The sequence below is a fragment of the Thermobia domestica genome, chromosome 3 (assembly GCF_964235325.1).
Source record: "Thermobia domestica chromosome 3, izTheDome1.hap1.1, whole genome shotgun sequence".
NCBI lineage: Eukaryota > Metazoa > Arthropoda > Insecta > Zygentoma > Lepismatidae > Thermobia > Thermobia domestica.
Genome location: NC_137456.1, coordinates 3207154 through 3279242, shown reverse-complemented (window position 1 = coordinate 3279242; position 72089 = coordinate 3207154). Strand labels below are relative to the sequence as shown.

The following is a 72089-nucleotide window of genomic DNA, read 5'->3' as shown; positions in this document are numbered from 1 at the left end:
AAGAATGGTGAAAGTTAAGACATAGAACATTATTCTCTCCTGAGTACTAAAATAAAAGTCAAAATAGAACAAAAACAACGTTTGCAGTGGATATGAATGTAATTATTATCTTAAATACAGCTATATATCGCTAGAAGTATTCTTCGAAGAGGGCTTGTGTTAGCTCACTGGTACGCCGTTTGATTTCAAATCTTAAGGTTGAGGGTTCGATTCTCGTCTAAGGCAACGTTTTTTTTATGAAATTCTATTTACCGCAATGCATGAAAAATTATATAAAATAATTACATTAAAATACGTCAGTTGTATATATATATAACATAATCATTGCAGAACATAGCGATTATTATGTTTAAAATATAACATGTGTTCACAGTACGTTGGTATTCTATGATATATGTGAACGTTAAATACATTTTAAGAAAATAATATCATCGCAATGAATAAATTATGTAGTGTATTTATTTGCAGCTATTTGTCATCGGAAGTTACTTCTGAATTTTCTCATTACAGCAAGTGATTTACACTTTCTGAAAGGTAAAGAGACTATTCGGGTATAAACAGAAATTATTATACAAACTCCAATCTTCGTTACAGACACAAAACTCCCGATCCCCAAAAGCATGTAAACAGGAAATTTACGAACACGAAGTCATGTCTAAGAGACTTATTTATACTCCAGAAAGAAGGCAGAATAGGATTTCTTTGCAAAGGATTTCAGTTCAATAATCTGCAAGGCTTTTGTATATGGATGTGGTCCCTTTCCCTCCGCCTTATATATATATATATATATATATATATATATATATATATATATATATATATATATATATATTGTGTGTGTGTATGTTCCATCATGTAAACAAACTTCCTACATATAGTGCTTATAGTCTAAAAAGTACTCTCGGGGTAAGCTATTGGGAGTTGGATGGGGATATATATAAAGTAAAAGCGATTGATATTAGTGTCGAATCCATAGTTCTCGTTGTTCCAGGTATTAATAATTACAACTCCGAAAGCGTTAAACTCCAAATTTAACTCTTATCGTAAAGCTCCTTTGGGGTTAAGCGTATAGCGTACACGCTTTCGGCGTGGGAGACCCAGATTCGGCCCCCAGCGAGAGCTCAGGTAGTTCGGATTCTACGTTAATTAGTAGGTCTATGTCACATATACCCTCACTGCTGACGGGACGTTAAACTCAAATTCAATTCAATCGATTTAAAACCCATTATTATGGCGGACGATAAAAGATGAAAAATAAAATGTCTCAAGTGACTGAGATTAGTGTCAAATCCATAGTTTGAGTTCGTGACACTATTACAAACACAATGACATTTAATGCCACGTTTTGTATGAGCGACTATGCCACCTGGATTTTGAATTTACAGGAGCAACATCGAAAGTATTGCTCACACAGCTCTAAATGTTTTGATGTATGTATACGTGTATATTCCAGCGAAACTCCGGAATGTCTGGAGCAACTTTTACCTAACATGAGAGACATATTACTTTCAATCTAAGAAAAAAATATTGTGGAATTCAGATACCTCAAGGGATGGAAGTTGGGAGGAGAGACATGTAAAAATAATGTAAAATGACTGATTGTAGAGTATTATCCATTGTTTTCTGGGTCGTTGAGATGAGTAGTGAGGCACTCAATGGCGTTATATCCAAATTCATCCCCGTCTTCACAGGATGAGGGGCTTGGAGATATGATTAATAAAATGTAAAAACTTACTTAAATATTTGTCGAAGTATTAGTTTTCTGGGGTCCGAAAGCGTTTCTAAGAACTTTGGAATGTAGTTTGTAACCACTTCAAGATGGGCTCTTTAATCGTATCAATTTCTCACCTTAAGAAGAAATTACCATCTCAACTAGTATATGTATCAAGTTAGCCTTTGCAATCAAGAAAAAATGTGTAGATGTATGTTTTGTCTTTTAAATGATATACTAAATGTAAAATCAGAGATTGAGTTGATCGGTGGGTCAAATGGGTCAAGATTTGTGAGTGGGTCAGTGCATCGTAGGCCAACAAGGCGTGACCCACTGCGAAACACCATCACTGTGACTCACACTGACCCATTGACCCACCAACCCATTCTGCTCAGTGCCTTCTAGATAGCATTTTCTGAACAGTGGCAAGTTTGTCTACGTTTTACTTTTAAGACCTCCATTTTTCTTCTTTACTTCATTTGGTTTCATTTCATGAAAAAAGAATTCCAGGCTCTTTTGGATTTTGATATTTCCAGTTGTAACAATGGCAATAGGACTTACTACTTGGCTTTTAAGATGCAGGCTATGAGATTTTAGAGGAGCTAACTACTGGAAAAAATTGGTTTATTACAAATATAACCTCTTAAGTCAGTAGAGAGGATGGCGTGGATAATGGATCAAATTTAATGACGATGAATTTTAGTGGGTCGGAGTAGGTCACAATGGTTCAGAGTTGTTTATAGTTGGTGGTGGGTCAGAGTGGGTCATGGTGGGTGAATGGGTCACGTTGGGTCATTGTGGGTCACGATGTGTGGTGGGGCAGTATATTCAGGTTTCATTGGATTCAGTGGATTCAGCAGTGGATTCAGGTTTCATTGACCCACACCATCTTTGGTCAACTTTGCACTAAAAAGAAGAGTCTCCGAAGGTGCGCGTCGGCGATTTTCTCAAATTTTGCACATAGATAGTACCCCACCAGAAAGCAATAAATCTCGAAACGGTTCACAGTACCATCTCACAGATCTCGAAATAAAGGGATTTGTTTGATTGGCTAAATTAAGACCTCAATAATTTATCCTTCTACAAGCGAGATTTTCTTCATCGTTTCCGTGGCGAAGTCAGAAGAATATGCGGCAAGTAAACTTAAGGTTGAAGGTTCGCGCCCACCTTGGGATACTTGCTTCTTTTTCCCTAGTGTTTTTTTTTTTACACTCACCTGAATATAAACAAATCAAGCATATGGGCGATTTAACATATTTTGGGGGAGAAATTTTGTGGTTCGTTGGCGTTTCGTCGAGTCTCTGCCGCTGGTGGTATAATTTTCAAAACCGAAATGGGGCCACCATGGATCGTACCTGCGGAATCACCAACTTTTGGCGAAAAGTCGCCAGTTGCGCATCGGTGGTCCACTGACGCTTACGGCATGGGAGCTTGTATCTGAAAACTAAGAGAATAAAGAAGCATGGTATCCATGAAGCCCGTTGACACTAATAAAAGTCTGAAACGATGAAACAGATGTCAACACCGGAAAACGTGTATTTTATAATTTCAAAGGTACCCCGTGCCCAGGACAAAGATTTGCCCCAAGGTTCACCGGAGGTCTCAGGAGGGGTGCAACTAAAAATTTGAAAATGGCAAGGGGAATCAAGTAGTATGCCATTTAAAAGTATTACTAAAATTTATAAAAAAAAAAATGGTAAGAGTCTTTAGTCTTTATGCTAACTTGTGCAAAATAGCGAGCGTTCAAGATCGTAATAAATCCTTCATTGAAAACTCCGTGACCACCTCTACAAATGTGAAACTATGAAACTATCCAGAAGAGGTAAACACTTATCTTACCATTGCAAAAGTATAATGCACCAAAGTAAAACAAGAAACGACCCATTATGGGTTTATTACATCACTAATATTAAATTCTACGTTCCAGGATTGTGTCTTTAAGCTAAAGGACAGGGTGATTGCTAATTATGAAATTAATGGTAGAATACAGAATGGACCCACCACCAACTATGAACCACTCTGAACCATTGTGACCAACTCCGACCCACCAACGTAATCAACTCTGACCCATGATCCACGTCCTTCTCTCCACTGACTAAAGAGGTTACACTTGAAAAAAACAAGACTGTGAAATTTTCACTTATCGGAGTTTGAATTCCTACCGTCAATCGCTCAAGCACCGCTCTGTTACAATACCGGTGGATCTGACCTTTACGATATACAATGGTAAAGTGTTTCTCATCTTCCAAATTAAGATGAATTTAAATTTATCATATATAATTATTTCTTTCTTGGCTTACATATACGTTTCAGTAGAAAACAGGATGAAATTTGAAAGTATCAAATGAAGATAAAGTAGACAAACGTAAGAAAAAGAGAAAGAAAAACTAGTTTTCCATATAATTAAGCATGCCGTACTAATTTAAAATGCTCATGAAATTAAGCTTGGAATACAAATGTTATGTCCATTTTTCTCATAACTGTATGGTTTGATTGCCTTATGCTCTAAACGATTCATATATTAAACACCACCTTCAGCAATTATTATAATAGAAAGCAGAGGGTATAAAATGCAAATGACTGGACTTTTCATTCCTCAATGGGTTCTCAACTAATATCAATCGTTTTCGATAATTTTTACAAATCAACCCACTACCAATTTCCAATATATAGAAAATCCTCCCCCCGCTCATAAAACACATTTTTAAAAATGCCAGGACACGTTCTGTTTATTTTTAATAAAAAGGTATATACTGAATTTCAGCGCTCTAAGTTGAACTGCTTGTAACATACTCAGTTTCTCGCAAAAATTCGGACACCTACTCCCCACTAAGGATATGTGTGATAATGAAAGTGATACGCGTATGATAACTTTCCAGTTGGGATTGGGGCCTGATTATATACCAAATGTCATTTCATTTGACTTTGCAATTTGGCCGTGATAATCACGCAGACATAGTTACTTTCAGTTTTTTATACTAGGTATAATAATTCATATATTACAGGTGATTCAATTTTTTTTTTTTTTTTTTTTTTTTTTTTTTTTTTTTTTTTTTACAGCGGTTAGCTCCTCTAAAAGCTCACAAGCTGTATCTCAAAATTGAACTCCTATTGCTATTGCCACTCTTACAATTGCAAATATCAAAATCCAAAAATGCCTGAACTTTTTTTTCATTAGAAACAAATGAAAAAAATAACAAAAATGGAGATCTTGAAAGTAAAACGTAGACAAGCTCACAAGTGTTCAGAAGATGCTGTCTACAATGCACTGAACAGAATGGGACGGTGGGTGGTTGGGGGTCGTTTCGTCCAAAGATATTTCGTCCTAAGAATTTTCGTCCAGAGACATTTAGTCCAAACACATTTGGTCCAAAGGGCAATTTGTCCAAAGAACATTTTGTCCAAAAGACAATTGGTTCAAAGGACATTTCGTCCAAAAGACATTTGGTCCAAAGGACATTTCGTCCAAAAGACAATTGGTCCAAAGGACATTTCGTCCAAAACACAATTGGTCCAAAAGATATTTGGTCCAAAGGACATTTCGTCCAAAAGACAATTGGTCCAAGGGACATTTCGTCCAGGGATGTTTAGTTCAAAGCACATTTCGTCCAAAGAACATTTGGTTCGGTAACGCTTGAGGGTCAAGTGTTTGCTTCTATTAGAAGAGTAAAAGTGATGCATATAACATTACGACTCACAAGTAATACCTCCCAAGTGTAACACTCCAATTTTGAAAAAAATAGGCAGGTAGATACTACACATAAAATAAACGAATACGTGTTTTTTTCTGCGGAAAAGTGGTTTTAGGGAGGGGCAAAAGCCCTACTCAAAATTTTGAATGTTGACGCCCGAAAGGCAAGAAGAAGTAGACCGAAGGGAACGAAATTGTGCACAGATATTGCAGACTTAAAATGAGGGAATACGTGTTTCGTATTTTCCTGGAAAAAATGGTTACGTGGGGCACAGACCCCCTCCAAACCTTTGATCACGAAATATCAAAAGTACTTATAACAGTATGTCAGATGTGTGTAAAGAACATGAAGAATTGCAACGAAACTTTGAGTAGGGATAATACGCAAAAAATAAATAAATACGTTTTTTTTATTTTCTGCGGAAGAACGGTTTTAGGGGCAAAAGCCCTTATCCAAAAGTTTGAAACTTGAGGCCCGAAAGGTCACAAGAAATGAACCAAAGTGAATGAAATTGTGCAGATATATTGTAGACATAAAATGAGGGAATACTGGTTTCGTATTTTCCTGAAAAAAAAAAAAAAAAAGAAAGAAAGAAAAAGGTTTGGGTGGGACACAGACCACTACAAAACTTTGATCGTGAAATATCAAAAGTGCTAATAAAAGTATGTCAGAAGTGCTTAAAGGACATGAAGAATTGGAACGACACATTGTGTAGGAACAATACGCAAAAAATAAACGAATGCGAGTTTATTTTCTGAAAGAAAACGGTTTTAAGGGACAAAATCCCCTACCCAAAATTTTAAAATTTGAGGCCTAAAAGGCAAGAAGAAGTGTACAGAATTGAATGAAACTGTGCACAGATATTGTAGACGTAAATTAAGGTAATTGGGTTTCGTATTTTCCTGACAAAAAAAAAAAAAAAAAAGGTTGCGTATATCACGGACCTTTTAAACTGTTGATTACGAAATGTCAAAAGTGCAAATAATTATACGCCAGAGCTTCTTAAAGAGTATGGAGAATTGCAACGAAACCTCGTATAGGAACAATTCGCAAAACAATAAACGAAACGTGTTTTAATTTGTGCGGAAAAACAGTGTTGGGGCCTAAGCCTCCTCCGAAAAAAAGTAAATATTACCGTAATAGCGCAGGAAGTAGTGGACCAAAGCAAATGAAATTGTAGGTAGACATTTTAGAGACCCTATGTAAAATAAGGTCTTTCGTGTTTCTGAAGTGTCCCTATCCGTTTTGCTACAAATTTGACAACTTTCAAAATTTTGGGTGGGGGCTTGTGCCTCCTAAAACAGTTTTTTCCCAAGAAAATAAAAAAAACACGTATTTATTTATTTTATGTGTAGTATCTGCCTGTCAAATTGTTACCAAAATTGGAGTGTTACATTTGGGAAGTGTTACTTGTGTAGCTTGTTATTTCTAAAGGAAATTTTGAAATAGAGATTTATTCCGCAATTTTCTTTTCGATAAAACAAATATATGCTGAGATATTCAGAAAAAATGTAAACGCCTGAAAACTAAATGGTCACTTTTCTTTGCTTTCATTAATAATTTTACAAAAATACAGTTTTATCTTCGCAGAAATACAGTTGTAGCTTCGTTGGTTAAGGAATTCACCTCCCAAAATGATAAACAACCCTTTGAAGAGCATACTCCCTTTTCATTTGCGGACAACATTGCCTCCGCATGGTCTTGTATTTGGTTTGAGACTTTGCAATGGATATCTTAAATGTACTGTGCTGTACCGAGAAAATTAATATGAAAGCAAAACTATATACTATATTTGCATAAGGAGTAACACTGAAATAAAAATACAAGACAAGTTAACAATTCTGGTTTGTCATACAACTCACTAATTATGTAGAAACGTCTGCCGAAGTTACACATTATCAATAGTCTACGAATAGAAACCAGACTTGTGGTTAACCTGAAAAGATACGTATATTCTACACGAAATGTTCCACTTTCATCTCATATTTGTCAATCACTTTTCACAATGTTGCAGCCAAGAATGTGACTGTTTAAAAGTATTATCTTTGGACACTAAGAATATATTTCATACATGTGTATTTTTCTATTCTCAGTATTTCTTCAAAGATATTTGACATATAATTTTTCACTTTTCTAACACAAGGGTTTGAATACCTAATATTTAACTTACTCAAATTTAAACTACATTAATTTTAGTTACCGGTACTTATTTTAGAACTATTTCATTCACAACATGAAAATTTTAGATGTCATGTTAGCAGTTATTACAGCAACATACTTCACACTGCAACCTTTCCCTCACTCCTGTTGTTCGGCCATCTTCTTTTCAGGCATTTACGTTTTTCTGAATATCTCTGCATTATTTGTTCTATCGAAATGAAAATTGCGGAATAAATCTCTATTTAAAATTTCCTTTAGAAATAAGAAGCTACTGAGTCATAATGTTATATGAATCACTTTTACTCTTCTAATAGAAACAAACCCTTGACTCCCAAGCGTTACCGGACCAAATGTTCTTTGGACGAAATGTGCTTTGAACTAAACATCCCTGGACGAAATGTCCTTTGGACCAATTGTCTTTTGGACGAAATGGCCTTTGGACCAATTGTATTTTGGACGAAATGTCCTTTGAACCAATTCTCCTTTGGACGAAATGTCCTTTGGACCAATTGTCTTTTGGACGAAATGTCATTTGGACGAATTGTCCTTTGGACCAAATGTCTTTGGATTAAATGTCTCTGGACGAAATGTTCTTTGGACGAAATATCTTTGGACTAAAAGGGTGGCCACCCGGTGGGCCAGTGTGAGTCACGGTGAGTGGTGTTTCACAGTAGGTCACGTCCTTTTGACCCACGATACACTGGCCCACTCGCAAATCTTGACCTATTTCACCCACTTTCCAACCGACCCACTTACCCACTCCATCTTTGATTTTAACATGTCTTGTTTCATTTAAAAGACGAAACATACATCCACATAATTTTTTCATCGATTGCGAAGGTTGGCTTAATATCATAGTTGTAATGGTAATTTCTTCTTAAGGTGAGAAATTGATATTATTAAAAAGCCCATCTTGAAGTGGGTACAAATTACTTTAGAAAGTTCTTAGAAACGCTTTCTCACCCCGAAAACTATGAATTCGACAAATATTTAAGTAATTTTTGAGATTTTATTTTTAGCTCTCCCAGGCCATCATCCTGTGAAGATGGGGATGAATTTGGATGTAACCTCCATTGGGTGCATCACTATCCATCTCAACGAACGAGAAAATTATGGATAAAACACTAAGATCAGTCGTTTTACATTATTTTTACATGTCACACCTCCCAACTTCCGTAACTTCATACTACTACAATATTTGTTCTTAGATTGAAAGTAATATGTCCCCCAAGTTTGGTAAAGGTTGTCCCAGACATTGCAGAAATACGCTGGAATATTCATTTATACAGGAACATTAAAATACATAGAGCTGTGCGAGCAATGCCTTCGATGCTGCCGTTGTAAATTCAAAATCAGGCTGACATGTTCGTTCAGAAGTGTTGCTATTTATCTCGGTGATAACGAAACGATGAACTCTACACTAATATCGGTCGTTTTGAATCATTGTATATGTTACTCCCTTCGACTCTCCTTATTAGATGTGCTGGAGAATTTTACTCCTACTGGAAGTTGAACTTAAACTTAAAGGTCATCAGAACTGCTCCCAATGAACTTGGGGACCACGAAAGATATGGGTTGTATACTAACATTGGTCATTTTCAATTATTTCTACATGTCACAAATTTCACACACTCCTTTATTGTGTTAATGAGGGCTCAACTTACATGGCATCGGAAGTGCCACTCTTTATCTAAGAGACTTCCAAAATTATAGATTCGACACTAATGTAGGTCTTTTTTTATAATTTTGATGTCAGCCCCTTTCATTCCTCCCAGGACAGCAAACGGATACTGCCACCGCTAGGACTAAATTTGGTCTTAAATGGCATTAACATTTCTACCAATTAATTTAGCGAACAGTGCTGCATTTGGAAGCTCGGCGTCCCTACGCACTTTTGCTCTCCGCGCCCCCAATAACTACATATTTCTCCGCCCCTTGATCCCTAACTTACAAATAAAACTTAATTCGAATATGCTTAACTAGTGAATTTATTGCAGTTAAATACCACTCACTAGATGCTACAGCTACAACTACGTAACAAAAAATAAATGCGAAACATGTTCTGAATTATTTTCAGATTTCTTACGCTATCATTAAATATATTAGAATAGTAAAAGAGGATTGCTCATGAAATAGTATATTTGCTCTCGATTTTTTTAACTTTTTCATACGAAGAAAATTGAAATTTTAAACTTTGCGCTCTTCAAATATGTTGCCCTCTAGGCACGGGCCTAGTTGGACTAATGGGAAATGCGGCACTGAAAACTTACGCTTCGGCTCTAATATCGGTTGATTTCGATTTTTTTTTTTTTTTTTTTGTCGTTGCGTAACCACCCTGGGTGCTAATGGGAGCTTAATTGGACTTGAATTGAAAGTAGAACTGTTTACCTAAGCGACCACGAAACTATGCATTCGATACTAATATCGATCCTTTTCTAGAATTTTTGATATGTATCCCGACAGTACTCTTTTCCAGATTGTAAGAAATATGGTTAAAATTGCTCTAGACATATCAGAATTATGTCGAAACACACACATACATCCACTTTCATATATATATATATATATAAATACAGAGTGAGCGAGCGAGAAAGTGAGAGAGAGCGACCAAAGGCATCACCAAATCCACATTGCAAAAGCATATATCAGGTATTGAATTGAAAATCTATGTAAAGACCTTCTGCTGTGGCATGCTTCATAAGGACAATTCCAGTCTGCTCACGTGACCTTTGGGGTTCATGAATTTCTTGCGAGCGTTCCGACTTTGGATTCTCTGTTTATACCCTCTTTTAATGCCTCGGGTATTTTTTCAAGAATATCAATGACATGCTGTAATACGAATGTTGAGAAGTAACCTCTATATGACAACTAGCTGCAAATAAATACACTACATAATTTATTTATTGCGATGATATTATTTTCTTAATTTGAATTTAACATTCATATATATCATAGAATGCCAACGTACTGTGAACACCTGTTATATTTTAAACATAATAATCACTATGTTCTGCAATGATTATATGTTATATATATACAACTGACGTATTTTAATGTAATTATTATATAATTTTTTATGCATTGCGGAAAATAGAATTTCATAAAAAAACGTTGACTCAGACGAGAATCGAACCCTCAACCTTAAGATTTGAAATCCAAGAGCGTACCAGTGAGCTAACACAAGCGCTCTGCGAAGACTACTTCTAGCGATATATAGCTGTATTTAAGATAATAATGACATTCATATCCACTGCAAAGGCTGTTTTGTTCTACTTTGACTTTTATTTTAGTACTTAGGAGAGAATAATGTTCTATGTCTTAACTTTCACCATTCTTTTACATATGGAAAGATTCGTTTACGTATCTAAATATTCCATTAAGTATGGAGAGCAAAATGACAAACAAGCATGAGCTGACATTAATACAAAGTTTCGAAATATTGTATCATTAAGTATTTCAATCAATGTTGCTTTTTTATATATAATTGGTAACAAGTCTTATTATATTTAAAAGAAGAAAAACACATCTGCAAACTTTTTCCCGATTGCAAAGGCTGGCTTCGAGGTTCGAACCTGGCTTACTTTTTCCCGAAGATACCCGAAGCTGGACTTTGAAAATTTTTGCCTCAAAACACCAATAAAGAATGCGCTCAACCTTTTTGAGACAAGGTGTACATATTTTGATGTAACTGCAATATGTCTATGTAATGTCTATCCAAGATGCCGGACAAGTGAATTTCAGAAATGCAATTTTTTCCATGTCTTACCAGTTTTAAAATTTGAATATATTGGAGTTACTGGATTCCTCTATAAAAAGCTTTATTACTAAAGGCTTAATTTTATAGACACCAAACTATAAAACTTGGGGGTCCTTGCTGGTCTAGTACCTAGCGAGTCTATCTTTTGGTCTACGAAGGTCCTTGTTGGGATCTTGAGGAAAGAGCACCTGACACTACAGTGGTTCAGATCTCACTTTAAATTGTAGGTTTAATTGTATATAGCCTCGCTGCTGACTAATACAAATTAATTTTATATTAGGGTGAATAAGTTCTTGATTATTTTCAGGGTTATTTTCATTGTACTCTCTTCATTCTACACCATCTATCATTCACTTGTTTATCCTGTCTCCTTTAGCATCAAGCCTTAGGGCGCGCCTATTGCACTTGGACAGTGGGGGCCTTATGTAGAGTAGTTTTGACGTATGATTAGCGTCATACTAACGACCTGACTACTGCAGAAAACATATGCTAGTTGAACTCTTTAGTAAGGCACTTATCACGCCTCACAACGACTCTGCATAAGGCCCTGAGTGTTCGTCAGCACTAGTCTAGATCAGATTTGGTAATCATGTCAGACTATCGTTAAATTCCCGCCCCCTCCACAAGATGGGTATCAAGTATTCCCTTATTGCAGTATAATAATCAAATGTACTTTAACTTTCACAATCTTTTATGTATGCGCCACATTGAAATAATGAATAACAGCTTTTCTCGTTATGTAGTATCGAACAGGCGTTATTCTGTAGCCGCAAAAACCTACATAATTTTTACGTACTGTCACCTATATTCTCGTGAAAAATGAGAACTAGATTGTTTTTACTCGTATCAGAAAAGTAGTAGTACAGATGAGGTGAAATATTTAGTCTACATGAACTATTTCTCTGTTAAACAAATAGGGCCTCATGCTTCGAAACTACTTTGCATAAGGCTAATTAAGAATATGTAGTTACGAAGTTTTTTTTTGGGGAGAGGGGGAAAATCAGGACCCAGTGAACCTTTGCTCGAAATAATACTGGGTCTTTTGCACAGTTGTTCTGATGCTTGATTAGTGCTACACTTAAGAGTTCGACTAACATGTTTCCTGCAGTAGTCAGGCCTTCAGTATGACGCTAATCATACGTCAAAACGATTCTGCATAAGGCGAGCTATGTTTTTATGACTAGCTCAGGAGAGTAATGCTCCTGGAAGTAGGAACGAAATACACAGTTCTGATTGGTTGGCGTTATCCGTTTCATGCCATGTAGCATTCGTATAGCTGAAATCAAACGCTGCTGTCGGTCCCCGTGATCGAGTGTGCTAGCGCTACATGCTAAAACAGAATTCGCTTTTAGTATTGGTTCAAACCCGGCCCAAGGAAAGCTTTTATTTAAAAAAAATCATAACACTTTTTTCAGTAAAATAAAATGAAAATAATACTCGAATAAGTGGTTAGGTTTCTTTGTGCAGATAACTAGTAGTAGTAGGGACGGATTAGAAGACCCGCAGGACTAGTTTTAAAACAGCTGGCTAGGGTAGCGCGCGAAAAAACTTACTTTTGGGAGTATTACTCTTCCGAGCGGGTCTTTTTTTCTTTTTTACCCTATTTATAGTTTCGGCAATTTGAATCAATGATTCAGTTAATCGCAGTCTCAGTGGGTGAAACGTTTGACGTGAAAAACAGTGCTATTCAAATGTGTCTCATTCATAAAAGGTTGTAAAAAGTTGAAATAAATTGGATTATTATACTGCAATAAGGGAATACTTGATACACATCTTGTGGGGTGGGGGGGATTTAACGATAGTCTGACATGATTACCAACACTGATCTAGACTAGTGCTAATGAACACCCACTGTTCAAGTGCAATAGTTATGTCCCTAAGGCTTGAGGCTAAAGGAAACAGGATAAACAAGTGAATGAAAAAAAAAAAAAAGAAATGAAATCTTAAGTTTTACGTCCCACGCATATGCCGGCTAGGCTAGAGACTATGATTATGAGAAATGAATGAAATGGTGGAATGAAGAAAGTAGGAGGAAACGGGAGAACCCCAGGAAAACCCACGCACACGATGTTTGTCCTCCACAAAGTTCACTTGGCGGAAGGTGGGATTGAACCCGAGTCCCCATGCATCAGAGGTGAACGCTCTACCACTGAGCCACCGCAGCCCTGTAAAAACAAGTGAATGATAATAGATGGTGTAGAATGAAGAAAGTGCAATGAAAACAACTCTGAGAATACTCAAGAACACATTCACTCAACCACTGTAGTGTGTTCTGTGCTCTTTCCCCGGAAACCCAACCAGGACCTTCCTAGACCAAAAGATACATGCGCTAGTTACTAGACCAGCAAGAACCCGAAGTTTTAAGGCGGCGTAGCCAGGACAGCTTCATGAAGGGCTAACAATTGCAATTTTGTAGAAGCACAACACACACACACACACATTTACTAAGGATTATGACATTATGCTAGGTTCAGGTCGGATGGCAGAGATTTAAGATACGCGTATCTGCCCCAATACTTCACTGTTTTCGGTTTGTGGACCGAAATTCAATACCTCTTAATTCAATTGATTTCCCTTTCTCTGTCCCATAATGTTGAGTCAATACCAGAAAATTTGAGTGCTCTTTTCGGGAATAGAACTAGTGACCGAACACACTGAATTACGTTAAGGAGCAGCTCAAAAATATTTAAGAATACAGTACTTAGCAGACTTCTTGAAATTTTATGTCTGATTAAAATAGCGATTTCTGAGAATTTCTTTTTTGAACGTACTGCACAATGCTTTTTTCTATGATAAATTATATTTAAAGTCGTAATCACAAATAGAACATAGTTCAAATAAGGAGAATTTATTTTCAATATCGTCGTACTAAAATGGGGTTGAGCTGAGTCAGCTTCCCTGTCTACGTCACTATTTCTCACGAGTAAAAAAAAAAAAAAAAAAAAAAACTGAATCTTTGTTTTACGTCCCACGATTATGTTGGCTAGGCTAAAGGAGGCGGTGATAAGAAATGAAAAAAAAGTTGGAATGGAGAAAGTAGGAGGAAACGGGAGAACTCCAAGAAAATCCACGCAAATGGTGTTTGTCTACCACAAAGTTCATTTGGCGCGAGCTGGATTGAACTAAGGACCCCATGCACCAAAGGTCAACACTACCATTGAGCCACTGTGGTCCCCACTCCCACGAGTGCGAGTAACCTAGGTTGGAAACCACTAGATGAGAGAGTGACTCAATCTGTACCGCACTGGATTAATAAAATAGAAATGGATGTGATCTCAATATGCTTTTGTTTTTTGGGGTTCAAGCTACCAACTCTTTAAGTAATACAATTAATTAGGAAGTTAGCGAGATCCCGAGATTGAGAAACGCATGCAACCATAGATTAGAGATAATTTCGCCATTCAAGCAGACAGATCACTTTTATTATCCAGATATGCTGTGCTCACCACATTTTCCATATAAGAATTTCAGGACCAATAATAATTAAAATTAACAAGCACTCATAAATTTATTGCAAGTCAGTTTTCATAAACAAACTTAACATATTTTGACTCAATATTTAGATATTAGAGTGACCTTGCTGATATAATTAAAACCAGAACGAACGATCGTTAAGATTTTGTTAGGCTTCTGATGTCTTCAGCATGCATATTGCAGTCTCTGCCAAAAACATAAAATTTGTCTAACTTGGCAAAATTTATGAAGATTTGCCAATTTTTGTTCTTTCTTTTTTTTTAACGCTCTTCTGTAATTCAATTGAGATTTCACTTTTTTAAAACTACATCACTTCATTCTGAATGTTCATTTGCCAAGTTTTCGCAACTGACGTCACAACAGATCTCTTAAGATCAAAGAAAAATAGATTTTTGTCTCCCCCCTCTCTCTCTCTGACAAGCAGAGGTATCTTTTTTCGTTCAATATTCTTGTAACGATGGCCAAAATCACTTTTGCTGGTTAATTGGCACCAGGAAACATTAATCATTCTCCCAAATTGCTTTACCAGAGAGAAGAACTACATTTACTTCTATTTATACCACTCCTAATTTCGATTTAAGTGACAACTATGGGATGTTAAAATATTATTTAAGAATTCTACTTACTTTTGAATTTGGTGACTCATTCCAATACTGATGCTATTTGCTAGAAAACTATTACTTATAAACCATCTGCAGATACTCATAGAAGGAAGGCGCGTGTGATTTATTGTCTGTTTTTAACCTTCACGTTTCACCTTCATACAAAATATACATCTTTACTTTACGTCTATCAACAATTGGTAGTTTATGGTTAAAGTTTGTTGCTGCAAATGAAAGAGGAATATACACGGCGTTTCAAAATGATCTGAACGAATTCAATTCGTTATATTTTTTTTGAATTGTGTAAATTACTTACAATTTTAGACATAAGTACAGTACTATAACGGCCCAAATTTAGTGGTAAAGATTATAATACAGTAACTCATAAATGAGCTCGCTTTGTCACTCTGTATACATCAATTTGGTAGTTTAATTCTCGAAGACCTGTTTTAGAATGCTTTTAACAACTGTGCAGCAATAATGTGCTCTTTCAGTTCATGGGGTAGACGTGGTTTGTACACAATTTCTTTGAGTCGTCCCCACACAAAAATATCACAGGGCGTTAAGCCGGTAATCTTGGCGATCAACGTAAAACCCGTTGATGATTTTGAGCAGCTCACCCTATCCAGCGGTGTGACAATTTCTTATAAAGGTTATTCCTAGCATTGTGATGAAAGTGGCAAGGGGTTTCATCTAGTTTGCACTGTCATATTCAACTTAAGACATAAGCCACGTAGCAAGCATGTGTAGTAGAACATGACAATGTTTCTTGTCTTAAAATATTACTTTACTTATTAGTGTCGGTGTGGCAGTACAGTGATAGAATGTCACCTATGATTCGATTCCCCTGTGGGGTATGCTATCTGCAATGCAATAGACAGTATATGCTTATTCTTCCTAACTATAGGCTGGGCGATTAGCCCCTGCAACTCCGTCATAAGTAAGGACGTAATCATTTTACAAACTACTTGGTGATCCTTCGCTAATATAACGCAACTAGTTCTTACAACCTTTCGTTAACCTTATTTAAGAATTACAAAATGAAATCAGAGAGAAAACATATAATGACGATGATTATTTATTTACATAAGCTATACATACAACAAAAGAATCTGTTGGTCACTACTGCTTATCTGCTAAACCAGGGTCAAACTCTTGTGTGTCATAAAAGTTAGTTTAACAGAGTTTAATTAAATAATATAGATTCTGTCTGACTTAGAAAGATCATCATATTAACAAAGTAATTTGAAGTAATACGCCAGGCATAAGATAAGCCTTGAGCTATATCACTTAGAACTGTCTTAAGAGTGAATCTATCATTTATGCATTGAACTCCATTACTGGCTACTTACATGTTTCGGCCTCGTCTTGGAAGTCAGCTTCTGGTCTCATATTCATACCACACGATAATGAGTTTAATTACACATTAATTATAGGCACTATAGATCACTGGATGCATCACTTCTTCCTCTTCCAAGCCTAGAGCAGCGATCAGATTGCAAGCCCACAACAAACCTCTTTGAGTGGCTACGGAGTCGGCATCGAACTTTGAACCTCTAAGAATAGCATCAGTGGTAGCCCAAAGCAAACTTCTTTGCGTGACTATAGAGTTGGATGGATCTCAGGACCTTTGTAAATATTGGTTTTAAAAAATATTAATGTAGTATGTTAAACTTGGGCAGTAAAACAGAATTTTCCAAGAACTGTCCTATATATTTTAAGCTTTATGCTTTATTTTCTATAATTATGCTTTATTGTGCTTTTAAAATTAGTTTCTTCTGGACCCTTAAATAACTGCAACCATGTTCAAGATACCAACCATATATCTAAATTGCTATTATGCTTTTTATGCTTTTGGGTTGCTCTACTCATCAGAAAAGTATTTTCTCCATTAATTTAAATATACGTAGGTCTACGTATATAATAGGCCTATTGGATAGAATATATGAGTAGATCCAAAGCAAAAAGCGCTAATTCCATCTGCGGACGATGTGCTTTTTGTTGCGGATTTTTTATAAATCGCCATCGCTGAAACGATCTGTGCTACCCATTTAATTAAAAAATCATTATGACACTGCGTAAAGCAGCCGTGAAATATAATAGCATTTGATGCAGAAAGCGCTACTATGTCCACCGGAGCAGAACGCGCTATTTCACAGTACAAGAAAGTGTAGTTACATCAGCTCACAAGTTGTTTCGTGTGCTATCAGTATGAATGATTCTACTGTGGTTGGGAAGGTTATTGACATCACTTGACGTCCGTACGGTGATAATTTGACGTTTCTACAATGTCATTCGATTTTTCCCGACAGATGCGGTGATCAAAATAAAAACTGTCATATGTTCTCGACAACCTTAATCATGTGGTTGCTGTGAAGATCTCCTTCTCTTAAGAATATTACTGCCAACCGATTGTTTGGAGTGTTAGAAAAGTCTTTTCGAAAATACTCCAAATTTTAACCCTCATATTTACAGTGCAATGTACCGCGAAATTGGGACTGTGAAAGTTCTAGGCGTGGACTAGTATTTGAGAGGTATAAAAGCGTTAGGCAATTCCCTACAGAAATTACAAGTATCATTGACATGAAACGCGTGTTTACACCAATTACGTTCTGGAGTTGTTTTCAAAATGAAATCAACTATAATTTTGACGACCCTTCTAAACAGTATGTGTCACCACTGAAACGAGGGATGAAAGTTGCCAGCATACCAGATGCCCCAGCACTACCCCTGGAAAGTCGAATCACCGATTCAAAGAAAGCTGACATTGCAAATCTGAAAAAAACGATTCGGACGTGAATCTGTGGTTCAGTTCCATATTGATACACTGGATGCACAGCCTGCACGTTGTAATGGAAACGAAAGTGTATCCGAATGCGACTGCTTGGAAGAGAAAGTGGATATCGCATGAAACACAACACGAAATTGAGAGCATATTACTGCAGGGCATATTAATATGTATGTGTATTCTTATAGCAAAAGTTCATTGTTTTCAATTGGTAGTATGTATGTTCACTGAAAGTATTTGAGAACAAGATCCTGAGACGAATATTCGAACCCAAGAAGAACGGGAATGGGGAATGGCGGAAACTTCATAACGAGGAACTACATAATTTATACGGTTTACCCAACATTGTTAGGGTCGTCAAGTCTAGGAGGCTTAGGTGTGCGGGTCATGTAGCTAGAATGGAAGAAAGTAGAAACGCTTTCAAAGTCTTGACTGGAAAACCAATCGGAAAACGACCATTAGGAAGACCTAGGCGCAGATGGGAGGATAATATTAAGATGGATCTCGCAGAGATAGGAATACAAAGTAGAAACTGGATGCAATTAGCTAAGGATAGAAGTCAGTGGAGAGCTTTTGTGAACGCGGCATTGAACCTCCGGGTTCCATAGGTCATAGAGTTAGTTAGTTAGTATGTATGTTCATTTTATGGCGTGTAATCCTTTAATATTCGCATACACAGAGAGAGAGAGAGAGAGAGAGAGAATTATACTTCTACATGTTTCTTATACTGTTGTGTGTATCATTGTAAATAAAATATGCTCAAATGTTTTTTTATTTCATTTATGGAGTCTCAGATATATCATTTTCTGTGTGTTCGTACCAAAATACACTTTGTCCAAAATGTTTTTAACAATAACTCGGCTATTTCTGAAAAATTGATTTTTGTAATCATTCCATCTCAACTTGTAATACTTTAATTAACATATGACATTAACAGTGTACTTAAGTCCGTGACAGTTTCGGAATTATTAGTGTTTCTGCTCTCCTGATTTTTTAAATAATAGACTTAGCGCTATTTCCTTTGAAGCTTCTTATATACATACATTAGGAAGGAAAACGTAAGTTGTTCTTAGTAACGTTAATTACATCTAAGTTGATAAGTTTAAGTGTGTTTGTACTTGAACATAAAACGTCTTTGCAGATGCTAAAGCTTCTTTCCACGTCAACAGAGACCAAAACGGGGAAACTTCGCTCGTGTTCAGAAACTTTGTAATTGCTGCAAATTCAACAAAACTCGAATTCTTCTGAAGATTAACTTCAACCTATCTTTCGACAAGATCATTTAACTTTTGCCTCAGAGAAGCAGATACCGTCACTCTTGTTTTTCTAAGCATAGTTGTTCGAAGTTTTTAATTGCAGCCGTTAAAAGACTTAGATACAAAACAGCTCTGTCTGTAAATCATGAATTAGTCCTCTCCGTTGCTCTAGTGGCTAGCCCTTTCACCTTTGGTCCACATGGTTTAGGGTTTAATTTCCGGTGGGAGAACCCAAAAGTTTAATTTTACATTCATTCACTTTACTTAATCGTCCATTCTATTTAGTCTAAAGGAATCAATCGTTGTACGTTAAACTAAAAGCGTATATGTATATATTTCAGGTCATGAATCTTCACTGGCTGACGAACTTGGTGCGCCTTGCAACTGCGTCGTTTGGATGCAGAGAAAACACAAAATACTTAATCTTGTCAAAACTTTGGTACAACGAACAGCACGGTGAATCCACGGTGACTGGCAAATTTAGCATAGGGGTCTAAAGTTTTAAAAAGTAGCAGTAAAAGAAGATAAAAGAGAAGGAGAAAATGATTAGGGGGCAGAATAAAGGAATAAAGACATAGAAGGTCCAAAAAGGGGAAAAGAAGTGCTGGAAAATTACTTCTATTCCCAGCTGGAAGCAACATTTGACACATTAAGTACTTTCAGGAAATTTGTTCTCTAAAAGAAAATAGAGCATACGTAAAAATCCTAACCCTAATTATGTGGAGTCCTACCTTTGGTGTCTATAGCACATTTTGAGTGTACACATTGCAATTCCTTACATAAGTAGGAATTTGGTTTCCCTTATCAGCTTGAGAAGTTTCTTGACGCCACCAGGTGTCGTGCTCATTTTGTAAGCCCTGTCTATTAGGTATCGCCTTGCATCTCAGTTTCTTGCTAAAATACCATTAAACCACTCAAATACTCAAAAGTTATCCTCCTGCAGGTCAAGACAGTATTTTCGAACAGTCTGGAATAATTTCTCGGGTGTGTTCCCTTGTACTGTAGCTTAGTGATCGTCATAAACCTGAAATGACCTGTATTGTGAATTTTTCACCCGACCCAGGTATTTTGAGCTTTCCTTCGCTTCTACGCTACTCGTCACAATTAGTAATTCACAAATCATTCATTGATTTTTTGTTAATTTTTTAAGTAAATGATTTAGCAAGATAGATACCATAACTATTGTTAGACACCGGCTAAGTCCACAAGACAGCTGTCTCGCGTTTATTAGGAATGATAGAATTTCCTTGCTACAGAACAAACCGTATTGATGTTATTTAGTCACATTTGTAATTGCAAGTTATACCCACTGTTTCGTCCCTCTTGAATTTAAAAAATAAAGTTATTGTAAAGAGGAGACGAATTTTAAGGTAGCATAGTTCTGTTTTTAGTTTTGCTTTCTTTTTTTTGACCTAAAACTATTTTGAAATTGGATTTTGTCCTGTAATTCTTAAATAAACATTTCAGATACAAAATCATAACTGGTAAACATGTTCTACAAATGAAAAATGTATCTAAATGGGAAAAATATTTTTTTGTCAATAAACTGCACAATATCATTACAGCACTTTAGTGTGTTTTAAGTGTAGTACAGTGGCGCATGTAGCGTGGGGCCGGGAGGACCTAGCCCCCAGTTTTTTGAGCGACAAAAATAATTGAAGTTATTATTTATATATTTTTGAAAGTTTATAGTAATAAGCATTGCCTGAAATCTTTTACTGGAATTTTTTTTTTGAAACATTAGATATAGTTTCAGTAGGTTTTTTTTTCTGTTATGCAATGAGTAAAACAATACTTGGGGGTCCCAATATCAATGACCAACCTAGTCATAATATCCATTGGGAGAAAGTTAAGTTGCAAGACCTATGAAAAATTGTAAACTCGTGATATACGGTACCTATCATAGTCTGTGGTCTGGCTGTCCCCGAGTTTTTACCTTGTAGTCCGCCACTGGTGTAGTACGTTCTTCCTTGGGATTGAAAACGCAATGTTAGATCTTTCGCAAGTACTCAGTTCATGAGAGGCTTTCAGTTATTTGTGTTTACCTGCTGAAAATCAAAGAAGGGGAAAAGCTCAATATTGCAATTTCCATTTCAGTCACGCTAATGTTGATTTTTTTCTTTTCTCCTTTCTTTTGTTTTTCCCTTCCGTTGAGGTGGAAATGTGTTCGATGGCTCAGTCTCCCTATGGCTTGAGACGGGGTTAGTTGGGAGGTGCCTCTTGACCGGAGGGTGGCTCACTCCATGGATCGAAGGTAATATTTATCTCATAACATGCAACGTTTCTTCTTCTGAACTCTGTGAACACACGCACTTGAGTCTTTTCCCTTGCCTTTCACTTTGCACTCTCAAATCAGATACTTTGGTTTCATTGCACTTAATAGATTCCACTCTTTACGTATAATCTTGTTTTAGAATCTTAACAGGCTCCATCACAGCGAAATTAAAATACCACTAATTTTACAGTAATTATGTGATATCTTCAAATAGATAAAACATAATCGAAAAGTGAAACAAGAGCTCGCTAGACAATATTATTTTACATGAGATACCGTTATCACGACTCACTTATCTGCTTTCGATTTCCATCCATTTAGAAAATCGGCATTTATTTTCGCGTTTTTAAATGGCTACAAACGGAAAACTACTAGGTGACTTGTGATAACGGTACCTCATACAAAATAATATTGTCTAGTGAGCTCTTGTTCCATATTTCAATTATCTTTTATCTGTTTGAAGATATCACATAATTATTGTAAAATTAGCGGTATTTTAATTTCGCAGTGATTAGGCCTCTTAAGTGATGTCAATAGAATTGAAAGAAAACTGTGAAGAACAAAGCATGGTAATGAATGTTATAAAAGTAATGGCAATTGGAACGAGGCAGTTTGTATTTAAAGGGAGAAAAAGGAGAGGAAAAAGTAGATGTGAATACCGAAAATTAAATCTTTGAGTTTAACGTCCCACGATTATAGCTGTGAGGTTAAGGGAGACGGATGATCAAGGCAAGTGAATGATGATGGAAGAATTGGTGGAATGCAAATACGGGAGGAAACGGGAGTATCCCGAGAAAACCCCAGGACACGATGTTGTCCACCACAAGCTTACTTGGCCGGGAATCGAACCAAAGACTTCACGCAGCAGAAGTAAGCGCTCTACCACTGAGCTACAGTGTCTCCCAGGCGAGTACTGAAGTTTTCGGTACTTAAGTATTAGTGAAGATATAAAGTGAAAACATGAAATAAAAGCACAGAAAGGGTTAGCGAAAAAAGCAGTTAGGAATCAGAAAAGTGTAATTTTGTGAGCTTTTCAATAGGATCGAAATGAAGGAAAATCTTTATTCGTTTTACAGTTGTAGACTGGTTATAAAATCCGTCCTAAGTGTCATAACGAAAATATTGAGTAAACAGTCCAGATGTTACTTCAGAACTGATGGAACATATAGGCACGCGCATTCTTCTGGACAGAACCGGATTACCCCATCTGGCGGCCCAGGGCTAGAAAAAATGTGTGGCCCCTGCTGACTTCGACTAAAACATTTCTGTGAAAGTTCAGCAGGAAAATTAAGGGAATATGTTTCATATTTTTGGTCATATGTTATCTTATGGTGATAATTGCATCTTGTGTGATTCTTTTTAGACAGCCAATTGAGATTTTGATCAGAATGGAGGCCCCCGTCCACCTGGAGGCCCGGGGCTCAGGCCCGTATCCACGGTGGGCAAGGGGGGCCAGACCTCCCTAAATTTTGGCTGGCCCCCATAAAATTTTACGATAGGCTTGCAAATGAACTATAATATGGTGATGAAGTATAATATGATTGGGTCGGCCCCCCCTAATTTCTACTGGCACCCCCCTAAATTTTTGGGCTGGCTACGGGCCTGCCGGGGCTAAAGCTCCTCCCTTAATCCGGCCCTGCTTCTGGGGATTATTTGAATTACTTACATAGTGAATACTAGATATCCAGTTTTTCACTGAATAGTGTTAGGCACATAGGCCATTAAATTCAACTTTTTTATTTTTGTCACTTAGAATGGATTTTATGTTCAGTCTGCAGTTATACCTGTGCACTAAAGGATACAGGTGATTAATGAAAGTGGAGAAATACTAAATACATACACTCTCTCTATATTATCTGCGACCTTCCTTTTTTTTTCGCGACGATAAATTGTGGCATTAAAAGAAAATCTACAACGGAACAAGTTATACAGTTAGGCCACATTTAAGCAACAAACTTCATTTATATCCTTTTTCGACTATTTTCCAGATTATTCGCGGAATTCGTTTATTTGCGGTAATAAGGGATCGTGGCGACTCAGTGGTAGAGCGTTCACTTGTGGTCCATGGGGTCCTTGGTTCGAGCCCAGCTCGCGCCAAGTGAGCTTTGTGGTGGACAAATACCGTGTGCGTGGGTTTACTCGGGGTTCTCCCATTTCTGACCAATTTCTTCATTAAACCATTACATTCATTTCTCATCATTACTGGCTCTTTTAGCCTAGCCGCCATAACAGTGGGATGTAAAAGTCAGTTTCCATTTCATTTCAGCTTCATCAACTCCACTCATTTGGTCGGATAATACTTAATTGGTGGAATGAGAATGTAGAAGGGAAATACAGGACCCCGAGAAAACTCACTGCAATCATGTTGTCCACCATAAACTCGCATGACCTGGGATTGAAAATGAAAATGAAATGAAATTTTAAAGTTTTACGTTCCACGCTTGTGCCGGTTAGGCTAAAGAAGACGGTGATTATGAGAAAATGAATGAAATGGTGGAATGCAGAAAGTGGGAGGAAATGGGACAACCCCGAGAAAACCCACGAGCACGGTGTTTGTCCACCATAAAGCCCACACGGCGCGAGCTGGGATCGAACCAGGGACCCCAGACACCGGAGGTGAACGCTCTACCACTGAGCCACCGCGCCCCCGATCTGGAATTGAACGAGGGACCCATCGCATTACAACAAAACGCTCTAATATTGAGTTAACCATGTCCATTTTGAATAAAGAGTGAGGAAAAAGATTGGATGAAGACAACACATTTCGTAGGGAAAGGGATGACTTGAACACTGCCCAAAAATAACGAAAAACGATTGAAAGCTTTGTAAGTATGTCTATAGGGAACAATGGATAACATTTGCTGAATTGAGTGGAAAACGAATGAAGAAGTGCTGGGAACAGTAGGGGAAAAAATCAAATGAAATCTTTGAGTTTAACGTTCCTCGCTTATGTCCTTTAGGCTAAGGTACAAAGATGATTAAGGCAAGTGAATGTTAATGAGATAATTGGGGAATGAGAATGTGGAAGGAAACGGGAGGACCCCGAGAAAATCCACGGGTACGATGTTGTCCACCACAGACTTGATTGCCCGGAGATTGAGTTGAGTTGATTTTTGAGTTTTACGTCCCGTTCAGCAGCGAGGCTATATGAGACGTGAACCTACTGATTAACGTGGAATCCGAACCACATGAGCTCCCACTGGGAATCAAACCCATGTCTCCCACGTCAAAGGCGCGTACGCTAACCGTTTACCCACGAAGGAACTCTGGCCGGAGATCGAATCAGGGATCTCACACACCAGAGGTAAGCGCTCTACCACTAAGCTACTATGCTTTTCGGAATAGTAAAGGAGGAGGAACAATGTTGAATACAGTAAAAAATATATATATATATATATATAAGAAAAGCAGGCTGTGGCATTGTCTGAGAAAATAATCTAACCTGAGGAAAATGATAGTAAATACGGTGGAAGGAAAACAGGGAAGGATGAAAGAGACTATATTTGATTGAAGAAAAAGAGGTTATTTGAGAACCATGATGTATGAATGCTTCTTAGTTTGTAGTAAATGACTAGCAGTAATGACAGAGTAGTTACGAGGCGATCACCAAAGAATTAGACTCTGTAACATGAAATATTAGAATTACAACGATATTGTATATCTATTTTGTAAATTTCTTCTATTTTTATTTCTTGGTTTTGGGCAACGGTGCATTAAAGCACACAATCTGTTATGTAGAAGAAGAAGAAGAAAAGATGATTTAATGTTGTTGATTCTAAATAGAAAGAAATAAGATTTAATCTTAATAGCTGGAAATATATGTTGATTTTATATGTATAATTGGTACTCATAATTACCATAACAGCAAATAGTTGTTTATTAAAACGTTGCTATGACAACCGAAAAACGAAAGATATAATTAATGGAGTCTTGACAATAAAAAAGGTAATAGTGATTCAATGTGGTGTGTCTGATTTTATGTAATTCGACCGTGTTGACATATTTTGAAAATTACACGAACTGTGGGCTGGAATGTAACGTAAGAGGCAAGTCTTTACTTTAGGCAAGGCAGTGACAATAACCGATTCATCTGATCCGGTTCCTGTAGTCACAGTTACAGTGCCCAAGAACGACAGGCAGAAAACAACGTGCCCTGCGGGGCTCTAACCCGCCTTCACTCGCTAACGCTCGCTCGGCAATACTATGCGAATCAGGAACAGCTACGACATTAATGAGAAAATATGTATGTAAATAAGGAATCAGTGACAACTAACAGTGACGGGATATCACTGCCTTGCCCAAAGTAAAGAGTTACCGATACCGAGTCGGCTTCTTAAGCACGAGATGACGTTAGTGTCATGTCATAGTCTTTGCAACTGCCAATCTAACTGGATTCAAACGTAAATAGTGAGTCTACCCTTTCTAACCTCTGTTTCATGAAAACGCAAAGCAGCGAACACTAACTTTCTGGATATTCTATCCAAAGACAAATTGCAGTTCGTTTTTGCCTGGCGTAGATAAGCAGTTCCATGAATCTGGTAGTTATGGGGTAGGATGGCCAGTTACTTTCCCTTAGTTAAAACAAAAGGAATATAAAAACTGGAAATGATAGGGAGAGGGATTACAAAATAGGATTAATGGTGATACACGTAGGAGAACTGAGTATAATTATTGGTTCAATCAGGGCTCACCTACGGGAGGGGTCACCCTGTCCGGACTCCCTAAAACTTCCAAATTCAATCACTTTTTCAATAATACTATACAGTAGACTCCTGAGTACTAATGTGGAGGAAGGGCAGACCGGATAACAAAAAAATCCGAAGTTCTATATATACGTACGTTAAGTAAGTAAGTTAAAAATACGTAGAGTATATGTAAACTGTTCACTTTTTAACATAAATTCTGTAATGTCCAAATTAAATGCAAGAGGGGACGCGGTGGCTCAGTGGTAGAGCGTTCAGCTCCGGTGCTTAGGGTCCCTGGTTCGATCCCAGCTCGCGCCGTGTGGACTTTGTGGTGGACAAACACTGTGCTCGTGGGTTTTCTCGGGGTTCTCCCGTTTCCTCCCACTTTCTTCATTCCACCATTTCACTCATCTCTCATATTCACCGTCTTCTTTGGCCTAACCGGCGTAACCGTGGGACGTAAAAAATTCAAGAAACATAATCAAAACATTAACGTAAATCGTCGGCATAATTCTTAAGAAAATTGACTCAAACTGATTTTACAGTATACAGATATGAAAAGGTAGCCGCATGCATAGTCGTAATAGGCCGGATAGTCGCGAGACGGATACTCGGAAATCTACTGTACTTGTTTAACAGGAAAATGATTGATGCACCTTGAAAATTTGATCTTACACTTAATTTGTACTCCTCCTCTTTTTTTTTTTTTTTTTTTTTTTTTTTAAACATCTAGTTCTATCATTTTTTCTGAAAATCTAGGTGGAAATATTTTACAATTACTTATCGTATTTTCGGGTGCAGACTAATACACGTTCAAAACTACAAAGGCGTAGTGGCTTGTAGTATTGGACCTCCCGTCTACAGATGTTGGATCCCTCGCAACAAAAAATTCTGGGTACGCGCCTGCGTTCAATACACAGGTAATCACTTCCACATTCAATTAATACTCCTTTCGTGGAAGACATTTTGACTTCTTATAATGTAAAGAAACCAGACCTTTCTTCCACAGTAAATATGTATGTGAATTAGTGATAATAGAACACCCATTTTGTTTTGTAATGGATGTCGAATTGCTCAGCTAATCAAAACGCGATGCTGTTCGTTCCTTAACTTTCGTATAACATCATGTTCTTTGGCTTAATTACTATGCGGCAGTGCTAATCAATAAGATCGTGTAATGTAGGAGGTGAAACGGAGTTTCCACACGCCTTCTTGTGTGTGGAGTGGCCCAGCGTATGAATTATCACAGCCAAAGAGAATTCTATTCTGTAGCATAGATCCATATTCTGTAAAGTATCTTCTGCGAAGGAGCAGATCCAGAGCGGCCAAACGACTCAGCTGTTCTGCGACCACCTTCAGCCCCCTTGAAACTTTCAGTTCTGTTTTCAGATAAATAATATGTTCTAAAATTAGCAGTCAACAAATTCTTTATATCATGCTTTATACAGTATAAGGGTTTCTCAACCTTTTCCACTGATGTAGCACTATATTTAATATAGAGAATTTTATAGTACCAACAAGCCCAGCTTTACCATATGTGCAACACTTGCATTTGTACGGGGAAGCAAGTTTCGAGGGGCAGCAAAATCTGTCATAACTATATTATTTAAAATAAATATACCTTCTTGGGAACAAACTTCAAGATGATGGTAGTTAAATTTACTAAGCTGATTTTCTGTTTCAATACTACAATCATAAATCATGTTTAGGTCGCATTAGTTTAAGGTCACAGGGACAGTGCTAAAGCAAATGGTCAAACAAATCCCAACATTAATTCTTGATATGTTGTCAAATACAAGAACTGAATTCACGAACAGTAGCCAACATCTATCCCATTTAGTTAGTTATCACATTTTTGTTATGAAAAACTAGTCTTATCTTTGTCACAAACAAGTTCCTTATCATTGAATGTGGAAAGAATTTTTCTTTTAAAAAAATAATAACAGATATAGAAGGAAAATCAAGAAATAAAGATAAAAGAGCTAGTTGCACTAGAATTGCAAACTGATATATTGAGATTGAAGCTCGATAAAGAATTCTATAGAAAAGATTACCATCTTTTCTCTGAAGATGTGTTTGCTGTATCTTTCACCAACACAATAGATTATTATTTAAAAAAAAGACAACGAGATCGTATTTGTAGTGTTTAAGTCTTTCTGAATGCGAGTGCACTTTCCCTCCCCTTCATTGTTCATGATGGGGTAACAAAATCGTGGTTTTTAAGGTCTGTTCTTTCTGGAGAAAGAGGCGGAGGGCGGCAAACGATGCAATTGCACGGGGCGGCAAATTGCTTAGGGTTGGCCCTGGGTACAAAGAGTCAAACATTCTTCTGGAAAAGTGATTTTGTTTATCCCAGGGGCAAAATAATGCACCTGTTGACTTATTTTGTAACTAAGTAACTAAATTTTAGGTTTTAATTATAGCTGTAATTGTAAGTTGAAAAATCAATCATTCTTTGAACTCTTCTGCCTGGTCTAGTGACTAGCGCGTGTGTCTTTTGTGCACGTGGTCCCGAGTTCGATTCCTGCTGGAAGAGAGCAAAAAATTAATTTCACAATCACTTACTTTCATTAATCACCCGTCTCCTTTAGCCTAAGGGCATAATCGGGGACGTTAAACCATTTTTTATTTCAGTTCTTTTTTTGAATTTACTCAATGGATCTTTCAAAATGATTTTTAACATTTAAAATATTGTTACGTGAACACACATTTTTAATTATATTAAAACTTTTGTTATTTAAGTTCCGGAATTAACTTACATCCAGGGTAAGCAATAATTGTAAAAGGTAATATTACAGAGTTTAACATCCCGTTCAGCAGCGAAGCTATATGAAACGTGAACCTACTGATTAACGTGGAGTCCAAATCGCATGAGTTCCCATCGTGATCAAACCCGGGTCTTCCACGCCGAAAGCGTTTACGCTAACCGCTTACCTACGGAGCTCTTCAGAGGTTGTGCTTCTCTAGCGAAATATAGTTTCTTAATGTCTGGTTTCAATTGTCTATAGTTTTAAATCGAATTCAACATTCAAGTTATTCGTGTACTTGTTTCTAATAGAGAATATATGAGAAGAAATTCGACATCCACAAAGGCAAAAATTCTTGGTTTTACAAGGTTACTAATTTCAGCATATCTTCACTTTTGAGGTTCCCTGAATTTGGTTATGTAGAATTTAGCATATCAGCGATTATTTCGTCCACTATAGCTCAGAAACATTTCAACTCATCGTCTTGAAATTCAGTCACACAAATTACTGACTAGTTTCTACAGCTAATTAGGAATTGGGTAGGGGTTGGTTTAAAAAATTCAAGACAATGTATATTTTTGATTTTGCCAAATGAAAGAGGATGTGGGAAAGTTCCTAAGGCCCGGTGTTCTATTAGGCCACACGTTACATTGTTTGTCTTCAGCGACAGAATAGTTTTGCACAAGTTCACACAAGTTGTCGTATCACCCAGCAGTGGCTTGCGTTCCACCACTGGCACGCGCACCACAGGTTGAGAAACTATGCTTTATATTATTTACATCATATGTGCATGCTTTACATTCACTTGTTAGAATAATATGTTTATTTTGTAATCAATTTTCAACCTTTAGAAGCTTCTAGAATCACATTAAAATGGTCTAAATGTTGAATGCGTTACAAATACTTTTGTTTGTACGTAGAAGGAAAATCACATTTCATGATAATAATATATACATGCACTGTACCGAGAAAGTATGAACGTAAGATAAGCTCAAGTTACCGTGTCAAAATATCACCTCGGCCTCTCTTTTTTTAGTGTTTTGTTTACAGGCCTGGAAAGGAGGAATAGTCTAATCCCTTAATATTATCAAGTATCATATGCAATCCTCTTGCTAGGCACATAGCCAAAAAAACAAAGAGGCCAAGGTAATACGTATTTGGAGGAGATAACTTGACTTTACCTTGTATTCCTACTTTCTTAGTACGTAACAGATATTATTTAACAAGTGCAGTACTAATATTTGTTAATTTATACTTAAAGGGTTTTCTTTTTTAAAAAAAGAAAATAATACAGGATTCATTACTCCCAAACCTAAACCTAGTTTTCTACGAAAATACGATGCATGGATCGGATGAAAAAAGCTCATAACCTCACATAACATGAGGATGAAACAACAGACATATTTATACCTGTGAGGCATGGTGGTTCAGTGGTAGAGCGCTTACTTCTATTGCGTGGGATTCCTGGTTCGAGCCCCGGCCAAGTAAATTTATAATGAACAATATTACTCGGGGTACTCCCGTTTATTCCCACAGTCTCATTGCACAAATTCTTCCATCATCGTACACTTGCTTTCATCATCGTCTCCCTTAGCCTAACAGACATAATCGTGGGGCGTTAAATTCAAAAGATTTCAAAAGAAGAACAACTCTATCTATTCCCATTTGGTAGCTGAATATTACCCACCACAAAGATGTGAATGTTAATGAAATGTCGTTGCTTCAATCTGCATGAATAGGCTGTGAACAGGCCCGTATCCAGGGGGGTCTAGGCTTCCCCCCTAAATTTTGGCTGCCTCCCTAAAATTTTCACGGTACGCTGGCAAGTGAACTATAATATTGTGATTAACTATAACATGGTTGGATTTGGACCCCCCTAACTTCAGCCGGCCCCCCCTACATTTTTGGGCTGGCTACAGGCCTGACTGTGAATTGGAGTCGAGTGTGGCTAGTACACCGATTCGGTAAAACAACACGCAAAGAAAAGCTACTCTACTGTATGAATGTATCTCAAATAGTATTTTTTTTTTAAAAATTGTCTGGGTTTTTGAATCAGTTCTTCCGTTCAAAAGCTTTCTTTTCGTACTGTAAAAAAATTGGTAGAAAATACGCAAAGAAATGAAAATTTCGTGAATATATGGGGTATATGGATATTAATTTTATGTGAACACTATTTTCTTCGATTACGAATAATATGTATTATTCAACAAAATTTTGAAAGGAATACCAAGAAATTGTAACAATTAATTTTTGCTTCTCGCCTAAAATAAAGGGAAGCACACATCTTTGTTGCTTTTTGTCTTCATTCTCATATTTTACTACCAGCACATAGTGACATACCACAAAATCCTAATCCATTCGAGAACTAGTTCGTCGATTGCTCGCGTTCGCAATTTGATTTACAATTTTGTTTGGGTCCTGCAGAAGTTTCAAACTTAACTCTCTCCCGATGAATATTATATCTAGGTTGGACTTTGAACATTGTGGATATCAGGTATTGTTTTATACATGCCATAAGAGAAAAACTGGAACTAAAACTATATCTAATGTTTCAAAAATGTTCCCATAAAGAATAAACAGCTTACTGTAAACTTTCAAAATAGCTTCAATTATTCACTCAAAAACTTGGGAGAGGGGACGAGCTCCCCCCCTCCCGACCTCGGGTTACATCCTCCACTGCTTTGAATAGGAAAACATAAAATCTTTAGTTCGGAATCTTTCTGTGCTAAAACTGAACGGAATTTTTAGTTTAACGTCGTACGAATAAACTATTAGGCTAAAGGAAAGGAAATAATTAGTGAATCGGAGAATTCCCCCCAGAAAATAATGCCCACCACAACCTACATGCTCTGGGATCGAGCCAAGGATTTCATGCAAAAGCCAAGCCACCTTAGCTTCTTTCTTTACTAGAGAACAGTTGAGTTTGATCAGTTAAATCCTTCTGCCTTGGTTTACGATGCACACCATAAGCGAACGAGTATAATTACCTGCTTTTTGACTTATCTCAGTGTTCCTGATTTTCAATGTCCTTCCCCGACTTTAGGCACGCCCTTGTTTAAAAAAATGTTTTTCTATAAGTTACACACTTGTTTTGTTTATTATTTTTCAAAGTTTCTTACTCATTTTATTATTTTTTCTCATCCCTACTAAATACCAATTACCCAATTGCCATCAATATACCTCCGTGTTCACCCTTTAGTTTGACTCCAGGTTGCTTCGCTACTTAATTGGTTTGATTCGAATAAAGATCTTTTTAAAGATATTTGAGACGAAAGCTACTCTGATCAACCAGCGTTAAGGAAGAAGCGTGGATTATGCAGGGCTTAGGAAGCAGGCCTGTAGCCAGCCCAAAAATGTAGGGGGGTGGGGCGGGGGCTGATCCAACCATATTATAGTTCATTTGCAATCCTACCGTAAAAAACTTTAGGGGAGCATCAAAAATTTAGGATGGACCCGGCCCCCCTAGACCCCCTTGAATACGGGCCTGTTAGGAAGTGCAAGGAGCAAAGTTCGCATATCTTACGTAGAAGAGCGCCAAGTAAACAAGTATGGGAACCACTGTTCTACAAAATCTATTCTTTGTTCTTGGAATTGAGGTTTGAAAAATTCGTGCTCCGTATGAAAGATATTTCGTTTCCTGAAATATTAAGGTTTTACAAACGCCGACATTTAAATGCCTAAGGGTAATTGAAGTACGTGGCAGAGAATGAGTTAAATCTAAAGGAAATTTATTTTGAATCTTTAATTAATGTAGTCTCTTTAAATTGCATCTTTTGTTTACCTAATTATTACTGTTTACTCCTGAAGTCATAATTGGTTCGTTACAGAGCAAAGTTGAAACGATAATTAAGACGGCTATTTACTTGAATTCTGTAATTATTGTCGTAATAAACTAAATGCCAATTAATTCCATTTTCCTTCCAATGGATCTAATGAGTCTAACAAACAGTTATTTTCAACGTTTCCTTAATTATTACTTTATTACGTATAAATTCAAGATTTTTTGTTAAATTATATAACCTTGTAATTCTCTATTGAACACAATGTTAGGAAGGCATTTTGTCCATGGGTGGTATCAGTGGCGTATTTAGGATTTTATTTCGGTGTGCACAATACGGGGAACCAGAGGGAGAGTTGCCCACCTGAGTTTGAGAATTCCCTACTAATATATTAGGAAAAACAGTGAAATTTGTATGTCAGTGGAGGATCTTACCTCCCCTTCCCAGGTAAATTTCAAGTGACGCTCCTGAAAACACACCTTGAATATTTGTAATCTCATTTCAAGTTAACTGATTTCATTTTTTTTAAATGGAAATATTCAGTTTTATCTGTGTATGTTTTCACCTGAAAGATAATGTTTAGATAAGTTGAAGCTGAAATATATTGATTGCAGTTTCAGTTGGTGTGGAAAACCAACCGTACCAATTGGTGGAACGCCAGTCTCCATATCAGCTCCTCTTAATTTTGGTGTTACTGACGACGGCCGACTTGAATCACAACTAACAACAATGGAAAGTATGATAGGAGAAACGAAAGAAAACAACAAACAAGAAAAAGAAACAGAAGAGTAGAATGGACGAAATAAAGAATAAAAAGCACAGTTCTTACACGGAATGAAATTTGACAAATACAGTATTATTTCTGAACAAAGAGCATAAGATAATGGAAAGTCAATGAAATTCTTAGAAATGGTAAGAAGGATTATTGTTGTACGTGGAATGCGAAAAACTACCAAATTTATTTCGGGTGTGGGGGGAAGCTTGTTCCCGATAGCCCTCTAAATACGCCAATGGGTGGTACTATACTCGCGAATCAATCACACAAGTGCAAAACAATCCATTCCAAAGGAAGTGTTAGTCACAAATACAATTGGACATCGATAACTAGATTTTTTAAAAAAATATTCCCTTAGACTCTGCATATCACTCAATGTTAAAATAACTCATATAACTCGAATGTTTAAAAATTACAACCTCGATAAGTTGAATGTAAACGGTTTCATAATCATATTTAAAAACCTTGGTAACTCGAACTCTCGTATTTGCGGAGGGCGCGCTGGCTCAGTGGTAGAGCCTTCACCTCCGGTGCTTGGGGTCCCTGGTTCGATCCCAGCTCGCGCCGTGTGGACTTTGTGGTGGACAAACACCGTGCTCGTGGGTTTTCTTAGGGTTCTCCCGTTTCCTCACACTTTCTTCATTCCTCCATTTCATTCATCTCTCATCATCACCGTCTCCTTTAGCCTAACCGGCATAACCGTGGGACGTAAAACTTAGAGATTTCATTTCATTTTGTCGTATCTGCGAACCTCTACATTCAAAGTTTACCTCTGTAAGTCGAATTTCTCTTGATGTGACCTCGATAACTAGAAACTATAGCTCTATGCTTTTATGTAATTGTCATTGTTGCTGATGAAATGAAATCGTTCAGTTTTACGTCCCACGTTTATGCCGGTTAGGCTAAAGGAGACGGTGATGATGAGAAATGAATGAAATGGCGGAATGAAGAAAGTGGGAGGAACTGGGAGAACCTCGAGAACCCCCTCTCACACGGATTGTTGCTAATGTGTACTGTAATTATGTTTTACTCATGTCAAATATTTTATTTTCACTACTCTACTTATTTAATTTAAGGAAGTTACACAACTTCGAGTTACAGAGGTTGAATGAATAAAACTTCGAGTTATAGAAGTTAAATGAATAAAACTTCGAGTCATGGGCGGCGGTTAGGGGGGGCAAAGGGGGGCAGTTGCCCCCCACTTTTTTGACGTGACTCACTAATGAATATAGTTTCATTTGGAAATGTAAACTTTTTGTATGTATTACTGGTTCATAGAAAAAAAAATAGTTTCATATAATTGCGTGAGTTGGTATTGGTTGTCTTCCAGTGGAGTTAAGAAAGCTACAGGAATTGCGTTTCAATTGCCACAGAAAACGGTCCAAAAATTAACCTATTGGACGCAACCATTCCAGCGTACTTTCATTTCTTCTTACAAAGGTTCGATATGTTAATCAGGCTCTTTGAAACTAATTAAGAGAACATTTCGAAAAAAAAAGTTTTTCACAAGTTATTCTTTAATTACACAAAAACCGATAGTTCCTAAAATGTATTTTCTTCTTTCTAATAGTATGGAATATTGATTAAAAAGAGAGTTGATTTTGAGTTTAACGCCCCTTTCAGCAGTGAAGCTATATGAAACGGGACCTCCAAACCACATGAGCTCCCATCTTAAATCGAACCCAGGTATCCTACGCCAAATGATTAAATAGAGTGTAATAAGAAACAACTTCTACCTTTTCCATTGTTTTGTACTGTAATATACGAGTGAAGTGGCGTGTTTAGGGGTGTACGAGTGTATATATAATTAAATTTAGTGAATTCGACATAATTCTAAGTTATAGGATTATTTTGTAAAACTGGAGTATGGAGTGTTTGTAAGATTTGTTAAGTTTTGATGTATTTCAAGAAAGTGAAAACTGCACCTAATGGCAACGAACATGTTTCGGGAAGCTGCAAAAATATTTCTTTAAATGTCGTAGCGTATGCTTGTAGCATTTACTGTCTTTCTAAGAGTAATAACATACATTTAATAGCATGTGTAGAATTAAAGATGTAAGGTGTTCATTAGTCCCTAGTTTAAATATAATTTTGCAAAACAGGCCTCATTATTCCTTACTATTATTAATATTATTCTTTATTTATTTTGCAATTTGTTATAAAATAATCTATATCACAATTTTCCAGATAGAATTTTAAGATGTTCATGAGCAAGGAATCAAAATCTCTTCTTACACCTTAGTTGTTGAAGAATACAAAGGGCTAGTATCTATTTGCGTTGCTCTTGTTAATTTACTTAATAAAATATTAAATACGATATACGGTATTTTAACTGAAAAAGACAGTATCCTATTAGTTATACAACCTTTCGTCAAACGAAGTGTTAGAAACAACCAGGAAAACTAACATTGATATACAAATATTCGTGTCTTGCCCCCCCACTTTCAACCTCCAATCACCGCCACTGCTTCGAGTTATAGAGGTTATATAGTGACTTTTCATAATGAACGTGGAATATTGGTATCTCAATTTTTGTTGTGGCCATCTTGATAACTCGAAACTTGATGCCTCGAATAACTCGATAACTCGAATTTTTATCTATTCCCTTCAGCTTCGGATTATCGTGGTTCTACTGTATTTGAAGTTTATTTGAAGATCTTTAGTAAAAGGAGTCAGTTCTCTACAGGGAAATGTTGGAAAGAGAGGAAGCATGAATTCGTATTTTACAAGCTGAAATTCCCATTCTATGAACTTGAAGAATAATGTTAATGCAAAATTTTTGAAAGTAAAGATTAAGTGAAATATATGTCGACAAATAATACCTTGGGCATTGCCCCTATCAATTCTTGGGCCGGTTCATATACCCGTTCTTCATAGGTGAATACAAAATAATTCAAAGATCTGAATGGTATGCAATCTGGACAACAGAAAGAGCAGTTGGGTTGCCTACTTCACAGGTACTATGATTTCAGTTTATTATTTTTGCATATACCGTAAATTTTGATCCTCCCAACACCTCCTCGAGTCAAAAATCGAAAAAAAAATCGACTTTGTAGGCGATTAGATGTGATGAAGATCTCTCTGTGTGCAAAACTCCATGGCTCTAGGCAAGTCCTTTCTGTGCCCGAATCTATTAACAAACACACACATATTCTTTTCTGAACTATAATCTACACTACTCTACTGTGTTACAGCTTGCTGGGCCGAGAATCGAAGACATTGCTGGCCGTTATAGGTTACACACATTTCTTTAGTTTCAAATATTTTGCGTTGAGTTGAGTTGATTTTAAGTTTAACGTCCCGTTCAGCAGCGAGGCTATATGAGACGTGGACCTACTGATTAACGTGGAATCCGAACCACATGAGCTCCCGTCGGGAATCGAACCCGGGCCTCCCACGCCAAAGGCGCGAACGCTAACCGCTTAGTCACGGAGGAGCTCTCAAATATTTTGCGTTAAGATTATTTTTTCCGTGCAAAGAACAGACATTTATAGTTTAGTAAAGATAAAGGTGAAGAGATAACACTGTAGACAAAACACGTACCCTTCCGACACAGCCCTGAAGCATTCTTTTTTAACTATATGTTACCACACACGCTCTCAAACATTCCGCAAACTGTAAAGTGAAAAGTGACACAGACATTCAATATAGTAATGTAGTCAGTCATGTTTCGTTTCGCAATAATAATCCTAGTGGATGGGATAACAATTTTTTTAGACTCACATTCTATTTTTCAAATTTTTAAACCGACTTAAAAAAGATGTTTTTAATTCAATATACTACCTAAAATGTCCGTTCTTCTCACGGGGAGAATAGGTTTGTGGGAAATATTTGAATCCTCTTCTCCCTTATAATATTTCAATAAAAGTGTAATGTTAAAATTACAGAACACACTCTACTTTTGGCTTAAATATTGAAACATCATACCCCCACACAATACATCTTCAATCAAACTAATATGAATTAAAAAAAAAAACAGCTTGAAGTGGGATCCTAACTATCTTCCAAAAGTAATTTCAAAGGGATCAGTCGTTTTCCTGACTCCGAAAACTATGAATTCGACACAAATCTCTTTACGTCACATGCAGTGACATGAAATATTATTATTAGAAAAAGAATGATAATTACTACTTTCATTGTTGGATTCATACAAGCATTGGAATTGGAATCCGGTAGTTTGGAATATGTCAGGATAAGAGTAACTAAATACGTTTTAGACCGTATGAGAAGAAATCCTGTTTATGTATTAATGTATGGATATGTAAGGAAGATTTTACGATTAGTATTGGTACGGTTATGCAACAACGATTAATGCTTGTAGTGAATGGATACTGTAATAGAGATGCTGAGCTTTAATAGTGATACGTAGTAACATGTTAACATTTCTACTATTACAGATATGACTTTACTGATGCAAGTACCATTTTTGCAGATCCGGGTGAATCCTTGATGGACTTTTGAACGAGTAGAAGGTGAAATAATTCCACCGTTACCTGGATTAAAGTTGAGCCACTAGGGCTGCTAGGTTATTATGCAGGGTGAAAGTGAAGGGGAACGCGCGGGCAGGCCGTAACCCCACTCCAAAAAATATCTATGGCGTCCCTCCACTTCCAAAAAACTTACAATGGGCAAATATAGACACAGGGGACGTCATGAGTCCTCCTAACGTTTCAGATCCAGTTTTACTCCTGCTATAATGTAGAACCTTAAACGGTGAGCCAGCACACCTTTGGGTTAACTTTATAAGGAAACTAAAAGTAGGGAAGCAGAAACGAAATGAATCAAGTAACTGTACAGAAATTTATGTGTCTCTGTATTTTTGCCAAAATCTGATTGATAGTACGGAAAAAAGCAATGAATCAACTGCAATAAAATGGAACAAAACACCCACATTGGACATTCTTGTTAGGAAATGAAAAAACGCATAATTTTACGACAAAATTCCTAACTGAAATTGAAACATTCGAATTTACGTCACTGCTGTACAGAACAGATTCATCGCCTACTTTCTCAGCCAGCTCGTTGAACCTTTGTCGAAGTCAATAAATCACGGAAAAAACTCCCCCACTTTTCGTGTGTGAAGCTAGTTCCTCCTCCCCCTCTAATCCCTTCTTCATGAAGTGTGACGTGATATCGAAATTTTATGACCTCTAAATTCCTGGTTTCCGTTCTACAAATGCACAGACTATCTCGCGTGGTTCTTTTCTTTACAAAAAACTTTTTTTGTTTTTAAATAGAAGAAACTAAAGCATACCATTCAAAAAAAAAAAAAAAAAAAAAAAGAATGACCCATTTTCTTTCTAGTCTTCAAGGTAAACTCACTTTGGTTTAAGAATTTTTTCGATTGTTTTAAAATAAATGAAATAAAAATATGCAGAATTGGCATATATTATCTGCAATTTCATTTGTATGAATAAATCATAATAAATTCAGTGTAATTATTTCAAAGATGGAATGAATTTTAACTAATACGTGGTAAATTATGTCTAAAATGATTATCAGTTAACAGGGAGAAATTTCGTGTACTAGATTTCTTACTCAATTGTTTATAGATAAGGCAGTTTGTTAAGTTCCACTTTCACTCTTTTGAATTCTAGTGTGTTACTTAGGTAAAGCAATAGGGAACAGCAACCCTACAATGATATTATAGTGCGTCCAGTAAGAGAACGTCTCTGACAGCTCGCAGTGACATTGCCACTACTCGCGTGTCAAGGTTTTTTTTCGGTGCAAATGTAGTGGCAATTTAATTAATGGTATAAGACAGAGTGATTGTGGTTGGTAACACTGGTATCAAAGTAGGGGCTGCAATGTCCCACCGCATGTGGTAAGAAACGTCAGAGACCATCTCTTGTTGGCCGTGCTATAGCTTTTGATGAAATAAAGATGTCCAAGTTGAGACATCTATCAATCGATCGAATCGTCTCATTAAGTTAAACAATCAATGATGCCAACGTGAAACCTTATAAAAATCCCATCTTGAAAGGCAAAAAAAAAAAAAAAATACCATTTTGCTCCTAAATTTCACACGTGCTTCACTAATTACTAAGGACTTATACGGCTGCAATGATGTGAACATACTTTGGGTCAAGATGGATGACATTTAGTTTAAGTGTAGAAGAGGTTATGTAGATTATACATATATTCGTAAAGCAAGTTGTCCTAAAATGGGCGGAATATAGTCAAAAAGCATGAATCATTTAATTAATATCAATGGAAAATCAATGAAAAACAAATAATTCTTCCACTTATCTCAAAACCCAAAAGAGGACGATGACTGAAAATGAGCTTAAATATAGAACAGACTATGTAGATTCTACATTCAAAAAATAAATTATCCTAAAATAGATGTTACATAGTCAAAAAATCACGAAACATGAACGTTAAAGTCAATGGAAAACCAGTGAAAAAAATTAACTCGTGCACACATCTTAAAAACTATAGTAAGGGATGGTTAATTGAAAGGTTGTTGCAAAAACATAATGAAGAGCTTAAAAACGATGTATAGCACGTAAGGTAAATATGGATAGAACATTGTCAAAAGTCAAGTTGTTTGAGTAAAATCAATAATATTGATAAAGTATATGCATAATCTTCGAATTACCCAGGGAGCCCTATGCCGAGGTTACGTGCTTGAAATATCTCACATCTTGATTTGGAATCTCTAGACTCAATTTAGCATATAACGTGACTTTCAACTTGATCAGATGACACAGTTTGGTCCTTATGGCAAACCGTATAGGCCCTTTTCAAATATATATTAATATGAAAATTGTAGGCCTACGTCACTTTTTTCAATACTTGGGTGAATTATTCGTAAATTCCGATCTTCTAAATTCCTAATAGGCCTAAGCATTTTGCTTAATTAAAAGAGACTTGGAATCGTTGATGAAAACAAGCACATTTTGTTGTCAGAATTTAGTATTTTCATCACGCTTTTATGCCATAATGTTCTACTGAACGTAATGAAACCAGATTGTTTAATTGTCCAATTATTAGGTGTGTTACGTTACAGAATTTACCTATTTTTAGTTTGGTAATTTATTTTCTTCTGTTCATGATTTAAAAAAAAAAACTCTTGAGTAAAATGTACATTCCAAATTGCTTGTTTCTTGAAATTCACAAGTTTCTACGTAAATCATTTTCACACTAATATGCATCTTTCAACAAAATTTGACAATTAGCACTGATTTGACATTTATTCTAGCGTCATTAGTAGAGTATTCCACATTATACTTTATTCTTTTTCTTAATTATGCTTTATTTTTTTTCCAAATTATGCTTTATTATGCTTTATTGTAAATTCCAATCATTGTTTAAGATAAATCGTGTATATACTATACATTAAATATTCTAAATATGTTGATCTTTTTATTACTATTTTATACAACCACTTTCTTTCATATTTATTGAACTTTCTACTTAATGCACTTATAAAGAGATATGGTTTACTCGAGTCAGTTTTTTAATCCTTAGAGGTGCATATATGCAGAAAGGGAAAGTAAAAGACGCCACCAAAAGTGCTCAAGTTCAAGAGGTACACATATGGAGTTCTTGTGCATTTTTTTGTATATTTCGAATCATCATACATTGCGCAGATACTCTTACAATAAAACCATTCATTGTTGGCGGAAAGTTTTCTTCTTGTTTTCCTTTTTTCTTTTCTCAGGATTACACTGAAAAGTTTACAGAAATAAAAATAAGATTTTTATTGTTGCATTGTTATGTTCTCAATGATTTTGCATTGTAAATATTGTTTTTTTTTAAAAAAAATATTAATACAGTATGTTAAACTTGCAGTTAAACAGAATTTTCCAAGAATTGTGCTATATATTTTAAATTATGCTTTATGCTTTATTTTACAAAATTATGCTTTATTATGCTTTTAAAATTAGTTTCTTCTGGACCCTTAGACAACCACAACCATGTTGAAGGTACCAACCATATGCGTATATTACTGTTATGCTTTTGGGTAGTCCTAGTCATTAAACTAATTTTTGCTCAGTGAGAGTTTTGATGGCGTGAGTGAAAGAGATATATGAAAAATTCCATATATGTTCCCAATCTTGATGAAAATTCTCTTTATTCCTATTCGAAATATTAATATAAAAAATCCCACGAAGTGGGATTTTCTTCACTGGTTGGCATCACTGTCAACAATATGAAATATGTGGGTCTCGAGAAAATCGATAAAAAATAATTTGTTTGTAAACCTAAAAATTGACGCTGTGCGATAACCGCGCCATCTATTAAGATAAAACTGAAGCTATAGTAATCGCTAATTAAGCTCTTCATAATGATGTTAACAAGATGACTGTAGACTGTAAGGTTAATACTTGAAAATATATCCCAAAATAGAGATATATCCCGAAATTCTCATAAGCTTCTAACTTTAACTTTTCATTAACTAGAATGTTATCCAAAATTAATATGTATATCAATCGATTGATGACATTCAGCTGAACAAAATGGCGTACTTCAGGATAAATTGTTATGAGTAATTTTCCAGAAAGTCAAAAATAAATAATTGGCGGTAAAAAGTACGTCGTTCATTGCGAGTAGTAATTGGCAGTTTTAGGGGAAGAAAGAAATGCAGAGGTCTTATTAAACGCTTGCAGGGTCATTGGTTTAGCAGTAAATGCAGAGAAAACTAAATACATGGAAGTGCGTCGAGATCGTAATACGGCAAAGTATGAATGCGTTAAAATGTTAAATAATACTTTTGATGACATGGATATTGAGAAAAGCTGAAATATCCAAGCTGGAAGCATTTGAAATGTGGTGTTGGCGCAGAATGCTGTGCCTATCATGGACCGAAAGGAAAAGGAATGAAGACGTACTAAAGGAAGCTAATGAAGGACGACAGATCATGAAGATAATAGGAAAAAGAATAAACAGCATGCTTGGCCATCTTATTCGGCACTCCGATTGGATCACTGTGTTGATAGAGGGAAAGGCAGAAGGGAAACCAGGAAGAGGAAGACCAAGGATAGAATATCTAGATGCAGTTACAAAGAAAAACCCTTATTAAAGAATAAAACAGCTCTCCCAAAGGAGAGAAAAGTTTTAAAATTTCCATGTTGCCCACCAACCTATGGTTCAGGTGAAAAAGAAGACTTTTGATAAAGTGAATGCTTTCAAATATCTAGGATCAATGTTAACAGTCGAAAATCATATTCAAGAAGAAATTAAATATCGACTAAAAGCAGGGAATTCATGGTAAAATTCAGTTCAAAATCTCTTGTTGTCGCGAATTCGGTATAGGAATTTGAGGCATAAAATATATAAAACGATAATTATGCCTGTTGTGCTGTGTGGTTGCAAAACATGGTCGCTTACTCTAAGGGAAGAATGCAGACTGAAAGTACTTAAGAACAAGATCCTGAGACGAATATTCGGACCCAAGAGGAGCGGGAATGGGGAATGGCGGAAACTTCATTACGATGAACTGCGTAGTTTGTACTGTTTACCCAACATCGTTAGGGTCGTCAAGTCTAGGAGGCTCAGGTGGGCAGGTCATGTAGTCAGAATGGAAGAAAGTAGGAACGCTTTTAAAGTCTTAACTGGGAGACCAATCGGAAAACGACCATTAGGAAGACCTACGCGCAGTTGGAAGGACAATATTAAGATGGATCTCGCAGAAATAGGAATACAAAGTAGAAACTGGATCCAGTTAGCTACGGAGAGAAACCAATGCTTAGTTTTGTGAACGCACCATGAACCTGTGGGCTCCATAGGCCTTATAGTTAGGTAGTTATGTACTGTATATGTAAAAAACTATACACTGTTAACTAGCAAATTGTATCTATTGATGTTTTGCTCCTAACGGTGACACACATACGTTTAACAATGACACAGATATTGGTAATAGTTGCGCATATATAGTAGAGCATCATTTATCTGCATGGCAACTGTACACAATATTAGTTATCCGTACACTCAAAAAAAAAGTACGTATACTGTACATGTGTACTATATTTGACTCAGTTTTGAACGAATTTAAGTGTTTTAGTTTCTAGTTTTCAATGAACCAATAACCATGGAGAAGGAAAGTTGAGAAACGGATTCTGCGACAATTAAGCTTAAGGGATAAGAACACTGTACAGTGATTTTTTAAATGTAAAGTACAGAATATTGTAAGAAAGAATACATCTGTACTGCACATGCTTTTCTTTGATAAATTAACATACGCTTGATTATCTCCAAAAATCGTTATTCCCACATTCTCGAATCCCATTTATGTGAATAAAAGACGTTCTGCTCTACTACTTGGAATTCAGAAAGTTCGCTTTACATTACCTGAACAAGCACTTCACACTGATCTAATAGCTAGCACTCGTTCCTTTGGTGTACGGGGTCTCGGGATCGCTTCTCGGCTTCAACTTTGAGTGCATTACAGTGGTTTGGATTCCACATCTTGTATAGCCTCCGTGATGAAAGAGACGCCAAACTCCAATTAAACCAACCAATTTGAAGTACTGTTCCAAACAATTATGTCTCAAAAACTCCAAATCCAAATTTCTGTTCTAAAATAAATGCTTGCGAGACGATCGTTTATTTAATATTATTTTACATTTTTTATATTCTTCGTTGTCTTCAAGTTATTCACTCCATTTAAAAAATGTAAACGTGCACGACCACAATTTGATTTTCATCTCTTAGCGTTTCACTATATCATAATATCGATATTCCTTGTTATACACAACTGCTACCACCTCATGTATCGTTAGTGTTCAGTTTCTTGAATGTGGAGAAATCTAATCACAGCTCGATATTCGATTTTGTTTTATCCAACATGCTGTCGGCATTTAAACGGCGTGACAAACATCTTAGCATTTGAAGGCGGCCAGGTATTCCCTTTAAATGCTGCTAGCAAATGAGAGGCCAGCGGTATTGCCACGTTTATTTCGTACACATCTACGCCTACCTTCTGCCACCCGATTGCGCTGTAGTTCGTCTGCTTAGCCATAGCCACACCCCTTTACCACTTGGCAACGTCGCGTCACAGCTTGCGTTTTATTCGTTTAGCTGAAATGCCAAGATGTTTGTCACAGGCTTTAGTTTTCTGGCTGCAGTATCAATTCAACAGGATCTTTAAAGATACAAATTAACACACATACATTAAAGAAATGGAAACTTGGGATGGTTCCATTTTTTATATTATTTATATATCTCTAATATGTTGAGGGTAATAACTTTTTGAGCTCTTGTTGTACTAAGAACAGAATAGAAATGAGTCCCCACCAACGTCCAGATATTACTACTATGTCTAGAAATGTGGGATCTACACAGGAAAATCTTTTGTTACTAGAGCGAGGAATAAGAACGGATTAAGGAAACATAATCTAATGGGATAAGGAGAGTTTAATTTCTTTTCTTATTCTGCCAAATACAGAGTATCTCGTAAATACCTGAAGGTAAGGAGATGAAACTTGGCACATAAGTTTCTCATTAAAATTAACTGAACGTGTTCCAGTGTTTTTGAAAAATTCCACTCTTAAAGGGAGAAGAGAGGTAATTTCTTTAATATTTGAACTTATGGCTTCATTGTTTTTATTAAACCTTATTATAATCCATCGTTCCTTAACCGCTTTGTCGCGACACAGCAATGTCAGATGTGTCGCGAGATTTTTTAGTGTCTTCTAAGATCTTCCGCAAAGAAATCATCTTTCGAGCAAAAAAGCCATAAATTTCATTTATGTTATTACATTTGTATTCAAGACTCTTACGTAATTTGCTTGTGAGATTTGTATCTCATAGTCGTTCCACAATTTAAAAAAAAGTATATGTATTTTTATGTTTGCTTTTTTGCATCTAGCAAAAAAAAAAAAAAACGTACAGGGGGTGTCGCGAAAGTTTGAAACTTCAGGTGTCCCAAAGGGAAAAAAGGTTGAGGAACGGTGTTCTAACCATACAGGGAACGGACACTTCTGCTAGTTTGCGATGAACAATCCTATTTTCCAAGTTTAAAATGAAAAATGGAATTATTGTGTAATTTCTTCTACGTTATGCCAGTCGTTCGCGGAGGATTTTGCTCCAATCTGTTAGGGTCAGATCTGCATGCCTTCCTTTCGCCTAATATGCCAATAAAATTGACCTTTTCTTTAAGTGAACTCTTAAGTCTTTCAGCAAAACGAGATGTCGTTATGTTGTGTGTTGTAGAATTGTGAACGAAATTTATGAACAAAATTGTTTAAGCTGTTTTCATGAGAATTTTCTGAATAAAACTCACCCACCAATAAAAGAACCTTCCTTGGTTTCTCCAAGGGAAAGAAATAGCAATTATATTGTATGGTTGTATTAATTCGTTAGATCCATTTCCGAAAAAATCGTAATTTTCAATACTTAATCACTAGTGAAATCTTATTTCTCTGAGTAAGCGATATTACGCAAATAGCCCAACAGAAACGATCATATAAAATATTAAGGGTAAATTTGATTCCATTACTGACTCTAGGTCTATTTTCTGATGAATCCAGTTTCAGCTGATACTGATTCCTGACATGTACTAATAACGATTTTTGATGTAAATTGGGTTTAGCGACCCTTCAGCAGCGAGGCTATATGCGGCGTTGATCTATACCTTAACGTAGGATCCGAACCACATGAGCTCCCGCTGGCAGTCGAACCAGGATCTTCCACTCCAAAGGCGCGTATGCTAACAGCTCAGTCATGAGGACCTCTGTACTAACAAGAAGGCAACCTAAAATACGAAATAATCCTCAAATATCAGGAGTCATTATGACATGATAGTTTACTTATATGAGAAGCATAAATCATGGCATGTGGTTGTATTGATGTTCGCATTCTGAAGATTGGGTATCTCCCTGCTTAGAGATACAGACAGAAGAATCTGAGTCAATACTTAATATATTTAAGGATTAGAATTCGTCTTATGGGTAATGTCGAACTACATACAGCTGTTCTATTCGCAAATTTATTAAAAGTGAGAATATTACTGGAAAGATCTGGGATTGTTACCCAGTAGGAAATTCGTATTTAGGAATCTAAGGAAGGAGAATGGGACTTCGTCCTCCCCACACAAAGACACGAACTAAGATTCACTTTTCTCATAAAATAGGTTTCCCATGCCGATTGGACTTTAATAACTTAATGCAATGACATCAAATTGAGATTGTTATATCTATATATTAAAATGTTAGGTGGGGCCGCGGTGGCTCAGTGGTAGAGCGTTCACCTCTGGTGCTTGGGGTCCCGGGTTCAATCCCAGCCCCCGCCAAGTGAACTTTGTGGTGGACAAACACCGTGTGCGTGGGTTTTCTCGGGGTTCTCCCGTTTCCTCCCACTTTCTTCATTCCACCATTTCATTCATTACTCATCATCACCATCTGCTTTAGCCTAACCGGCAGAACGTGGGACGTAAAACTCAAAGATTTCATTTTTAAAATGTTAGGTTTATATGTTTGTGGTCAAGAAAAGTTTACATGTTTGTGACCAATCCTTTCGACAATGAGATCTCGAAAACCACAAGTGCTAGAGACGTGCCGTTCTCATTGGTCGATTCCAAATTTTGTGTAGATTTCCCAGTTCTCATTCATTTTATTCTATTCCACATTTTAGGCGTTATTTGATAATTTAATTAGTTTAAATATTATTGCCACTAGGACGTTAAGGTTGATATTCTTATGAAAGGCAACCAGTAGAGCAGCTTCGTATAGCGGGTTGATGAACATTTCAGGCGCTTTGTTTTAATGTGAATAACAAAACCTGTTGCAAGCTGCATCTTCGAAGGATTGTGGATGCACAATGAGGCGTAATCGGGTATGGAATTATAAGAAAACATATTTGCATTTGGTATCATCTATCACTTATCCAAGCTTGCCACAAACTCTCCCCAACATTTTATATATTAAAATACTACATTTATATGTTTGTCTATAGCAATGCACTCCCTTTGAGAGTCTTCCTGTCCTTTACTTGTGTCCGTAAAGGGACTTGCACAGATATAGTGGGAAGTGGGAAAGAGATTCACGCTCATATTAGAACTTTGCGCTGTGTAAATAACGCAGGTTCAGCTAGTTCCAGATTAATTTTCTTCAATATCACATGAAAAACAATAAACTTTCTAAAAAAACAGAATTATTTCTAAATTATGTTGAATTTTGTTATTATTTTTGCTGTAAGAATTCCTCCTTGCAATATTATCATGGTACAGAGGTATGATTTTTTAGTTGAATGATCTGTTTTTGCTTAGGAATATGTATTGAGCCTGTGGTACTCATTATAGTATTTTCTTCCTTTTCAGATAAACTTTTCTCAGTAATCACGCATCTTCAGGAGGTAGATTGATGGGTGTAACCATAGCACATGGCACCAGCCGAGTCCTTTGGAGGAAAGGCGCAATCCCAGCAACCGATCTAAGTTGTAATGTCCATATTAGAATCTTCCATTTTAACGGGTGAACACTTTGATCTAAAACCTTCCAACATTCGTTTGAAAGCAAAGATTGTTTGTGTGGAACTCTCCGAATTTAATTAAAAATGTTCCGGAGATCTTATTGGGGACGACGGAATGAAAGTGCAAGCGAATCAACAGAATCTTCTTTCAGCGACGAATCGGAAAGCAGTTCAGAAAGCAGTGAGAGCAGTACACCATCCAGCAGTGGAAGATCCACTCGCAGTTCCTCATTAGAAGAGGACGATGATGTCCATGATGAAGATGATGAAGAGGACACCAGTTCAAATCCATCTAGTACTCTGAGCACTACGTCTTCTAGTCGTAGCAGTGAAAGTACTACTTCCAGTACTCTGAGCAGCGATAGTACGGGAAGTACTAGTAGTACTCTGACATCGTCTACTTCGTCATCGAGTGGAGTGTGTGTGCCACCTCGCAAATATGTTGGAAGATCAAGAATCGTACGACCTTACCATGACGTTCAGCATTGTTCTCTGGCTTAGACTATCACTGCCTCACTTTGTGCCTGAGTTCCCTCAGAGTGTTTGTTTGTTTGTGTGTGTGTTTCAAGTCTTTGTTTGATATGACCAATTCAACAATGAAAAACCAACAACTTTGATGTCACGTCTCTTATAAAAAGAGAAATGTTGTAAAGATTTTTTATTGATACGAAATAAGGAACGATAGGCAAATGTCTTTACATAACTAAAAGCGAATTAAACAGTCAACCTTCCATTCTTCGAAATTAGTCAAAAAAAAGTTCTTAAGCTTTGAAGTACCTTGTTTTGATTTTGTTTTGATTTTAAGACATTAATGAATCAAATGAAACCATTAATTTGACGCCCTGTTGGTGTGCTCTGTATGGTAAAGCCATACGATGATAAACTGGAGAAAAACGAAAGTGGTCTGATAAAAATCATGTAACCAATGTTTCTTCACCATAGGTCACATGATGTGGAATCAAACCTGCCAACTGAAGTAACCAGTTGTAACAACTATTTGTCGTATTTTCATATCTTTATTAGAGACAAAATTGGGCGTCTATTACGTCCTCGAATATTTGGGACAATGATAGACATCCAATTAATAATGCTAAATTGAAGAAATTCCGTGGGTACTATGTGAGAGATTTATGATAGAAATGAAGGAGTTATTGATTTTGAGTTTAACGTCCCTTTCAGCAGCGAGGCTATATGAGATGGGACCTACTGATTAACGTGGAATCCGAACCACATGAGCTCCCACCAGGAATCTTACCCGGGTCTCCCACGCCAAAGGCGCGTACGCTAACCACTTAGCCACGAAGGAGCTCTGAGTTGAGTTGATTTTGAATTTAACGCCCCTTTCAGCAGCGAGTCTATATAAGACTGGACCTTCCGATTAACGTAGAATCCGAGCCACATGAGCTCTCGTCGAAAATTGAACCCGAAGGAGCTCTGGAAATGAAGGAAACACACATTATATTCATGGGATTAATCACCTGTTTTCCTAGTCTGTTTACATAGATAACTACTCTTCGGTACTTAATCTCTTAGGCTCTTAGAGTAAACAACTTTCGATGTCAAATTTAAGCCGATGTTAAACCTAATGGAGTCGACAATGATTTGTGAGAGTTCATAAACAACTTATAAGAATATTTTCCTTCTTCCTATAGTTGATGAGTTGGGAATTTTAGTGTTTTTTTTCATACTTGACAGCGTTAGGGCATTTTTAATGTTATGTTTTCTCTATAGTAGACTAACCTATAGTACTAGTTGGAGATCTAATGTTAATTTTTTCCCATACTCGATTATATTTGATCATCTAATGTTATATTTTCCGCTAATTCACAGAGTTAGGGCGCCAAATTTAATATTTTCTCCATAAATGACTTGGGAAAATAACACAGTCTCCAGTAATTGTGGAAAAAATGGATTTAAAAGTAAAAATTGGCGTCTATAGTTTATTAGTATTTTTTTTTAATGTTTTGTGTACAAAATGAACAAATATCAGCTTGAGGTACAGCAACTTAGTTGCCTATGAGGTACAGCAGCTAAGTTTCATTTTGACAAGATTACTGTAATGTTTCATTTCTCTAAAACAGGCACTGTTCCAGAAGAACACTTGGTTGGGTACCTTATGTTATATTTACTTATAAATGACTAGGTTTGAGCACTTAATGTTAAGTTTCTGCCATAATTGACTGAGTTTTTGGCATTTTTTGTTATATATGACATTAGTTTTCATAGTTGGGTGTTTTTTGTATACTTAATTTTATTACCTTTTTCATAGTACACCGGATTAGGGGTTTTAGTGCTCATACTTGACTGAGACAACTAGTGTGTTATGCAGGGTGGCTCAGGGAAACAACAAATTTTGAATTTACGATTAGCAACACTATATAGCCAGCATTTTTTGGGACCGATAAGGCAACATTGAGAAGACTTTGCCATTTAGTAATAATGAAGCACTGAAGTTGTGCGGAATGTGTGTTTGCTGTAAAAGCACTTGATAAGAACGGTGACAGTCTATGGCCCCCCGAGATCCCCTGAAATCAATGTATGTGATTTCTCTCTGTGGCAAACCTATGGAGACATTTTGAAAGCAAAGAGTATAGTACATGTCCTACAAACATTGTTGATCTGAAATTGAGTGTCAAAGGACTCAAGATGTAATAAATTAAGCATTCCAGCGAATTTTCAAAACATACTATTATAATGTATATGTCAAGACGGAGCACATCTTTCCGATGTTATCTTCAAGAAGCAAAGTGACATATGTCATGGGTCAATGCTATTGTTAATGACATACTCTCCACATGCATTTGAATCATTAAACGTATTTTTTCCTGTGTTGATTAGTGTATTTTACGTCAATTAAAATTTTTCTGTTTCCTGCACCAACCTTATAATTCCAATAGTACACTGGGTTTGGTTAACTAATGTTACACTTTCTTCTGTAACTAGTTAACTGAATTTGGGTATCTAAAATTATACATCATCTATTGTTATATTTCCCTTGGTTGACTGGATTTAGGCATTTAATGTTATGTTTTCTCATATTTTACTGGGTTATGGTATCTAATGTTACACCTGCCCCATAGCCGAGTAGATTTAGTACATAATATATTTTTCTCACAGTGGAGTTGTTTACGGATTCTAATGTTAAATATTGTTGCATTCTGTCTGAATATTGTCGGCTGCAATAGATCTTACTCTGGTTAAAATTTGACGTCAAAAGTTGTAGACTCCTTTGAGAAATATTTGATCTAAGTTCCAATAAGAAAGACATGTTATTCTAAGACTCTGGGTTTAAATTACAATAAGATAGTACAATTTAAAAAAATATGATACAGATCATGCGTTTTCCACTTCTTAATGCATCAAGTTCTATTCAAAGTGGAAGAAAGCGATGTCAGGGTTGAAATATTTTGAAAACTGGCTTTTATTTTTCTAATTGTTTATTAGTTACTATTTTAAGTTGCAATCTTTCGAACAAAATATAATATACATACAACTAAGGATCATTGAAATCTGGCCTATGATTTAGGCGAGCAAAGCCATTTTTTCTCCAGTAAAAAGGTTGAATTGGTCATATCAAATAAAAGACCTATCATTGAGACTTTTTGTAAAACAGTGGATGAAGTGTTTGCTTACGTATACCAAGTAATAAATAATATGGGACAACATTAATGACATATTTTCTTAGTCAAAATTTAATGTTCTCAGTTGAAAAGACAGGTCGAAAACAGTTAGTAGGTAATGTAAAAGTTCATTCGTTTATATCAAATCGATTTAGCAGCGTTGCTGTCACCTGTATAGTTACTCTAGAACTCGAAAACCGGCGTCAATATTAGTGTAGCTATAGTGTATCTTCTTGCAAGAAGCGGGGTATCGTGCTGGTACTAGTGAAGAAAATAGTACTAAGAATTTCTGAAATTCACCAATCTTCTGCACAAGGAATATTATGCTCTTCCAAAATGCTGCATTTATTTAGTTTTTACTTCTTTTCTTATACCCTTTTTTCACTTTTTTCTACAATAAAAGCACACACTCACAAATACACCCTGCCAACAATGTTTGCAAATTATACATCTTTGAACCCAAACTATTACTATTACAAATTGGTTTATTTCTGTAGAACAAAGAAACATTTAAGGATTCATATTTGTCAATAGGTCAGCGCGAGAATTTCACTGGATTTTCACTTTTTATAGCAAAATTCCCTTCTTCCTTTTTACTAAATTTACCAAACTACGAACACTGATGGTGCCCACACATAAATATTCGATAACAAAAGGGACCCATTTAAGGTTAGCAGCGAAAGTGTCGACTGAAGTGTCGCCAATGGTTATAGAGAATCCACCATCTCAATGTGACATGGATAGGGCATTAAAATCTGGCGCAGTCCACCATCAGCTACGTCATTCGTCACCATATTCACTTGCGGTGTGTACATAAGGGACAGGTTCAGAAAGTCCTCCTGTACCCCAAACTGTATGAAAGATACTTGGCGGAGGTTATGATGGAAGACATTGTCACATTCAATGAGACCTATCCCACGCGTAATGGTAACATTCTGGCAATTACGTTCCGTGACACTACTGGTAAGAATCAGGGGCGTACGTAGGGGTGGGTCCTGGGGGTCCGGACTCCTCCTCCCCGAAATTTCGACTTTTGTGTAAATTTAGCCTAATTTTAGGGACAATTTAAGAACTTTAATATAAAATACTTTCATATTTATTTTGAACCCCCCGAAATAAATTCCTGCGTACGCTACTGGTAAGAATGTACCACGTCTAACCTCCAGTATTAAGGAAGTTTTCTAGGTGTAATGGTGATTGTCCCTGGATACGGCTACGATGGAAAGTTGGAGGTATGTAAAGTAAATAAAAACGTCAATGTGAATGTTTTCTATTTCCAGGAATCCATCATGACGTCTATTTATCTTCCCTTTTCTTGCCGAACTCAAAAAAATCAGGTGCATATACATACGGACAAAGCATCCACACATACACTTCAGTTTTATCATGACATGGAGCAGAAAATGAGAATCCCTGTTATTTTCTTTCTGGAAATTTCTGTAAAAATTCCTCGTAACAGCCCAATTGGTGTCTTTGCATTTGGACTGTGAAGGACGTCTACAACATACCCTCACTAACCTACAAAATTCCTGCAGAGAGGAATGAGATGAGAATCTTACCAATGTTTTTCAACGTAGTTGAAGTAGTTTGTTGCAGTGCAAATTGCGATGTTGGACGATAACACATAATACTAATGGCCCGATAGAACACAACTATCTGTAGAGGCCCAGATTCTCATAGGGTAAGTACACTTTGAAAATTGGTTGGATGTGATCCAATCAGACTTATGTAATAATTTTCTAAAATTTGAGAAGAAAGAGAATACATAAATTAAGACGATAGAAAATGTGAGGAAAAGCCGAAGAATATAGGATGCAATTATCGGCAACTATGTTCTGTACAGAAGACGAAAGAAAAATATAAAGCTAGCCTTCACATTTTAATAATGTTACACGACTTAAAGCCTAGGTGTCCAGCTTCCAGCTATCTATGCCCCCTCTTCCAGGATTGCTGAGGTATAAAAGTAGGATGAATCTTTGAACTTCACACAATATTGTTCACAATTTTCAAAAATAAAGAACAAAGTAAAATCATGAACGACAAAGAATGACATTATTGAACTTTGTCAATTCCCTTAAGCAGCTGATATACGCAATGCTTGTGGGGTTGCCGATGTTAGAAAACAAAGAACTAGACAGAATAAATAAGGATGTCTTTTCTCGAGCTAACTGACATGCACATCTGACTGCTTGAGCTTACATTTCACAGTGCTGTTACCAGTCATATTAACGATCCACAAAACTATGGAATGGAAACTAATGTCGGTCATTTTGATAAATGTTCAACCTTTCTCACCCTCATTTCGGTGGGGGCTGAGCTTGGACTTGTACGGTATAGGAAGTGTCACTATTCATTTCAGTAATCTTCTAAACTATGGACTCGACACTAATATCGTTTTTTTCAGTTTTTCTTCAACCATGTCCTCCCCCTAGGGGACGTAGGATTTTCTAAATCCTATAGGTATTTTTTTTAATTTTAGTCGTATGTGTTATTCTAAATTTGCATACGAAGATTTATCTTCCTAACACGAAGAGCTCGTAAGCTGCTCTATTTCTGATATACACTTAAACTACTTCTTCCCCTTTAGGCTACGCATCAACAATTATAACTAGCTTAGGGCCTCTTTGATTTAATTACTTAGAAGTATACGAAGCCAACAATGTGCACTTAAATACCTAACAAAGCAATAAACACTCATATAAACATTGGTCTTTATATATGAGATAAAACACTGACTTCATGATTTCAAGTAACCGTATGTACCATACATGTCATCTGAATAACCACTACACTGGTGTATAAACATTGAGTTGAGTTGATTTTGAGCTTAACGTCCCTTTCAGCAGCGAGGCTATAGAAAACGGGACCTACTGATTAATGTGGAAACCGAAGTACATGAGCTCTCGCCGGGAATCAAACCCGGATCTCCCAAGCCAAAGGCCGATTACCCACGAAGGAACTCTGCATAGACATTGTTGAAAGGGAAGCGTAGTAATCCGTTATTTTTCCATTTTGAGTTATATATTATTTTACATAGACCTTTATTACATTACAGTATGTTTTGTTGCGCAACTAATCACACATTATATGGATTTCTTGTTCTATATTCTTTCAAGGATCTTGTTTTGCCACTGTATGCGAGCAAAACTGGATTATCAAGGTCACTTTTCCCCGCGCAGACGGAAAACGATAAAATTTAAAGGTCTAGATTCATAGAAAGTGTGTTCCCGCGCTGAAATGAGATCACGTGATGTGTATTTGTGCTGTTGACATATTATATTTCTTTGTTATGGAGACGTTGTCGAAAAATATTCTCTCGTATACATAACTGTAATTTGGTCGTAAGGTATAGTTTTAATCTTAATATGCTGCTTTGCAAACGTTGGTGTTATAATTACATTTCGTGCAGTTCTAAGAAATTTTAATTGGGCAACAATGGAACAGAAAATTTACATTCTCGAGCACTTTTACTATTTAAAACACGACATTAAGGGCTACTTTCGGTTCTCTCCCCCGCCCCACCAAATTAACACACGTAGATGGCGTTACTGAAAAAAATGCAAGTTACATTTTCACACACATTTTGCAAATTTTTATACACACTGTGTGTCTGAACCTGAAAATGCAACAAAATGGGGTACCACTATTTTCCAGTAGCTTTAGAATCAGCAGAAGCTGTAGATATCGAAAAACTTGACAGGACAATCCGGGGTACCACTAAAAGTTCCTCGACTAAAAAAAAAATCCTCTTTGTTGGTGTTTAAACCGACGGTGGTTGCTCAGAATGTAGGATTTACAAATACATACACACACACACAAACACACCACACACACACACACACAAATACTTTTCAGCAGTAACACATACATGGTTACAAATAATGAATTTTAATCTAGAATTTTGTATATAATACACTATGTGTTGTTATTCTCCCCGATAAACACCACCTTTACGAAGACACTTATGAGTCGGGTGGGGAGGATTGCGTGCTACAGTGAAATTTAGAGCTGTGTCGGTGGTAGTTCACTACCAGAAGGGCCACCTCTACCGAATTTGTCTAAATGCAGTAGCCAGACGAAGGGTTCTGGGAGAAGGCAGCAGTTCTCCAGTAGCCAAGTTGGCGGAAATCATAGTGATTGGTACGGCAACTTGGACATTAGTTCCAGGCGTGGTCAGAGTGACTTTAACGGTTGAGATACTGCGGGGTGGAAAGCAACGGGAAACCACCACTCTATTTTCCCTAGTTTACTGGCAGCAAAACGAGAACATATGAACAATGGTCTTTCGCAGGTCAAAATGCGGTTCCGGAGGTAAAATATTCCCCCATTCGGATCTCCGGGAGGGGATGGTTTGGGAAGGACTATGGGACAAGAAAGCAATAATGGGGGGAAGACAGACAGAGAAAGAAAAACAAGGAAGAGCAAAAGGTTTAGGATAGGGGCATGGAACGTACGTACTATGTTACAGGGAGGAAAATTAGAAAATCTTAAAGAAGAAATGAAACAAAATAATTTAGATTTGGTAGACGTTTGTGAAGTTACATGGGAAGGTAATGGGGCATTGAACAGCGAAGGATATAGAATGTTTTACTCAGGTAATGAAAAGGGCTGTCATAATGGCGTAGAAATAATTCTTGGAAAGCGCTTAAACTAGAAGGTAGTGAAAGTAGAATTTATTGATGATAGAGTTATGATGTTAAGACTTAAAGGGAAAACGAAGGATCTAGTGGTGATACAGACATATGCACCGACGACTTCGCATGCAGCTGAAGAAGTAGGGGAAAATTGTGAGAAAATAGAAGAAATTATAGATAGGGAGAAGAAGGGTGCATGCATAATTCTAATAGGAGATTTCAATGCAGTTGTGGGAGAAAAACAGGAAGCTAGTATCGCAGGCAAATATGGTTTCGGCGAAAGAAATGAAAAGGGAGAGGTACTGGTGAATTTCTGTAGACAGAATTCACTAGTAATTGGGAACATTTTTTTTCAATAAGCACAAGAGAAGAAGATATACATGGAAATCACCAATAGACGGCGGAAGATATCAGATAGACTATGTTATGATTCAGGACAGGTATAGGAATAGCTTAAGGAACGCGAAGACCCTTCCCGGGGCTGATATTTTCTCTGATCATAATCTTGTGCTGGCCGAAGTAGATATTCAACTGAAAATGTAGGCAAAAGATAAGTAGGTAACAAAGTGTTGAATACTGAAAAGTTGAAAAACGGGGAAATAAATTTTTTCGTTAAAAAAATTCGAAGAAAAATGTTCAAACAAGGAAAGAATAGCAGCAGGTAATAACGCACGGTGGGAACATATTAAGCGTTGCTTACAGCAGGCTGCAGAAGAAGCAGTAGATTACCGCGAACACAAAACTGCTAAGAAACCATGGGTTACAGAGCAGATGTTGCAGAAAATGAGGAGAGGAAGATGTGGAAACAGGTTGATACAGAAGAGGGCAGAAAGATGTACAGAAAGTTAAATAATGAATTACGAAGAGAAACAGACAGAGCGAGGGAAGACTTTTACAAAAGAAAATGCGAGGACATAGAAGAATTAGAAAGAGTTGGGAAATATGAGGAAATGTATAAGGACGTGAAATCTAGGAATTTCGGAGGAAACAAGGGGGTATTATGATGGCAGTAGAAAATAAGAATGGGAAGGTTCTCAGTGAGTGAAATGAGGTCATAGGAAGGTGGAAAGAATACGTTGAAGACTTATATGAGAGTAGGGGTAGACCGTGTAGCCTAAATGTTGAAGTAGAAAATGAAGTAGGAGAGGATGATAAAGGATTTAGTATTCTTAAGGATGAGTTTGAAAAGGCTATATCCGAGATTAGGAATGGAAAGGCAGCCGGAATAGATAACATACCAATCAAATTCATTAAAAATATAGGAGACAAGGGAAAGAAAGAATTGTTCTGACTATGCAATGAAATATATGAAACAGGAGAATGGCCAAAAGACTTTCTGAAGACGATCATGATACGGATGGCTAAAAAATCGAACCCAAAGAGATGTGAGGATTATAGAACTATTAGTCTCATATCTCATGCAGCTAAAATTCTGCTCCGAATACTGAACGGAAGGTTATATGAAAGAACAAATAAAGAAGTTGAGGAGTAGCAGTTCGGGTTCAGAAGAGGCAAGAGCACAAGAGATGCAATTGGAATATTAAGGGCGATCGTGAAAAATTTATATAAAAAAGGGAAAAAGTATGTTATATTTATTAACCTAGAAAAGGCTTTTGACCGTGTGAATTGGGAATTGCTGTTGGGAGTTCTAAGAAGATAGGGTTGGAATGGAAAGATAGAAGACTTATAAGAAACTTATACATGAACAAACAAGTAAGTGTTAGGATAGGGGAAGAACTAACGGAAGAGAGTGCAATTGGAAGGGGAGTTCGACAAGGATGCTGCCTCTCGTCAACACTTTTTAATGTCTATCTAGAAGAGATGGCGAAAAAGAGTTTACATGATGATGATGGCATTTCGGTAGGAGGTAGAATGATTAAATGCATAAGATTTGCAGACGATATGGCGCTTGTTGCAGAATCTGAAAAGAAAATCAATAAAATGTTAGAAAAAATGAGAAAGGGCTTTGAAGAATATGGGATAAAAATAAATGTTAGAAAGACAAAAGCCATGGTGATTGGAACGAAGGGATCTGTGTCAAATATAAAAGTAGGAGGGGAGAAAATAGAACAAGTGAATAGTTTTCGATATCTGGGTAGTAGTCTTAGTAATAACATGAAGAGCGAACGTGAAATAAAAGCAAGGATAGGAATGGCGAAAGAAGCCTTTAGGAGGAAGAAAAGTCTGTTTTGTGGGACCTTGAATAAAGAGTTGAGAAAAAGACTCATAAAATGCTTCGTGTGGAGTGTTGTACTGTATGGGGCGGAAACATGGACATTACGTAAAGGTGATGAAAATCGACTGGAAGCCTTCGAAATGTGGATGTGGAAAAGAGTGGAAAGAATTAGTTGGTTCGAACGGAAAACGAATGAGAGAGTGTTAGAAATGGTGGGTGAGAAAAGAACACTTTTAGATATTATTAGGAAGAGGAAGAGAAACTGGTTGGGACATTGCCTAAGAAGAGATTGTATCACGAGGGACATCCTAGAGTGTATGGTGGTGGGAAGAGAGGAAGGGGGCGAAGGAGACTACAATTAATGGATGATATAAAAACAAAAAAGATCATACGCGAAGACGAAGAAGTTAGCAGAGGACCGTGGAGTATGGAAGCTTCTCAGCTGCGGCAAGTGACCTATCAATAAAGGCAGAATACCTATGATGATGATGATGATGATATGTTGTTATAAATATTCTCTTACATGTTCTTCAAATGTGTATGTTGAAGAGCTTCTTTTCTCGGCAGTAATATTACACAATTTATAGCCTATTATCTTAATTGACAATGTAGCCAATACATTCATACACTGTTATACTTCGTAAAATGTTAGGAGCCGCGAATTCACTTTTGCTGTTCGAAACTGGTTGGCGGTTTCTGACGTTAATAATAGTCGATCTACTATGTCATTGTATACAAATTTATTTAACACTGCAAGCACATACTGGGTTCTCGCCAACCATATTTTAAATTTAAACTATAAATTATTTGTAATAAGCTGATAGATGAGTCTAATGTAAATTCAATCCCTACTCTCAGCTTCTGAAAAAAAATCATAATTTCTGTCTGTGCTAAATCTTTTTGGGTTTGCATGGCGCGTACTCAGGTTGCGGATCGAGGAGAAGGCCTCTAGATATAGAGGTTAGCTGTGAATATACTGAATAAGCAGTCGCGGACAGACGACTAGAGTGATCCTCCAGCTTGGGGGTTTTGCTAAGGCTAACACCCTCATCCTGTAAAAAAAGGTACTTGTTCAGAAACATTCACAAAAGCCTCGGACAAGGACTGATAACTTGACACGATCTCGGCAAAAGAAAATGGACATGAGATTTGGAACATGAATATTAGAAGTCTTTATAGGGCAGGCGCGTTAAAATCTGTAACGAGTGAGTTAGAGAAATACAGGATGGACTTAGTAGGAGTTCAGGAAGTTAGGTGGGAAGGAAATGGATCTGAGAATTCCGGAAATTTTACGTTCTTTTACGGGGAAGGAAATAAAAATCACCAGTAAGGAACAGGGTTTTTCGTTCACAAACGAATATTACCAGGAATTAAACGGGTTGAATTTGTTACTAACAGACTTTCTTTTATTACTCTCAAGGGACGGTGGTGTGATATTATTGTTTTAAATGTACATGCTCCAACTGAAGATAAGGGTGACGATATAAAAGATAGTTTTTACGAAGAAGTGGAACGGATATTTCACCAACTCCCACGATACCATATGAAGATTCTATTAGGGGATTTCAATGCGAGAGGTAGGACGAGAGGATATTTTCAAACCGATTATAGGGAACGAAAGTTTGCATAAGGAAAGTAATGACAAGGGTGTTAGACTCGTGAACTTTGCAACATCCAAAAACCTAATCGTGAAGAGTACAAAATTCCCACATCGAGCCGTTCATAAATACACTTGGACATCACCAGACGGAAAAACACATAATCAAATTGATCACGTTTTAGTAGATAGAAGAAGGCAATCTAGCATAATTGACGTCCGGTCGTTTAGAGGGGCTGATTGTGACACTGATCACTACCTGGTAGTAGCGATAATACGGGAGAGATTATCGTTCAATAAAGGTAATATTCAATGTCCGAAAACCGAGAGATTTAATTTAAAGAAATTAGAAGAGAGCCAGGTAAGAAAGGAATACCAGATTGAAGTTCCGAATAGATTCTCGGTTTTAGAAGGCTCGGAGTGCACTAGTGTTGAGGATACTTGGATTGAAATTAGAGATAGCATTAAAAGTTCAGCAGTAGAAAAATTGGGACACGCGGAAATACGTAGGAACAAACCATGGTTCGACCAAGAATGCATTAAACTAGCAGAGGAGAGAAAACAGGCAAAATTACGTTGGCTACAAAATCCTAATGAAATAACTACACAAAATTTCGCACATATCAGGCGGGAAACTTCCAAAACTTTTGAACAAAGAAACGCGATTTTTTGAAAGCTAAAATTAAGGAACTTGAAGATAATAGTAAAAATAAAAATATTCGGGACATGTATAAGGGGATAAGCGAATTTAAGAAAGGCTATCAACCTCGTGCTTATATATTAAAGAAATCTGACGGTACAGTTCTCACTGATACAGATAGCCTCTTAAATAGATGGAAAGTTTTCTTTGACGATTTGCTGAACACGCAGCCAAAAACTAATGCGCGTGGAGAAATGGAGATACACACCGCAGAACCGTATATTCCAGAACCTGATCGAATAAAAGTAGAAGCAGCTATAAAGAAATTAAAGAAACACAAATCTCCGGGTGTGGATGAAATTCCGGCTGAGTTAATTTTAGGTGGAGGCGAAAAATTGTGGAACAAGATACACAAACTCATTCTCCTTATCTGGAACAAGGAAGAATTGCCACAAGAGTGGAAAGAATCAATCATTGTTCCAATTCACAAGAAAGGCGACAAAACTGACTGTAATAATTATCGAGGCATTTCTCTTCTGTCAACATCCTATAAAATCCTTTCAAATATTCTATTAGCAAGACTGACCCCATACGCAGATGAAATTATTGGAGATTATCAGTGCGGATTTAGACGAAATCGATCAACTATCGACCAAATATTTACCATTCGCCAACTACTCGAAAAAAAGTGGGAATACAATACCCCGGTACATCAACTATTTATTGATTTTAGAAAGGCTTACGACTCGGTTAGGAGAGAAACATTGTACAACGTTCTTACAGAACTTGGAATACCGAGAAAGCTAATTGGATTAATTAAGATATGCTTAAGTGAATCCCAAAGTAAAGTCCGGATAGGTAAATTTTTGTCCACGAGCTTTCACGTCGAAAATGGCCTGAAACAAGGAGATGCGTTGTCGCCATTATTATTTAACTTTGTGCTGGAATACGCTATAAGGAAAATTAAAGATAGCAACCAGGGCCTAGAGTTGAACGGTATTCACCAGGTGATGGCACCAGGTGATATGCTGATGATGTAAATTTAATAGGGGATGATAGGAGAACAGTAGAAATAAATGCAGAGATCTTATTAGATGCTTGCAGGGACATGGGTTTAGAAGTAACTGCAGAGAAAACTAAGTACATGGAAGTGCGTCGGGACCGTAATACGGCAAATTGTGGAGGCGTTAAAATATCAAATAATACTTTTGATAAAGTGGATACTTTCAAATATTTAGGATCAATATTAACAGACGAAAATCATATTCACGAAGAAATTAAATATCGACTAAAAGCAGGGAATTCGTGTTACTATTCGGTTCAAAATCTCTTGTCGTCGCAAATTCTGTCAAAGAATTTGAAGCTTAAAATATATAAAACGATAATCATGCCTGTTGTTCTGTATGGCTGCGAAACATGGTCACTTACTCTGAGGGAAGAACATAGACTGAAAGTATTTGAGAACAAGATCCTGAGAAGAATATTCGGACCCAAGAGGAACGAGAATGGGGAATGGCGGAAACTTCATTACGAGGTACTACATAGTTTATAGGTTTACCCAACATTGTTAGGGTCGTCAAGTCTAGGAGGCTTAGGTGGGCAGGTCATGTAGCTAGAATGGAAGAAAGTAGAAACGCTTTCAAAGTCTTGGCTGGAAGACCCATAGGGAAACGACCATTAGGAAGACCTAGGCGCAGATGGGAGGATAATATTAAGATGGATCTCGCAGAGATAGGAATACAAAGTAGAAACTGGATGCAATTAGCTAAGGATAGAAGTCAGTGGAGAGCTTTTGTGAACGCGGCACTGAACCTCCGGGTTCCATAGGCCATAGAGTTAGTTAGTTTTTTAGTTAGCTAAATCTTCTTAAATATAGCCCTCCCTTACTGGTCTATTTGATAGCACGTGCGCCTTTAGTTCCTAGTTGTATTGCCGCTGGTGGGAGAGCACTAAGCTTGTACTTTCACTATCATTCACTTTCATTAATCGTCTCTTTCCTTAGCCTAAAGTGCATAAATGTGGGACGTTAAACTAAGAAACATAAATTGATTATATTTTTTAAAAAAATATATACCGTGTTGCAAGCGGCGTATCTACTTAAATACTATACCTTCTGCGGTACACTTGACTTCATTTGCAATGAAGCAGCAATTATAGGTTTACTTTCTAATCCTTTAGACTAGAAAACCATGACTATTCATTAAAAACTGCCTACTTCTTTTCTTTCTATTAAGGTATATTACATACATTTATTTTTTAGGTACTTTCAAAAATCTGTGACCGTCTGCCCGGACACAAAACTATGTTTTTGGACGAACAGTGTATTTCCTTTTAACTTTTGTCCATGCAACGAAATTATTATTTTACTCATAGAAAAGAAAGCTATTTCTCTTTTGGTGAGAACTTCAACTTTTTCTGTGTATGCAGGTGTTCTTCAGTCGTATCTTATTGCTTCTCACGGTGGAACAAAGGACTTGTTGTTTTTCAATGCAACGCTTATCGTCTAGACAGAGTGCTTCGTCGCAGCAACCTTATTTTTTCTTTCCCTAAAATAGTTTCCAACTTATAGTCTTCGTCACCATGACTGTTCCGCATATACTTTTTTCTTAACAACATTTATTAAGATTGGGAATATTTTTGGACACGAAGTTGATATTGTGTGTGTGAACGATATTGTGTTTGTCGAGTTCTCACGCACTCATATTACGTCATCCTTCTACCGTGAGAACAAGTGTTCATGTCCTGCAGGAGTCGTAGGTGACATGACTCATACACGCAATTACCATCGTTCGCTCCTTTCCACTGAACTGTTTTACGTATAACAGTAGTGCATAAAAATCCAATAACCTGGAAAGAATTTATTAGTTTAGACTGCCACACTTTTTTTAACTATTATTTCCAAGCTTCTTTCCCACGGGACCAAATCAAATGTTGCCAGTGTTCTCTATTATAACATCGACCTATTGGCATTGTGTATGAATGCAGAAAACTTAAACATTTTCTTTATTATTTGATATAGTGCATTATCAACCCTAAGTGTAGAAAACGGTTTGTTCCCAAGCGTCAGTAGAAGCAGGGAGTCAGCAAAACGAGTTCGTCGTAGAAGGAGTTAGCAAGAAGTCATAGTATGAAGAACATTGTGTTGCTACATTAATATATAAGGTGTGAAGCTAAAACAGTGAAGGAATACCTTATGGGCATGTAACGTCCTTTTGGAGTCAAGATACTTCATTGGCCAGTGTTTTTCCAGTATTTCCCCATTCCCCGTGTCATTATTACGCAGTGAGAGTCTCGTCATAATGCGAATAGTAACTTTATAGTGCAAGTGATATTTAAACAAGGGCTATGTTTCTAGTGTTCGTATATATTGTGCGCATATCTACATTTACCATGCAGTGTTAAGAGTTTTATTCTTCATTTCGTTTATTCGATTGCCTCAGTGCAATTTCTTCTGTTTGAGCATTTAGCTCTGTAAAGTGAGAATTTTGTGTGTTATTAATATATATATATTTCTTATTCCGCTCCGTACCCACATATATTCATATTCAATAAATAGGAATTTACTTAAGTAAATATTATCGTCTTCATTCATGTGTGTGTGAATTCCTGCGGGCAGACCGCTTGCCAGTTGCGTATATGTATGCATGTGCATACGCAAAAGTAAGTATAATACAACCTGAGTCTCAAAAGCACCAACGTGGCTCATGTCAAATCACTTGTTACATTTCAATATTATCAATCAGCGCCTGAACAGAGTATGAGCCTGGACCAGAATTGTTATCAGCTGTTTTCTTAGGGAGTTCTTCGGGAGCCAGCACCCAAGGGAAACGGTAGGTAGCAAATCTTACGTAAAATCATCCATGAATTCCAGGGGCTGATAGGCCCAAATATGTACTGTGTATACCAAAAAGTAATTGTGTCCTTGCTGGGTTAGAATCACTGACAAGTAAACCTATCGATGTCGAAATCGATTTTGTTGACCAAACTTGCCAGCAGAGTTGGCAATATCAAGAAACGAGGGTAAGCAAAATTTAAAGTGCTTCCATCCATACAGCACGGCGCAGTGGCCTAATTGATCAGAATAAGACAGAACACTGTATTTGAAGTCTGAAAATTTCAGTGTATTTGTAAAACGGGTGAAGGGATGGAAGACAAACATTAATATACACAAGAAGAAAATAGATATCTATTAAAGGGTAGGCATGTCATGACTGCCATTTTGAAGTCGGTGACTTGTATCTTGCCGGATTATTTTAAATAGTAAGGGGGTCATGTAATATATCAATCTAGGCTAGAATTTTAAGAGAAATACAATGATGAAGTCTATATTGCCCTAAATTTATATTTGTAAAACAAAATGAAATGACAATTAGGATGCGTTAGTTGGTTCATAGATTAGGTAACAGGTCTTCTTGTTTCAGAAAATTGCAATGGGTGACTTTATACAAGTTTAAGAAGAAAATTTGTATTGAGATAGATTCCTTTATCCTTATCAATTTTTGGTTGTTAAATCACTTTTAAGTTCAAACATTAAACGTTTGCAGAGGAAATAGTTTCTATATAATAGTTTATAACGTGTTACAAACAGGTTTGTTGAGATGCTTCAGTTTGCCTGATAGATAAATGGTCCAATAGCGAACGTTCAAGAAAACGAAGCTGCAAAGGAACAATATAAGAGTCTTTGCTTATGGTAATATTTCCTTCCCTTGCTGTAATATTTCCTTCCTACGGATTTAAGCATAGCTCGAATGTACACCATCTTACTGTACATTTGAAAAAAAAACACAGTCCTGACATCGCTGAAAAGAAAGAAAAGACATAAAGAATCATTTTAATTTATTTCATGCTGGAAAAAAACCGAAAACAAATTGAAACCATTGCACAAGATGCACTGAAAAGAAAAATGTCTGTTGGGGTAAAATAAAGAAATGGAATAAACACTAAAATCATTGGGCATTGTCACTAAGGTTAAGGGCTAAGAAACATCACTTAAACACATAAACAATGCTTTTATAAAATGCACTAAAAAGAAGAAAATAATTTTTAATGGTGTAAAATAAAGAAACGGAATTGTGACTAAAAGCATTGGGCATTCTTAAGGTTAAAGGCTAAGAAACATCACTTCAACATATAAACAATTCTTTTATAAAATGCACTAGAAACAAGAAAATAATTTTTAGTGGTGTAAAATGAAGAAATGGAATTGTGACTACAAGCATTGGGCATTCTTCTTAAGGTTAAGAGCTAAAAAAACGTCATTTAAACATAAAAACAAAGCTTTTATAAAGTGCACTAAAATAAAATAATTTTTTGGTAGTGTAAAAGAAAGAAATGGAATTAAGACTAAAAGCATTGAACAATCCCCTAAGGTTAAGGGCTAAGAAACATCAGAAACATCACTTAAACATGTAAACAATTCTTTTATAAAATGCACTAAAGAGAAGAAAATAATTTTTAGTGGTGTAAAATAAAGAAATGGAATTAAAAGTAAAAGCATTGGGCTTTCTTCCAAAGGTAAGAAAATGGAATTGAGACGAAAAACACTGAGGAGTAGTGGCGTTTTGGACCCTCAGAACCCACTCTGCGTACGTTCCTCTTGAAACTGTACGCTTTATAGCTAAAAGTTTGGGTAAATATGGAACATATGCCACTTCCAATTTCGAGAAATGTGTACCGTTTTCAACTCACCCATTCCATTTTATTATCAATCATTTCACAGAGGATTGTGCTCTTTTGACAAGGACGCTACATCTAAGGGGCAATAGACGTTCTTGTTTACTTAGTCATGTCCTTTCTTTCGGGCTCTAAAATGGTCCTTACTGGTTTCTAGGTAAATGGAGAAGGGTCCTCTCGTTTGAGTACGGACATCTACTTCAAGTTAAAACTAATTGTTGTTATTACTGCAATGAAATATAGAGAATCCAGTTTTAAGCTTGAATGAAATAAATTTATTTCCGTACTCGGTATCCAAAAACTAACATCAATGTATGATTACATTATATATTAAAATATAATAGATTATGTGAAATAAATTAAACTTTTTTGGTATGTTATTAAAAAGGTTTGTATAATAATATACAAGATCATTATTAATACACAATAACACACTGAGCAAGGTTATGTGATAACATGTAAAAAATAAACAGTATCACGTAACAGTTTCAACACAATAACTGTGTCTTCATCAGACTTCCACTCCTTCTGGCTGCTGGAAGTTGGTCATCACTTATATATACTCTCCGGAGATCAACTTTCAATTAGGCTCCACCCCTTCATTAAAAAGTAACGCTTGTGTGGCTTTCACTTTCACTTTTTAGCTGCACACGTGTCCAATTAAAAGTTTACTTTTCTTTTCGTTGGATGCATTCTGTCCTCTAATTATCCTTATTTTCCTTGTTATTTTTTCCCTTTCTTTCTTCTTCCTTTTCACGTGATACTGTTGTTTTACATGTTATCACATAGCCTTGCTCAGTGTGTTATTGTGTATTAGTACAAAATGGAAACAAGGCCTGATAGAATAGTTATAAGATCTTTATGTGAAATATAAAAACATCCTTTTTTCAAAACGCTTTCAATCCTAAGCCCGAGTAAACCTTGGGGTAAATTAGTAATGCAAACCGTCGAATCCCAGGTCTAGTTCGTCAATGTTGTAGAGACTCCACCCACTAATAATAATGATATCTTTCTAAAACACACTAAACTCTCAGGAAGCTGGAATTTCCATCTGAGCCCAGAATCGAAAATATGGAAGTCTGTCATATGGTAATTAGCTATACTACCATTCGGTGTCCCATGAGGATTGCAACTTTTGAAATGTCTGTCATTTCTGTTCTTGTAAAATGGCAGCACTGAACATCACACAATTTTCTTTCCATTAAGGATTTAAAACTTCTATCAAACTCTCTGTTTATAAAATAAAAAAGTTGTTCCTGTATCAAAGGTACTTAGTTATCCACAGCAAAGACGGTCTTTATGTAGGACAAAGAGGAAACCGCCCGGGGCTGTGATTATGGGTAGTCGTAGTACTCTTCATTTTTAAAAATACTTTAAAAACAATTTTTAGATAACACATCTTGCGTCATTCATTAAACATTTTGAAGCTTAGAAAATTCCAGATTAGTCAAACCAATTACAGGTCTGTAAATAACCCATTTGCGAAACGACATACGGATAAAGAATATTTCCATTGTTTCCTTCATGTAAATATTCATGTTTCTCAGTCCCCTTCAATTTTTCCTATGGTATATTCATAACTCTTGAGAATGCAAGTTATTATAATTGGGGGAGAAACAGCCTCAAAATCATGTTCTTTAGCAATGAATTCTATTGTCGCAATAATCAAGATATTGTTATGTCGCCCACATGCATTACATTATTTTCTTCGTAAACAATAGAATGCATTGCTAAGCAACATGGTTTAGGTTCGCTTTCCTTAACTTTTAAGCTCATTCCCAAGACATATTACTTCAGCACAACACCTTCACTTTTTTGTCCCCTGCTCTATAACAAAGTAATGTCAGTTGAAGCACACATATATACATACAAATCATCCACTGGAGCAATAAATCTTTACTTTATAGCTCTAGCAAAAACTTGAGTAGAGTTGAGGTTATATGAAACGTGGACCTACTGATTACCGTGGAATTCGAACAATATAAACTCCCGCAGGGATAGAACCAGCGTCTCCCATGCCAAAGGCACGTACGCTAATCGCTTAGCCGCCAAGGAGCACAGGTTTAGAAAGGAAAAGGCAACGGAATTAATGAAGAGAAATGCAAATGAACCACGCTCCAAAATACCATATTTCAATCTATAGTATGTTTGTTTTATCAATATCAATATTTAATATGACAGATATTTACTTTGGTCTAGTACTTCAAGGTATATTTGTTGCATTAAATTCTGATATAGAGATTTAGTATATGACAAATAAAATCTTAGTGCAGGCTCGTTTGCACCAAACTTGGAGGTGTTAGATTGTTTGCAAAGAGCGTAGAAAAAGGGAACCACCTTAAACTTCTAACAAATATTCTACTCTCGGACTATAAAGAGCTGCAACTAAGATTTTATATCATATTTTTATAATTATAGAACAAACATACAATACAGTAAATATAGCGTTTGAGATGATGTTTCATTTTGACTCATTAATTGCATTTCCGATCATTTAATGGCGTTCCTGTCACAAATAAAATGTCGAATTATGAATAAAACAATTTGTACTAAGCATTTACACTATAGCTTCAGGTATACTTTATTAAAACCTAATAGTTGCGATTTTAACAAGATTATCAAAATTAAGTAAATTTTGGAAACGAAAATATTAACCGCCACTCTTGTGATGCGAAGACCTAACCATTTTACCAAATGATAATTTAGACGAGTGGGCACAATTATATCAGTACCACACGTTGTATAGATACTCTTTTGATCCTTCACACACGTTGTATAGATAAACATCCTTTCCCTTCTGGATCAAAGGTTTTGTACCTGGCATCCAGATTGGATGTTTTAGAATTGGCTAAAGTTAATCCACGCAACAAAAAAGATATTGCGTTTTAAAATGTATTTTTATCTTACAGTTTTTACGAAATCAGAAGTGCAAATGGAGTACGCTTCCAAACACCATGGTTCAATGTATAATATGTTTGTTTTATCAATATCAATATTTAATATGACAGATATTTACTTTGGTCTAGTACTTCAAGGTATATTTGTTGCATTAAATTCTGATATAGGGATTTAGTATATGACAAATAAAATCTTAGTGCAGGCTCGTTTGCACCAAACTTGGAGGTGTTAGATTGTTTGCAAAGAGCGTAGAAAAAGGGAACCACCTTAAACTTCTAACAAATATTCTACTCTCGGACTATAAAGAGCTGCAACTAAGATTTTATATCATATTTTTATAATTATAGAACAAACATACAATACAGTAAATATAGCGTTTGAGATGATGTTTCATTTTGACTCATTAATTGCATTTCCGATCATTTAATGGCGTTCCTGTCACAAATAAAATGTCGAATTATGAATAAAACAATTTGTACTAAGCATTTACACTATAGCTTCAGGTATACTTTATTAAAACCTAATAGTTGCGATTTTAACAAGATTATCAAAATTAAGTAAATTTTGGAAACGAAAATATTAACCGCCACTCTTGTGATGCGAAGACCTAACCATTTTACCAAATGATAATTTAGACGAGTGGGCACAATTATATCAGTACCACACGTTGTATAGATACTCTTTTGATCCTTCACACACGTTGTATAGATAAACATCCTTTCCCTTCTGGATCAAAGGTTTTGTACCTGGCATCCAGATTGGATGTTTTAGAATTGGCTAAAGTTAATCCACGCAACAAAAAAGATATTGCGTTTTAAAATGTATTTTTATCTTACAGTTTTTACGAAATCAGAAGTGCAAATGGAGTACGCTTCCAAACACCATGGTTCAATGTATAATATGTTTGTTTTATCAATATCAATATTTAATATGACAGATATTTACTTTGGTCTAGTACTTCAAGGTATATTTGTTGCATTAAATTCTGATATAGGGATTTAGTATATGACAAATAAAATCTTAGTGCAGGCTCGTTTGCACCAAACTTGGAGGTGTTAGATTGTTTGCAAAGAGCGTAGAAAAAGGGAACCACCTTAAACTTCTAACAAATATTCTACTCTCGGACTATAAAGAGCTGCAACTAAGATTTTATATCATATTTTTATAATTATAGAACAAACATACAATACAGTAAATATAGCGTTTGAGATGATGTTTCATTTTGACTCATTAATTGCATTTCCGATCATTTAATGGCGTTCCTGTCACAAATAAAATGTCGAATTATGAATAAAACAATTTGTACTAAGCATTTACACTATAGCTTCAGGTATACTTTATTAAAACCTAATAGTTGCGATTTTAACAAGATTATCAAAATTAAGTAAATTTTGGAAACGAAAATATTAACCGCCACTCTTGTGATGCGAAGACCTAACCATTTTACCAAATGATAATTTAGACGAGTGGGCACAATTATATCAGTACCACACGTTGTATAGATACTCTTTTGATCCTTCACACACGTTGTATAGATAAACATCCTTTCCCTTCTGGATCAAAGGTTTTGTACCTGGCATCCAGATTGGATGTTTTAGAATTGGCTAAAGTTAATCCACGCAACAAAAAAGATATTGCGTTTTAAAATGTATTTTTATCTTACAGTTTTTACGAAATCAGAAGTGCAAATGGAGTACGCTTCCAAACACCATGGTTCAATGTATAATATGTTTGTTTTATCAATATCAATATTTAATATGACAGATATTTACTTTGGTCTAGTACTTCAAGGTATATTTGTTGCATTAAATTCTGATATAGGGATTTAGTATATGACAAATAAAATCTTAGTGCAGGCTCGTTTGCACCAAACTTGGAGGTGTTAGATTGTTTGCAAAGAGCGTAGAAAAAGGGAACCACCTTAAACTTCTAACAAATATTCTACTCTCGGACTATAAAGAGCTGCAACTAAGATTTTATATCATATTTTTATAATTATAGAACAAACATACAATACAGTAAATATAGCGTTTGAGATGATGTTTCATTTTGACTCATTAATTGCATTTCCGATCATTTAATGGCGTTCCTGTCACAAATAAAATGTCGAATTATGAATAAAACAATTTGTACTAAGCATTTACACTATAGCTTCAGGTATACTTTATTAAAACCTAATAGTTGCGATTTTAACAAGATTATCAAAATTAAGTAAATTTTGGAAACGAAAATATTAACCGCCACTCTTGTGATGCGAAGACCTAACCATTTTACCAAATGATAATTTAGACGAGTGGGCACAATTATATCAGTACCACACGTTGTATAGATACTCTTTTGATCCTTCACACACGTTGTATAGATAAACATCCTTTCCCTTCTGGATCAAAGGTTTTGTACCTGGCATCCAGATTGGATGTTTTAGAATTGGCTAAAGTTAATCCACGCAACAAAAAAGATATTGCGTTTTAAAATGTATTTTTATCTTACAGTTTTTACGAAATCAGAAGTGCAAATGGAGTACGCTTCCAAACACCATGGTTCAATGTATAATATGTTTGTTTTATCAATATCAATATTTAATATGACAGATATTTACTTTGGTCTAGTACTTCAAGGTATATTTGTTGCATTAAATTCTGATATAGGGATTTAGTATATGACAAATAAAATCTTAGTGCAGGCTCGTTTGCACCAAACTTGGAGGTGTTAGATTGTTTGCAAAGAGCGTAGAAA

General features: G+C 36.3%; 1 protein-coding gene across 1 annotated transcript; it reads left to right on the top strand.

The window, feature by feature from the left end:
- Positions 1-21628: 21628 nt before the first annotated feature.
- Positions 21629-51771, top strand: LOC145681371 (uncharacterized). The gene is made up of 2 exons (XM_081753024.1): positions 21629-21694; positions 47965-51771. The coding sequence occupies exon 2, from the start codon at positions 48200-48202 to the stop codon at positions 48614-48616; it is 417 nt and encodes a 138-aa protein (XP_081609150.1). The 5' UTR covers positions 21629-21694; positions 47965-48199; the 3' UTR covers positions 48617-51771.
- The last annotated feature ends 20318 nt before the right edge of the window (positions 51772-72089 follow it).

Coding starts and splice junctions, on each gene's coding strand:
- LOC145681371 (XM_081753024.1), top strand. CDS start 48,200: ATGTTCCGGAGATCTTATTGGGGACGACGGAATGAAAGTGCAAGCGAA.